We start from the raw sequence: 72089 nt of genomic DNA, 5'->3' as shown, positions 1-72089 counted from the left end.
ATTGAAGGAAGACATCGAAGCAGTTTCGAAGGAGGCTGCTACATTTGTTACCGGCAAATTCGGACAAAACTTAAGTGTTGCAGAGATGCTTCGGGAACTCTAAAGGGAATCCCTGGAGGGAAGGGGGCGTTCTTTCCGGGAATCGCTAGTGATAAAATTTAGAGAACCGGAATTTGAAGTGACTGACGACACAATTCTGCTCCCGCCAACATACATAGTGCGATGAATACGAGAAATTAGGGCTAATACGGAGGATAGAGACAGTCATTTCTCCTTCGCTCTATTTGCGAGTGCAACAGGAGGGGAGATGACAAGTAGTGGGACGCACGCCACGCACCTTACGGTGGCCTGCGGAGTGTCTATATAAATAGATGTAGAAACATCCCAGTTAGGTTCCTAAATGTACTTACTGGTCAAGAAGGCAATTTCTCAGTCTCACAAGCTGCGACATTGTCGCGAATGAAACAGTGACCTGTATATGCAGCAAGTTTCCTTTACTTTACGTCTATGGTTTGTCATGACCATCATCAAATCTGCAGCAAAAATTGGGAAAAACGTAAATACACTCGCAGATTGTCTACAGCTTAAAAACAATACTTGGATCATAATGAAAAGTACTGCTGACAATGTATGCATGTGTGCGCTTTAAGTATGAAGAGGCATACCTGTTTCATAAAAACAGTCCTAAGGTACTGCAGCAATAATGGCATCGTCAAATGCAGAATCAGCACAACCATCGTCATATATATATACACTCCTGGAAATGGAAAAGAGAACACATTGACACTGGTGTGTCAGACCCACCATACTTGCTCCGGACACTGCGAGAGGGCTGTACAAGCAATGATCACACGCACGGCACAGCGGGCACACCAGGAACCGCGGTGTTGGCCGTCGAATGGTGCTAGCTGCGCAGCATTTGTGCACCGCCGCCGTCAGTGTCAGCCAGTTTGCCGTGGCATACGGAGCTCCATCGCAGTCTTTAACACTGGTAGCATGCCGCGACAGCGTGGACGTGAACCGTATGTGCATTTGACGGACTTTGAGCGAAGGCGTATAGTGGGCATGCGGGAGGCCGGGTGGACGTACCGCCGAATTGCTCAACACGTGGGGCGTGAGGTCTCCACAGTACATCGATGTTGTCGCCAGTGGTCGGCGGAAGGTGCACGTGCCCGTCGACCTGGGACCGGACCGCAGCGACGCACGGATGCACGCCAAGACCGTAGGATCCTACGCAGTGCCGTAGGGGACCGCACCGCCACTTCCCAGCAAATTAGGGACACTGTTGCTCCTGGGGTATCGGCGAGGACCATTCGCAACCGTCTCCATGAAGCTGGGCTACGGTCCCGCACACCGTTAGGCCGTCTTCCGCTCACGCCCCAACATCGTGCAGCCCGCCTCCAGTGGTGTCGCAACAGGCGTGAATGGAGGGACGAATGGAGACGTGTCGTCTTCAGCGATGAGAGTCGCTTCTGCCTTGGTGCCAATGATGGTCGTATGCGTGTTTGGCGCCGTGCAGGTGAGCGCCACAATCAGGACTGCATACGACCGAGGCACACAGGGCCAACACCCGGCATCATGGTGTGGGGAGCGATCTCCTACACTGGCCGTACACCACTGGTGATCGTCGAGGGGACACTGAATAGTGCACGGTACATCCAAACCGTCATCGAACCCATCGTTCTACCATTCCTAGACCGGCAAGGGAACTTGCTGTTCCAACAGGACAATGCACGTCCGCATGTATCCCGTGCCACCCAACGTGCTCTAGAAGGTGTAAGTCAACTACCCTGGCCAGCAAGATCTCCGGATCTGTCCCCCATTGAGCATGTTTGGGACTGGATGAAGCGTCGTCTCACGCGGTCTGCACGTCCAGCACGAGCGCTGGTCCAACTGAGGCGCCAGGTGGAAATGGCATGGCAAGCCGTTCCACAGGACTACATCCAGCATCTCTACGATCGTCTCCATGGGAGAATAGCAGCCTGCATTGCTGCGAAAGGTGGATATACACTGTACTAGTGCCGACATTGTGCATGCTCTGTTGCCTGTGTCTATGTGCCTGTGGTTCTGTCAGTGTGATCATGTGATGTATCTGACCCCAGGAATGTGTCAATAAAGTTTCCCCTTCCTGGGACAATGAATTCACGGTGTTCTTATTTCAATTTCCAGGAGTGTAATTAACATCATATGCACGAGTCATGTTGACAGTAGCACTACTGTTCAAAACAAGCTGCCGTACAGTAACCACAAGATGTTTGTGTTGTAAGTTCACAAGATGTCGCTAATGTCTGCATGTACTAGTTTTCAATAATTAACTGAAAAGCGAAAATAAAGGGGGATACAATAGTTGAAGTCTGTAATGAGCTTGTAACGTATAAAAGTCATCGCAGTAATAAAAAGCAATAAAAAGAAGACGACAAAAGTAAGATTGTTGAAAAGAGGAAGATTTACGGGACAGTAGTTAACATATGCTCTAGTGCCAATATTCTAAATAATGACATAAATATTAAACACTGTAGATAGTGCACGGGGTAATTTTAAGCAACCATAAAATAAATCGCTAAAGGAGCTACAAATGGAAGAAAACATAGTGCTGCACATAATCAGCGCCCTCTGTAAGCGCTAACGCCAGAATTCCGCACAGGCGGGAAGTGGTTGGAGGAGCATGACCGGCAGGGAGCCCCTCGTACCCTGCGGCACTCGGTTACAAGAAAAGAATGACAAAATTCCGTAACAGTGGATGACCCAAAAATTATCTGGTTAATGCAGTCTCTGAAATGGTTAACAGAGAAGGAACAAGGACATACTAAGAGTCATGCGTAAATCATACGAAAACGAAGTAAATATGCGAGGCACCCAATACTAGGTGAAATTATCAACACACTACATATAACAGAGGCGTGAGTGATAAGAGTAAAACATTGTCAGATACATCAAAGTAGGCATTGGGCACCAAGTCACTCTGCCAGTGCAGTAGTTTAGTTTGTTCTTTATTTATTTATTTTTTTTTTTGCTTTATAATTTTCAAATTACTATAAGAAATAAAGAGCACGGCTCTTTCCCACTCTGTGAAGAATACGCATACAATTCTCAATGTTTCCTATGGAATGACCAGTTTCAGATAAATGCTGTCCCAAAGCAGTTTTGTTCCGTGGCTGTAAGTGTTCTTTGAACCTTAATTTAAAAGAACGGCCTGTTTGATTAATGTGGCTTTCAGGTTAACAACACCCTAAAACTGCCAATAAAACATAAACTGAAAGGGAAGTGTGACAAATTTGATGGCTCTGGAGTATGTAGGATTGACTGTAGTAACTGTGACAAATATTATATGGTTTTCTGTGACCGGAGCCGCTGCTATTCGGTCGAGTAGCTCCTCAATTGTCATCACGAGGCTGAGTGCACCCCGAAAAATGGCAACAGCGCATGGCGGTCCAGATGGTCACACATCCAAGTGCAGGATCCGACCGACAGCGCTTAACTTCGGGGATCTAACGGGAACCGCTGTATCCACTGTGGCAAGGCCGTTGCCACTTAAAGTAAAGGAAACTTATAATTTGTCAGTCGTTCTGTATCTGTTGTGTGGTTAGGGATATTCAGTACTGTAATCGTAAACAGAGCGACAAGTATCTTACTACGTGTTGATTATGATTTTTGAGAAATCGTGAACTGCGTTACAGTTACATGTTACTTTCTTAAAATTACAAGTTTAGATCAAACAACAGACAATCGACATGCATAAAAAAACGCTGATATCAGGACATGTGTCCAATCATGATCATTTGTATCTTTATCAAAGTTGTAATCATGGAATGCTGGACAATGTCCGTTTTAAACATTAGGCAATATGTCAATACAACATAAAACCAGCCCTATAATTGGTGTCTTTTTGTATACTTCAGGTTGGGCTGAGGTTTGAGCGACAACGGTAGTTTTAATAAAGTTTTCAGATAAGTTTTTAATAAAGTTTTCAAACATATTTAAAAGCAGTAAATAATTGTGTCCTCAAAAAATGATTATAAGTTTTTAAGTGTCCAGAAAAATCATAATCACGATATACGAAGGTCGCCGAGAAAGTAACGCCCAGTTCCTCAACTGGTAAGAACGGTGTCCTTATACGAGCATTCTGTTGCCTATTTTTCCGGCTGTCTGTCCGACTATTAAGACTCCTTCTTCTCAGGAAGGAGTAGAGTTAAATTTACGCCACATAACAAGGTCTACACTCCCAAGCTTTTAAGTCAATGCCATCAAAAGCTGCGACCATTTCTTGATACCCGGAAACTTACTCATCAAAACTTTTATGGTATTTCCTGTTGACGAAGAATCAGAATTTGGCAAGGAACGAGGTCCAACAGCAAAAGTAAGAGAAAAATTCCGAGCACTCTTAGGCCGCGTCCTACGTAAGCGACGGAAGCGACCGACAGCGCGCGACAGCTTCAGACGACAAAGCACAACCGCAGGTATAGTTACGGAGGCGGTCTACTTGAACGACATCTGTGGCGCTGCCTATCTTCCGCTGCAACTGGCGACGTTTGAATTCAAACGTGTTTGAATCTTGTTGTTGCAGCACGCGCGACAGAGAGCCACAGCCACGTGTCTTCTCGGCAAAGCAGCGGAACGGACGCGATGCCAGCTATGAAATACTTGTCATTCGATTTTAAGAAAAGTATTCGGCGAAAAAATTTGATTCTTCCGCATCTTATAGCATTATATCTTTGCACGATAAAGGTCTGAGTTTATATTCGTTATTCGTCATAGTTTTTCTGCTGCACGAAATTGAGTAAATGGCTGAACGAAATAATCAAGAATTAGCAGAGGTAAAATCACATTGCGTAGACTTCCCGTATAGTTCATTTAAGGCCATACATTATTGCGCATGAAATGTAACCAATACGTCTAAGTAATATTTATGGACGTGCTCCGTGTGGAAGGTGGTTGGTAACTCCATATCTCACCACTGACTTCTAGTATACCGAGCGAGGTGGCGCAGTGGTTAGCACACTGGACTCGCATTCTGGAGGACGACGGTTCAGTCCCGCGTCCGGGCATCGTGATTTAGGTTTCCCGTGATTTCCCTAAATCGCTCCAGGCAAATGCCGTGATGGTTCCATTGAAAGGGCACGGCCGACTTCCTTCCCCATCCTTCCCTAATCCGATTAGACCGATGACCTCGCAGTTTGGTCTCTTCTCCCAAACAACCAACCAACCAACTTCTAGTATCAGCCGGACGCAGTTGACGTCAACAAGTGTATGGGCCTGAAGATGACGTTGTTACAACGTTGAAACTGGTTGCCAAAATAAAATCGACACCTTAAATACTGCTGGAGAAATTTCTTCATTTTTAATATAAATTTTAATATAAATGTCTGAAGTAGTGCTGAAGGTGTTGACACCTTAAATACTGCAGGGCTGTCCACAAATCCATAAGAGTACTAGGGGGTGGAGATCTCTTCTGAATAGCACGTTGGAAATCATCCCAGATATGCTCAATAATGTTCATGTCTGGCGAGTTTGGCGGCCACAGGGAGCGTTTAACCTCAGAAGAGTGTTCCTGGAGCCATTCTGTAGCAATTCTAGACGTGTGGTGTGTCGCATTGTCCTGCTGGAGTTGTCCAAGTCCGTAGGAATGCACGATGGACATGAATCGATGCAGGTGATCAGACAGGGTCCGTGGATTGATGACGGTGTCTCCATACGTGTACACATCCACCCGCTCGAAACAATTTGAAACGAGATCCTATGACGAAACAGGATCTCACAGTGTTACCCCATCCGCCCTACAGCCCTGAGCAAGCTCCGTCGGACTTCCACTTGTTTGGTCCATTAAGGTATAGCATTCGTGGCAGACATTTCGAAGATGACGAGGAGATGATCCGTCCAATGAAGAAATTGGTCCGTGACCAGAAGAAGTGCTGATACGGACAGGGCATACTCCCCCTTGTGTCTCGCTGGAGAGAGGCTATAGAACTGGTAGGAAATTACGTGAGAAAATAAGATGTGTAAATACAACACTGTTCTTTTATGTGCGTGGGTCTCTTTGTGTAATAAATAACTTTTGAAGGAAAAAAAATGTGCGGCACTACTTTCTAAGCACCACCGTATAATATTCATGCGTAAGTGATGGAATAATGAAATAAATTTGTTCAAAACTGATTTCGGATACATATGAGTGGCTGTTCGCCTATTTCGGACTGAAATCACTGATAAAAAGTGAGAAAGAAATAGCTTCTTTGACATGAATTTAAAAAAGAAGTAAGGCGTTCGAAGTCCACACACACACACACACACACACACACACACACACACACACACACACACACACACACACACGCACGCACGCACACACACACATGCACGCATGATCTCTCTGCATTGACAAGGCAGCTGATTTACTCAACAATCACGTAGAAACTGCAAGAGGTAGAAACTCCGAAAAAGTGGAACAAGGAACGGCAATAATTTTAGATGTGTTGTGCAATTATTTTTATTTAGATTTTCCTGAATGCCAGTGTTTCAAAGACCTTAGTGTTCACACATAACATGGATTCACACATAACCTGGACGACAGTGAAGCGAATAGGACGATGAATATGTCATAGCATCATCTGATGCAGTAAACCAAACTACTTTATCCGTTTTCACTGAATTACCGTGGACCAGTTTCCGATATGTAGGCGAACGCTTTTGTAAGACAAAACAGAAAATGTACACCAGAGCAACCTTCTACAAAGGTTATTTCAACGTTTCATTAGCACTGACTCTCAAGGTTCTCTCAGTATGGATGTATTGTTCATGTATGGCATGAATCATTACACAAAACTCGTGGACAGAGCACTCTATCTAACTGATGGTCTCATTACTGAAGTTTCCAATGAACTCCAGCCCCCCCCCCCCCTTTCTGTCTCTCTCTCCCTAGCATCATACTACCTCATACAACAAGAGAATATTCCGTGGAGGGCGAAATCAAAAGTAGAAATAACAGAAACGTTGCGTCCTAAACATTGTTGTCTACCGACAAGACTTAGAATCCGATGGCGTCACAAATTTTTACAAACGCTGGAAGGAAACCAAGAAAAAAGACGAGAATCAGCCAGTTGTTTCATTCAAAGAAAATCTACAGTAGATTTTCCATCACGGAAAATTCTGAACCGGCAAAACGTGCTTTAGCGTTCTGTACATTCAGATAAGATGACTATTGTGTCGTATTACATGCTTAATCGCCTGAACAGTACAACGGTTCTCGATTTACACACGAAAAGTCGAATTTTAAAAATCATGTATAAGGTCCAAGATTTATTATGTATTACAAACGTCAGATGATGGTTACTACTGGCACCATAACGTTTCCAAGACACTGTGATCCTGTGTCTCAGTCCAGTTAAATGGAAAAGAAAGAAAAGGGAAAGCACATGACTCTAACGCATATGGAAATCGGATATTTGTCCTAAAATCCAACTCCCCTCTATCTAACTTCATCTCCACGTCCCCCTCCCTATATCCATTCCTTCTTCCAACATCTCTCTTTGTCCATTACTTCCTCCCTCTGCTCTCTCTGTCCATCTTCTTTTCACCCTCTCTCTTCGTCTCCTCCTGCCACCTCTTCCTCTCCTCCCTCTCTCTCCATCACCTCCTCCCCCTTCCTATATTTGTCACCTCATTTCCCTTTTCTCTATTTATCACCCCTCGCCTCTCTTCATTGCCTCTTGCTACCTCTCTCTCCTACTCTCTCTCTCTCTCTCTCTCTCTCTCTCTCTCTCTCTCTCTCTGTCTCTCTCTCCATTACCTCATCCCCCCTTTTCCTGCCGATCTTCCCCTCCCCTTCCATCTCTTCCTGCCCCCTCTCTTCCCCTGTCTCTGTCCATCACCTCCATCCCCCGCCCCCTCTTCAACGTACATCTTCCACTCTCTGCATCTCCTCCTGTCCCTCTCTCTGTCCATATCCTCCTTTCTGCTTTCTATGCCCATTTACTCCCACTCCTCTGTTCATCTTCTCTTCCTGCCCCCCCCCCCTCTCTCACTGTGAACCTAGTTTATTGTTATTGAAATTTAGATTTTTTAGTAGTATTGTAATCATAATCCGATTATCCATAAATACAACTTTCCTGTTTCGTAACAACGTTTCACTATTTTTTACGTATGTATCCTCCTTTCTGCTTTCTATGGCCATTTACTCCCACTCCTCTGTTCATCTTCTCTTCCTGCCCCCCCCCCCCTCTCTCACCGTGAACCTAGTTTATTATTATTATTGTTAGTCGTAAAGCTCCCAACATGGAAGACGCTAAGTAAAGATGGTTCACTTCTGGGGCTTCTTATTCTTCTTGTTTGCCCACCAGGTCTTCATTCTTTGCGAGAATTCAGCTTTTCTTTCTTCGCTCCATTTTGTTTCAGTTCTCGGCGCTTTTGTCTCTGGTTTGACCTCCCATTTGTCAACTTTAAGTTTGAAATTGTTTCTTTTGTTCATGTCTTCAGTAGTAATGTTGGCTAATTCCAGATCTTTCTTTACATTTTTGATCCATTCTCCTCCATTAACAAGGGATGCTACGTATCTTACTATTTTTTTTGTAAGTCTGTGATCGGGAAGTCTCATTATGTGGCCATAGAATTTTAGACGCCTCTTCCTCATGTCTATCTCTATGTTAGAATATACTTCAATTTTAGAATTTTTCTGTAATCTATACCCCTCTTTGGTCCATCTTGGTCCCAGAATTTTCCTAATGATTTTCCTTTCCTCTTTCTTCAGGTTTTCCATATCTGTTTTCCTTTTAAGTGTCAAGGTTTCGCTGGTATATAGTATTATTGGTTTAATTACCGACTTATAATGTTTAATTTTTGTATTTATAGATAGACATTTTTTATTGTAAATGTTTTGGACCAGCCCTAGACCCCTACGAGCTTTTAATATTCTTTCTTGTTGTGAGTATTTTTCAGAAATTATCTCTCCTAAATATTCAAAGTATGGTACCCTCTTAATTTCTCCATATTTGGTTTGTAACTTAGAAATTTCTAGATTTGTTGTTGTAAACACCGTTTTCTCAAAAGATATTTGTAGGCCAACTTTTCCTGCACACTCTTTTAAGGTTTCTATCTGTTTGACTGCCATTTCACTAGAATCCGCCATTATTGCAAGATCGTCTGCGTAGGCTAAGTAGGGGATTTGTAGGTCATCTTTTTTGGTTCCCAGTGATATTGGTTTCCAGTACTTTTCTTTTTTGAGTTCTTTTTCCCATTCTGCCATGACTCTATCCAGAACTAAGTTAAATAACAGAGGTGATAATCCATCACCTTGTCTAACCCCAGTTTTTATCTCAAATGATTTTGAAAGTTTTCCCATGAATTTCACTTTGCATTTTGTATTTGTTAATGTCTGCTCTATGATGTTCCGTGTCTTCTTATCCAGTCCTTGTTCTTCAAGAATTTTAAATAGTGTGGGTCTGTGAATTGAATCATATGCCTTTTTAAAGTCGACAAAGACATATACTGTAGGCTTCCTTCGCATTTGTCTCATCCTTGTAATCAATTTCAAGTTTAAAATTTGTTCTGGACATGATCTGTTTGGTCTGAAACCAGCTTGGAAATCTGAGATTTTGGGTTCTAGCAGTTTTTGTGTTCTTTCAAGAAGACAAGCTGATAATATCTTGTATGTGACGGCAAGTAAGGAGATTCCTCTATAGTTGTTCACATCCGATTTATCCCCTTTTTTATGTAACGGATGTATTAGGGCACATTTCCAATCTTCTGGTATTTCTTCAGTAACCCATATGTTTTGAATAATTTTAACTAGCTCATTTCTTGAGTTAGACCCTAGACTTTTGAGAAATTCGGCTACAATTCCATCTTCTCCTGATGCTTTGTTATTTTTGAGTTTGTTTATGTGTTTGATAATTTCTTCTTCAGTTGGCGGTACAGAGTCTTGCTGTTGCGGGGCTTTAGTGCTGGATATTGGAAGAGCTTCTGTTGGTTCTGGGCAGTTTAGTAGCGTTTCAAAATATTTGGCTAATTCTTCACAGTTTTCTTCGTCGCTTAGTGCCACATTCCCATCTGATTTCCGAAAACAGACATTTTGAGGGATATACCCTTTAATTTGGTTTGCAAAAGTTTTGTAGAATCCATGCGTATTATAATTTTTAAAATCTGCTTCTATTGATTCCAGTTGCTGAGTTACATACTTTCTCTTCTCTTGTCTAATAAGTTTATTTGAAAGTTCCCGTATTTCTAAAAAGTTTTGAAGAGTTTTCTCATTTTTATTTGAACTGTACTTCGCAAAGGCTTCTGTACGAACTTGAATTGCCTTTTCGCATTCCATATTCTACCATGGATGTCTGTGCTTCTTCTTCAGTGGTATTTGCTCCTTCGCTATTTTTGTGATTTTTTCCTTGAATGTTTCCCAGTTGTTTGCGGGAGAATTTTCCCATTTTTTAATTGTTTCTGATTCTGTTAGTTTTTGTGGGTCAAATTTTGGGATTGCTGGTGGAATTCTTGGTGTTTTTCTTCTTGGGGTGAATTGGACCCGAACTCTTGTGAGATAATGATCTGAGTCAATATTTGCACCTCTCCTAACCTGGATATCTCTGATCTCTTTTTGGAAGTTATATGAGATGGCCACATGGTCAAGTTGAAATTCTCCCAATTGGCTTATAGGGGATCTCCAGGTCTTCTGTTTTCTTGGTTTCTTATTGAACGACGTTGAGCTGATTTTCATGTTGAATTGTTGACAAAGTTGGATTAGTCGCATACCATTTTTGTTGGTCAATTTGTGTGCTGGGTATAGCCCAACCGTCTTCCTGTATTTCTTTTCTCTGCCAATCTGTGCATTGAAATCTCCAAGAAGTATTTTGACATCATTCCTCGGTATCTTTGACATTTCAAGTTCTAATCGTTCCCAAAATTTATCCACATTGTCTAGGTCCCTTCTATTGTCAACGTTGCAGGGTGCGTGAACATTAATTAGGGTGTAATATTTATTCTTGTGTTTCAACCTAAGAAACATTAGTCTATTGCTAATAGTTTTTACAGATTTTACAAATTTAACTGAGGATTTTTCGACCATAAAGGCCATACCAAGCATGTTTGCCCCTTTACCAATTTTTCTGTCCGTTCCACTTTTGAAAATTCTGAAACCATTGTAGTCAGTGATTTGATTATCAGGAAATCTGGTCTCTTGTACTGCTAGGATTTGGATTTTCAGCTTCTTTAATTCTTCTGTTAATGTGTATAATTTTCCGGTTTGTATTAGTGTCCGTATGTTTACTGTTCCAATGTAATCTTCATTTTTGGGAAGTTTTCCAGAGTGCTCCGATCCACTCACAAGTCGTGTAGGTCCGGTCTCCCCAGAATCCGATAGACCGGTTGCCACCTTTCTGCTAGGTGGGTGGATTTCACCACCTGGGGTACTTTTGTTATTACATACAGGAACCATGATTTTACTTGTAATTGTATTTTGGTCTGACATGTGCCAGTTGGTAGGATCAAGGTTGTGGAGCCTTGAAACACAAATCAGCCGCCACTAACATGTGGAACAGACGCTGTCGGGAAACCGCCACTGACATGTGGAACCGTCGTGCCCTAGTTTGCTAGTTTTGGTCCACCCCGGGTATTTTATTTCCCCGGTACCCACCATATCTGGTGAGCATTCCCCTATCCGCCACCTGGGGAGGCGCCCGATGGGGGACTAGCAACTCCCCCAGGGAACCTAGTTTATTGTTATTGTAAATTTAGATTTTTTTAGTAGTATTCTAATCATAGTCCGATTATCCATAAATACAACTTTCCTGTTTGGTAACAACGTTTCACTATTTTTTACGTATGTGTGTCCAAACGATTATCACAGTTACATGTAAAAATTTGAAGAAAATCAGTTAAGGACCTTGCGAGGTTTATGGTAATAGCGTTTTCCCTCTATATACTACATATTTATTTACATATTTAGCATATACAGGGTGTCCCATTTATCTTGAACACCTTAAATAGCTGTTTGTCCAGATGATAATTATAAAATGTTTCAAGCAAATGTTCTTTAGCCATCAGGGGGACATCAATCAGCATGATTGGCTTCGTTGTAGCTTTGCTTTTTACATGGATATGAACAGCGGTATGACTTTAAATGGCACCCTGTATTTTTTATTCGGTAATTCATTTCCTCTGGTAAAGAACTATAGAAAAATGTATCACAGTGTGCCATTCACTGAAACATAATGTTTTTAATTACATAACACAACACTGTCATTGAGGCCGGGATCACAATCTCGTCCATTTGCTGTAGATGTCAAAAAACAAATGAAAACCAAGTAAAAACATAACACAAAATTGACTTTGACTCTCCTGTACCATTGTCCAAGAGTAGAACATACAAATGTGCTCAAAGTGGTGACCGTGGACACCGATACACTGGTGCACTCGTTGATGAAAGAATTATTTACTGCTTCCAGTGTTTCCTGCTGAAGAGAATTACAAGCAAGCGCGATACGTTCCTGCATGTCCTCTGGAGCTGCTGGAACGTCTTTAATGCATCCACAAAGAAAACCGTTCAGAGGATTTAAATCAGGAAACCTAGCAGGCCAAGTAACTGTACCTCCTCGACCAATCCATGTGGCAGGATACCTTTGTTTCAGAACACGACGTGCACGCAAGGCATTATGTGCTGGACATCCATTGTGTTGATACCACATTAGCATTCTGGTTCTCAGCGGCACTTCATCCAGAAGAGGAGGAAGAATTCGTCTGAGGAATTTGGCATACGCTGTGCCGTTTGGACCATCATTGATGAAATAAAGGCCAATAGTTGTAGTACCAAGCATCCCACACCAGACATTAACTCTCCATTGACGCTGATGTTCCACCTGTCTAAGCCATCGTGGGTTGTCGCTGGACAAATAATGTATATTCCTTGTATTTACCTTTCCTTTGTTTGAGAAGGAACATTCATCGGTAAATAGAACATTGGAAAAGAAGTTCAGGCTACCGAGGAATTGCTGCTGTTCCCACTGACAGAAGTGTACACGATTCTGGAAAGCATTCATACGCAATTCTTGATGTAGGTGTATATGCTAAGGATATAACCGGTGTCATGTAAGAATACGATGTACACTGGTTTTAGGAATGCCAGTCACGTGTTCAAGCTGTCGCGTGTTCACTTGTGGATTCATAGCAACGGAAGCGACAACAGCTTCGTGCGAGCGCTGCGGCGATTGCGTTGTCGTGGGTTGAAACTTCCCGTTTCCTGAAGCGTCGCAACAAGACGAGAAAACGTTCGTCATGAATGTGGGTTCGTGTCGGGATATCGCTCTCTGTACAGTTCCGCTGCCTGCGTAGCATTTCGCCTACCTTCAACAACAACGACAACAGTTAAAGAAACGTTATGTCGATTAAGTTTGTGGGAGAGACAGCCTTTACTGTATGCCTACTCTACACAACAGTATTTAAAAGGACTAAACTGTTGTACTAAATGTACCCGTGCTTAACAAAATAATATTGCAATTACGGTTCTGCTAACTTACATTCCATATTGATGAGTAGCATTTCTACCTTCTCTCCGTTGGAGTACATTCTCCTCACACAATTCTCCAACTGACGATGGTTGACGGAATGACGGGTGTGCATTCTACTTAAGTTTCCATTTGTCCTCTGTCAACGTCAGCACGTGGATGTGTTCTATTACCCCGAGTATCTTCACTAAGCGCTGGGAGCGTCATCGTCAATGTTGTGTTATGTGATTAATAACACTGTGTTTCAGTGCATGGTACACTGTGATACATTTTTGAATAGGTCTTTACGAGAGGAAATGAATTACCGAATAAAAAATACAGGGTGCCATTTAAAAATGTCGTACCGCTGATCATAGTAAAAACAAAGCTACAAGGGGGGCAATAATGCTGATTGATGTCCCCTTGACAGCTAAAGAACATTTGCTTCAAACATTTTGTAATTAACATCTGGACAAACAGTTATTCATTGTGGTCAAGATAAATGGAACACCCTGTATATGCCGATGTCGCAAGATGAAGATGAGGAGATAGAGAAAAAAATGGTTCAAATGGCTCTGAGCACTATGGGACTTAACTTCTAAGGTCATCAGTCCCCTAGAACTTAGAACTACTTGAATCTAACTAACCTAAGGACATCACAAACTTCCATTCCCGAAGCAGGATTCGAACCTGCGACCGTATAGCAGTCGCGTGGTTCCAGACTGAAGCGCCTAGAACCGCTCGGCCACACCTGCCGGATTGTAAGACAGGGATGTAGACCTTCGCCCCTACTGTTCAATCTGTACTTCGAAGAAACAATGATAGAAATAAAGGAAAGTTTCAGGAGTGGAATTAAATTGAAAGGATATCAATGATACGTTTCGCTGATGACATTGCTATCTTGAGTGGAAGAATTACATGATCTGTTGAACGGAATGAACCATCTAATGACTACAGAATGTGGATTGAGAGTAAATCGAAGAAAGACGAAAGTAATGAGAAGTAGCAGAAACTTAACACCAGGATTGACGGTCATGAACTAAATGAAGTTAAGGAATAGTGCTACCTAGGCAGTGAAATAATCAATAACTGACGGAGCCAGGGGGGCATCAAAAGCAGACTAGCAATGGCAAAAAGGGCATTCCTGGCCGAGGAAAGTCTACTGGCATCACACATAGGCCTTAATTTGGGAAGAAATTTCTGCAAATTTACGTCTGGAGTACAGCACTGTTTGGTAGTGAAACATGGACTGTGAGAAAACCGGAACGTAAAAGAATCGAAGCATTAGAGATGTGGTGCTACAGATGAATGTTCACAATTATGTGGACTGATAGGTAATGAATGAGGAGGTTCTGCACAGAACCAGAGAGGAAAGGAATATCTGGGAATCACTAAAAAGTAGAAGGGGCAGGATCATAGGACATATGTTAAGACACATGGGAAGGACTTCCATCGTACTAGAGGGAGCTGTAGAGGGTAAAATCTGTAGAGGAAGACAGAGACTGGAATACATCCAGCAAATAATTGAGGAGGTAGGTTGGAAGTGCTACTCTGAAATGAAGAGGTTGGCAGAAGAGAGGAATTCGTAGAGGGCTGCATCAAACCAGTCAGAATGTTGAAAAACTCCTTTATCCGTCTTGCTTTACTCTTCATGGATTGTACTGTTTCCAGAGCTCCTTCATTCTGTCTACTTCATGCTCCCGGCCGGCCGGAGTGGCCGAGCGGTTCTAGGCGCTACAGTCTGGAACTGCGCGACCGCTACGGTCGCAGGTTCGAATCCTGCCTCGCGCATGGATGTGTGTGATGTCCTTAGGTTAGTTAGGTTTAAGTAGTTCTAAGTTCTAGGGGACTGATGACCACTGCAGTTAAGTCCCATAGTGCTCAGAGCCATTTGAACCATTTTTCATGCTCCCTAATTTTGAAGTATTCCTTTGCTCCTCATTACTTTCGTCTTCCCTACTTTACTGTTTCTATATTTTACGTTATACTGTTTGTTCCGTTTAATAGATCCTGAAATTCTTTCTCGCATTCACCGAGGATAGCAATGTCATCAGTCAGTGTCATTAGTGTTATTCATTCGCACCGAACATTTATTTCTGCCATTGCTTCTAAGATTGGCAGATTGAACAGTTTTGGAGAAAGAACTGCATACCTGCCTTGCACTCTTTTTAATCCGAGCACTCCTATAGTGGATATAATAACATTACAATAAATACGTTCTGTTAAACATATGCAAAGATGTATTTTATTGTGTAATGAGAAAGGTTGTCGTATTGCAACATGAACATCATGAAATAAATTGCTGGGATTGCTGATTTGCATTACATTTCATACCTGTGGGTTTGCGAGAAGGGACCTCGTTACTCGATAAACGTCGCGTCAGTACTGGTACTAAGCATTAAAGATTAGCGGTTCAGGAAACAACTATACATTGACTATTAAAGTGATTTATTTATTACAGTCACTATTGTAGTTTCGCGAGTTTCGACATTTTCAAGTGCAGCCGGCAAAATTTTTCGCCTCAGCACATCTCAAAATTCCAAGCACTAAATCGTGCTTCCACCTCAATAAGTCGCAATGTCCGAAATTTTCATAATGGTTATTGGAAACAAATAATTTTAACAATAGCACTTACAGGTGTTGCAGGATAATATGGAAACACAAAAAAGCATTACTTGGCATGCAAGGTAGCTTCCGAGTCGTCTCGGAATGAATAAATACAAGGTACTCTTATACCACTCTTCCTGTAGAATAGTGGCGAGTTCAGTTAACCATGATGGAGTGCGATCATGCTCTCTTCTCTAGAAAGTAGGCCACAATTACGTATACTACATGTATATCTGGGGACCAGGGAGATGCGACAGTTCATCCTCCTGCTCCCGAAGCCAGTCTTAGGCGATGGGAACTGTTTGAACTGGGGCTCTGTCGTCTTAGAACACAGCATCATTATTGGGGAACGAAAATTGTAACAAAGGACGGACCTAATCAGCTAGAATGGCCGCTTAACCCTTGGCAGTAAAGCTGCTTTCCTCGACAACCATGGGGGATCATGGAGTACCACGATATGGCTGACCAAATCTTCACCGAATCCCAGCTGTTTCGTTTTTGGAACACACTCGGTCGGAAGTTGGAAAGACACTCCTGGAAATGGAAAAAAGAACACATTGACACCGGTGTGTCAGACCCACCATACTTGCTCCGGACACTGCGAGAGGGCTGTACAAGCAATGATCACACGCACGGCACAGCGGACACACCAGGAACCGCGGTGTTGGCCGTCGAATGGCGCTAGCTGCGCAGCATTTGTGCACCGCCGCCGTCAGTGTCAGCCAGTTTGCCGTGGCATACGGAGCTCCATCGCAGTCTTTAACACTGGTAGCATGCCGCGACAGCGTGGACGTGAACCGTATGTGCAGTTGACCGACTTTGAGCGAGGGCGTATAGTGGGCATGCGGGAGGCCGGGTGGACGTACCGCCGAATTGCTCAACACGTGGGGCGTGAGGTCTCCACAGTACATCGATGTTGCCGCCAGTGGTCGGCGGAAGGTGCACGTGCCCGTCGACCTGGGACCGGACCGCAGCGACGCACGGATGCACGCCAAGACCGTAGGATCCTACGCAGTGCCGTAGGGGACCGCACCGCCACTTCCCAGCAAATTAGGGACACTGTTGCTCCTGGGGTATGGGCGAGGACCATTCGCAACCGTCTCCATGAAGCTGGGCTACGGTCCCGCACACCGTTAGGCCGTCTTCCGCTCACGCCCCAACATCGTGCAGCCCGCCGCCAGTGGTGTCGCGACAGGCGTGAATGGAGGGACGAATGGAGACGTGTCGTCTTCAGCGATGAGAGTCGCTTCTGCCTTGGTGCCAATGATGGTCGTATGCGTGGTTGGCACCGTGCAGGTGAACGCCACAATCAGGACTGCATACGACTGAGGCACACAGGGCCAACACCCGGCATCATGGTGTGGGGAGCGATCTCCTACACTGGCCGTACACCACTGGTGATCGTCGAGGGGACACTGAATAGTGCACGGTACATCCAAACCGTCATCGAAGCCATCGTTCTACCATTCCTAGACCGGCAAGGGAACTTGCTGTTCCAACAGGACAATGCACGTCCGCATGTATCCCGTGCCACCCAACGTGCTCTAGAAGGTGTAAGTCAACTACCCTGGCCAGCAAGATCTCCGGATGTGTCCCCCATTGAGCATGTTTGGGACTGGATGAAGCGTCGTCTCACGCGGTCTGCACGTCCAGCACGAACGCTGATCCAACTGAGGCGCCAGGTGGAAATGGCATGGCAAGCCGTTCCACAGGACTACATCCAGCATCTCTACGATCGTCTCCTTGGGAGAATAGCAGCCTGCATTGCTGCGAAAGATGGATATACACTGTACTAGTGCCGACATTGTGCATGCTCTGTTGCCTGTGTCTATGTGCCTGTGGTTCTGTCAGTGTGATCATGTGATGTATCTGACCCCAGGAATGTGTCAATAAAGTTTCCCCTTCCTGGGACAATGAATTCACGGTGTTCTTATTTCAATTTCCAGGAGTGTAGTATGAAACACGACTCATCGTACCAAATGACTTTCTTCCTTCATACTCTAATGGCTTCGGCACCACGTTTCACTGTTAGCGGAATTTGCATCTCTGGTGAATGGTTTTGGAATTCCATGTCGCTCTGAGTATGGAGCCCCCTTCGTGTTGTTTTGGTGCTGACAGTACGAGTGTGACATTTGGTTCTGCAGTGGCTTCTGCAGCTATCGTCTTTTTATTTTTCGTCCTCCTCGAAGACCGTCTTTCGCCATCGCTCAACACACACTTTCGTCGACGTCATGACTTAGCGTGTGATGTTTTTCAGCTTTCTCTCTATGCGGTATAAATCTTCGATACGGTGCCTCTTGAAACACCAAACACTTCAGCTGCCCTGGTTACGGAAGCACCAGCCATAAGACCATCAACAATTTTCCCCCGTCGGAATTAACTTAGCTCCGATGTAACCCACTCACAACTACGCAGAACACTCTTCTGACCCGGAGTGGCTCTTGCACTGGTGGCGTTCATGGTCAAATACAACAACGCAAACTGCTGGCTTGGCTAGCATTTTCGTTTATCTTGAAGCACGCATTTTTCGCGGTGTTTCAATATTTTTATCGAATCCCTGCATTTCTCTTGTAGTATGTGAAGAACGGTTACCCATCAGCAACTAGGGGAAATTGTTAGAGGTAGAAGTTTTGGGTAGACATGACGGATCCTATGGCGTTACATGCATCCATCCTTGGCAAGAAAAGATAACGTTCAGCTGTAACTGTTTACTAACTTTTGGCGCTTTAGGTTTAGCGTCATATAAAACTGTTTGAAAAACAAGTTTTAAATATCTGGTTTTAAATAATCTGTGAAAAATTATTAAATTTTTTCGGTTCATAAATCTGAAAAGTCTGCAACATCTCTTTTGGCCTTGTGAACATCTTCCAACTACATGTTGTCATACACAAACAAGTAAATGCCACCGCCGACTACGACATTTGACAACAATTTCTTGTTTGTACTGACGAGAACTCGGATATCTTATAATCTTCGAAGGTGACTTTCTGAAGTTTGTTTGAGAGATACGTCCTACTGCTTTAGGAAATTTATGACGGGACAGTGATCTTCAAATCATATAAGAAGGAAATCAAATGATGTGGGTGCATGGACTCCTTGTGAGATGTAATCACCTTAATCCTCGATCAAGAAACTGTGTTTATCTCAATACTTCTCTCCAGAATCCCTGCCTATCTGATTGGGCTACCAAATATGACTGCTTACGTTCCGTCTAGCTACGGCCAAATTAGAAATAACTTCCTTCAGCATGTTGTACGCAAAAACTAACTTACTGCAAATTAATAGCAGGCGGTTAAGAGTTTCTCTTACAATGGTTAACGAAAAGGGCGTATGCAAGGCGTAATGGCTTAATAAATATCGCTGCCCACCCAGGAAATTAAAGAGATAAAGAACGAGTAATTAGCCTATACGGACCGTTTTGTAGCGGCATAAAGACAGCAATTGCCTCCGGAGGTTTGTGCACGCACTGGTACGGGATGTGAATGTGATTGTGGGCGCGCCTCACCAGCGTTAATCTTGCAGAATATTCACGACACATAATCACAGCAACAACCACCATTGTGTAGCAGAATAACGAGGTAATTTGTTACAAAGGTTTATTCGATTTTGTAATAAGGTGGTCGAACAAGTGAGGACAAGAACTTATGCCATCCGACGTGTGTGGCATCGCCGCAGACGCTGCTGCACGATGCTTTCAGCGAGAGCAACCATCTTACTAAAACGTACTGTAGGTTTTTCTCACTTTTCCTGAAACTGAAAACCGAAAAAACGTTAGCAAATAATAGTGTGACGTCCCGTGTCTTCCCCTATTCTACACACACAGTTCTTACAGATTACGCTTAAAAGCCAACAGGTTGAATTTGAATTATGACAGAACCCTATAAATACCATATTTTTGTTAAATAATATCGCCTTTGATAGACTACTGAACTGCGAACACTTTGTTAGTGGACATGTAATTGCAATACGCGAGCAAACACTCTGCTGGTTGTCGTACAAGTTGCTAGCTGTGTGGCATAGCTCTTGTAATGCAACGCGATAAAATCCCAGTCAGCGAGCGAGATAAATATAAACAGGCCTCCGTTATTTTAAGTTGATTTCGAATCCATTACACAACCGTGTGCAACTTCCAGCAACGTTCGCGCTAACGGGAGGAAGGGGGGAGTGTGAGAGGGGAGAGGGCATGATTTGTTATTTGTTTGGATACTGGGGAAACGTAGTGGCCATTCGTAACATTAATGAGAAAGAGATTTTGAAGTGATAAAGACAGAGATATATTCTGTATCCAGATGGAACGGGATACTATTAAACTGAAAGCAGTCTTCACTGACGTTACAAAACCACGAAAAAAACACGGAAAGTGTCATCACTCGACTTTGCGGGAACTTCTCTCAGTGGAAAAAGGAGTCAAAATAAGCGACCACGTGTCTTGGCGTATCCGCACACTCTCGACAGTTTCTAAAAAAATTTTTTCGAAACACTTTATATGCCTTTTACCGCACGATATCCGAGAAAGAAAGAAGAAGAGGGAAGAGAGGTGGCATGGAGGATGGAGGTATGGCGAGAGATATGAGAAAGGAAAAAAGATAGTGGAGTTTGCAGTGGCTTTTGATCTAGTGATTACGAATACCTACTTCCAAAGAAAAAGAGAGAAACTAATAACATACAGGAGTGGCAAAAATAAAAGCCTCGCCGGCCGGAGTTGCCGAGCGGTTCTAGGCGCTACAGTCTGGAACCGCGCGACCGCTACGGTCGCAGGTTCGAATCCTGCCTCGGGCATAGATGTGTGTGATGTCCTTAGCTTTAAGTAGTTCTAAGTTCTAGGGGACTGATGACCTCAGAAGTTTTGTCCCATAGTACTCAGAGCCAAAATAAAAGCCAAATTGATTACATATTATGTAGAAGGAAAAATAGTGGGGAGGTGCGAAATACTAGGGTCATATACGGTGAAGGAATAGCAACACAACGTACGTTGATCGTAGAGGATTGTGAGATGAAAGTATGTAAAGGACAGAGGCACATAAATCAATGTGAAAGGAAAATTAATGGTGAAGATTAAAGGATAAAAATTTGAGAGAGGAGTTTAGTGAAAAAGTACTGGGAAAGGTAAAATTGGCAGAGAGTGTGCAGAAGTGGTGGAAAATAAATAGTGCTGTTATAAGGAAGACCGGGGAGGAAGTGTTTGGGTTAACGTCTGGGATAGGGGTGCCAAAATATAAGGAAGCATGGTGGTGGAATGAAGAGGTGCAGAAGGTTTTGAAGGAAAAGAAAGACGCTAAGAGGAAGTGGGATATGTCCGGAAGTGCTGAGGATGGGTAAGCATACAAAAGTGCAAAGAAGGAGGCAAAATGAGACGTGGCTAAAGCTAAAGCTGAATCAGTAAGGGAGGCATACGAACAACTACAGAAAAATCAGGATATGAGACAACTGATACGGATAGGCAAATCAAGAGGTCAAGATGAAACAGGAATAATTCTGCATGACCAGATGGTTGAATTATTTTGAGAAATTGCTGAATGAAGAAAATGTAAGAGTGGAAACTGAGGAAGGAGGGGCAAACGAATGATTAACGATGGATATAAGTAGAGATGAAGTCGAACGGGCAGTTGAAAAGATGAAATATGGGAAGGCATTTGGCCCAGACCAGATCCCCGTTGCGGAAGTGTCTCAGTAAAAAGGGATTTGAGCTCCTTTGGGATTTAATGAAGAAGATTTGGCGACAGGAGTAGATGCCAGACAAGTGGAGAACTAGTGTACTGATCCCAATATTTAAGGGGAAAGGTGATGTGCAGGACTGCAGTAACTAGAGAGGTATTATACTGATGGCACACACAATGAAAATTTGGGAAAAAGTTATAGAAGCAAGATTTTGCAAGGAGACTGTGGTGTGTGAAGAACAGTTTGGGTTCATGCCTGGAAGAGGAACGACAGATGCAATACATGCTTTAAGGCGGGCAGTGGAGAGACACGGGGAGCTACAAGCCGATCTACTACATATGGCTTTCATTGATTTGGAGAAAGCGTATGACAGAGTCCCAAGGGACGAAATATGGAAAGCATGAGAGAGCAGTGCGTGCCAGAGAAGTATGTGAGATTAGTGAAGGAAATGTACAGAGGTGAGAAGTAGTCCTTAGGTTAGTTAGGTTTAAGTAGTTCTAAGTTCTAGGGTACTGATGACCACAGATGTTAAGTCCCATAGTGCTCAGAGTCATTTGAACCATTTTGAGAAGTAGTGTGGGCATGACAAAGGAGCTTCCAGTAAAAGTTGGGCTACATCAAGGGTCTGCGCTTAGTCCTTACCTCTTTGACCTAATTATGGATGTGCTGGTGAAAGATGTGAAGAAGAAAGCGCCGTGGGATATAATGTTTGCGGATGATGTGATTCTTTGTGAACAGAGCATCGACAGATTTCAGGAAAAGCTGGAGGAAGACCGAAGATGAGATGGAAGGATAAGATATCCGGGGACCTAAGGGAAAAGTATGGAAGGAGGAAGAAGCAATGGATAGAGTACTATGGAGGAGAATGATCCAGATAGAACAACGCCGACCCTACGTGACGTGGGACAAGGCACCGATAAAGAAGAAGAAGATCCGAGAAAGAAATGGTGACTCAGACGGTAGCGTCGTGGCTTTTTTTTTTAATTTTGGTCTCTATTTTCGAAACGTGATTATCGTTTTTATTCCTTTTTAATTTTTTTAGTTTCATTGTTTTCATTTGTCTACTCATGTCCGCAGAAGATTACTACACGAATGTTTCATATCAAATGAGGAGATATAAGTGTGCCACGTAACTGTAAAATTACAGCTGGATTTCACAGTGCGTTCTCTTGGATGACATGGATCGTAAAAACATTCGAAACACAGATGTTCTGAAAACCACGAGCATATGGCAAAGGCGGGTTTGCCACAACGACATTTCTGTGTACGAATCTCACTCGGTAAATAAACGTCGTTAACAATGGTGAAAATTTCGTGCATTGCCAAAATTTTCGCAGCAAACAATGCTGCATAACGGATTACTCTAAGGAAAACTGACGCTTGAAATTAAAGATACACTACAGGAATTTCACAAACACAATTTCAAATAATTTTCTCTTTTTTTTTAAGTTCATTCATCTGACATACAGTTAATAGACGAATAAGGACAATGTTATATCAATATAACTGGAAGACATTCGTATAGTTATCTTCTACAGACATGGGTATATAAATGGAAAACAAAAATAATAGTCGGGTCTGGACACGGGATGCAAAATTATGAATCGGCAGCGCTAACCACCTTTCCACCACATAGTCCGAAAATACCGGGTGGCAAATGGCACGTAAAGTACCTTGAAAATACCTCGAAAACGGTGACGCTCGTTTTTTTCAGAAACGTTTGAGTACCTACGGATAAGCCGAGACACGCAATCGCCTATTTTGACCACCCTTTCACTATGAGAAGATTCTGGGAAATCGGGTTATGACACTTGCCGTTTTCCCCTCGTCAGAGGAAAAATATTTAACCAGAGATACACACGTACAAACGCGACCAAACTGGAGAGTGCTGAATGATGAGGAGCAGATCAGAGTGGCGGAGGGGGCGGGAGCTGACTCTTTCCAATGGCTGACACCTATTACCTCCAATCACATTGTGGGTTAATGACTAACAACAAGCGGACTGGATGGGAAGCGAAACTGTAAGACATTGCTACTTTCGTTGAAAGTAATGGACTGTTAACTGTTACTGCTGCATGGCGATGAACGCCTATAGAAAGTCACTAAGGGTCACAAAGGGTGACGAGACTACAGCTGCTGTTCGGTCTCAGAGCTCTAACACAAGAATGGGTTGGACATGGGAGGGCGCATACGTTTTATGGGCAGTAAAGCCTACTACTACAGTAAGCCTACAACTTCAAAAAGTAGCGCTGTTACCAACTTCGTGGGAGGATGAGTGACTGTTGCTTGATTTCTGGGACTTTTGCGACAGAGGTTCCCTACTCTGGTGCAGTCTCAAACTCAAATAAAAAGTTCCCTGATTGCCAGCGGCGTCAGGTGATTAAAATTACTCGAGCGTTAGACCAAGTGACTGTCAGTGGACTGCTGGCACGCCCCTCATGTACACTAGCTGCAGCTGTGACGTCACTGGTACTCACGGCATCGCCAAATATCAACGCGATTTGGCCTTAGATGTGCCCACTTCCAGCTCGCGATCGCTGGATCCCACACTTGCTGAGCAACATGCCATCGTCTTTATTTAGGGTGTTATTGGTGACTTTTTATTTCAGTTCCGACGAGCCGTTACTGCGAGCCACGACGAAGATTTCGTCATAATTTGCCGGGTGACCGTTTTCTAAAGCACGCTTAGCTAAAGCAGATTTCTCGTGGTAGCGTAGGCGATAAAACTTCTTATGCTCCTTCCTGCGTCATTCCACAGTGCTTAGTATTGGTTCGATGCAAGATTGATGACACTCGAAAAGTATCTTGTAGATGCCAGTGTTCTGGGAACTGCTGCGTTTCTAGCTGGGTTCGATAACAGACTAATTTTTGTCGAAAGCCTGACGGTCGATTTGATCTCGTGTCGTTTCAGCAGGCGGCTTATCTTGCTCAACACGGAGCCGTGGAATGGCAAAAAAGCAAGTTTCTTTTCCGGCTTCTCCTTGGTGCTCATTCTGAGATATTTACTTCAAACCACTTCATTTATGTGACGGACACTTTAGCCGTAGGTCGCTCAGCTCTTGGGGCAGGTTGTCAGCGTCTGATTTCATTCTTGCACGATGCACCAATGTTTGTAACACAGTGCTCTTCCGTGCCGGGTGACGATGGGCGATGGCGTGTGAGGTTTTCTGTAGACGCTGTGGCCAAGCATCCGTTTCTTCTGCGGCGGACGAAGACGTCAAGGAAGGGGCATGCTTTGTCTTTTTATACTTCCATGGTGAACAGTATATTGCTGTTATGCCATTGAGGTGTTCCAAGAACTCATTAAGTTCCTCACGTCCATGGAGAAAAATGACGAACGTATCGCAAAATATCGAAAGACACCACTTGAAAATAGGCAAGGAGTGCTTGGCCGAAAGCTCGTGTAATTTTAATCACCTAAAGCGTATGTAAACCTAAGAACTTTTTATTCAATGTTACCGAGGCTAGATCCTGTTTTCTTACAAGAAAATGCTACTTTAAAACATGGACTATTTTCAGCGGTTGCCGCCATCTTGAGTAAATTAGTGACTCCTGTCCAAACGGTGGCAGTCAAAACCTGTTTCAGATTTGAGTCCGTCAGTAAGTCAGGGAATCACTGAGCGTCTTTTCTTTTTGAAATATCTTTAATTGTTTAGTTCCTCACTGAATCTCTAAGTGCCTAGAAATAAAACTCAAATTATGAATGTAGCGACGGGTCGCTCATCATCGAAAGGTCCCGAACCTGTCAACTGACTTATTGCTTATCGATTTCTAGTCGTCTCATCCTTTGGTTTCGGTCTTGTGCAGACGTCTTGGGAAGGTTCGTAACGCGTGGCGTTACGTCTATTCTCTCAGAGTGAGTATGAGTCTCTCTCGTCAGCAGATTTGAGGGTCATCGCGGCTGGGACGATATCCAGTACCTTGAGCATGAATGTAACGTGCGAGTTAACGACAGAAAGAAATTGGACTAGTTACTACAGTGGACATGATGGCGAAAACGGCCAGTGTGTCTGGGAATGGTTGAGTTTAGGGAGCTACTGGTTGCACCAAGAGGTAAACTGGTTGAGATGGAGCTGAAGAGACCATTAACTGTCCAACAAAAGACCTAGAAACGGCTGTACATGGGTATTGCATCAGTCCACTATATTCCTTATATCTACATGCATTCGACGTCCTGTGCCAATCAAATTGCAACCTTATTCCCGCCCCCGCCCCCTTCCTGACCATGAAATTTGCCCAGAGCCTGCCCGTCCTTCCAGATTTGCTAAATACTCTTCTGTTCCATTCCTGTCTATAGCAGGGCTTCCCATGCCCCCTTCCACATTAAAGGAAAAGAAGAGAGTATGTTCTGAACATGTAGTGATGACTACACGTTCCAAATATGCACTGCTGATGAATAGCGTTCCACGGCACCTAGTTATTGTATGGGTCCTATGACGCATGAGACAATAGCTGGATGTATTTATTTCGTTAATAGTAGGTTTTTAATACTTTGAATGTACGGCTGCAGTGTTTGATTTCCATTACTTGTATTATCAGTTGCTGTTCTATATCAAGAAGGAGAATGGACTTTCAACCTACTATGTTGCATATTAATGATATTGCATACTATGTTAAAACCAATCTGAGATTTTTGCAGGTGACATGGTTACCTATAATGAAGTACTCTCTGACAAAATTTCCGCTGGACTTTCATAAGATTTCAGAATGGCGTACATGTTGATGATTGGCTTTATTTGCTAAAAACATAAAAGTATGCATTTCAGAAATGGGAAAAATGTGGTGTAATATGATTACAATATCAAACAATCACTTATATGAAAGCGTGGTGACAGTTCTTTGAGTCATTTCCGATCTCCTGTGGGAATCTCAGAGTAGCGAACTTGGATGAAATTGCAGGTAGGTGGCGCTCGGTGGGAATGTCTTTCCGTCGTGAAATGGCTCTGAGCACTATGCGACTTAACTTCTGAGGTCATCAGTCGCCTAGAACTTAGAACTAAATAAACCTAACTAACCTAAGGACATCACACACATCCACGCCCGAGGCAGGATTCGAACCTGCGACCACGCGGTTCCAGACTGATGCGCCTGGACCGCACGGCCACACCGACTTTCCGTCGTGAGGCGTGCCGCAGGGAATCCCGGGTTCCAATCCCGGTCTGGCTCACATTTTCACTCGTCGCCGCTGATTTCTCGTAATGTACCCATGCAGCTTACAACAGTAATCCCTTCCCTTTCCTTTCCCCCCCCCCCCTTCTCCACCTTCAACTTATATATAATCAAACAATCACAACTGGCTCGAAAAACTCAAATACCTGGATGTAACAGTTTGTTCGGATGAACATACGACAGACTGCAGTTCAGCGGAAGAATACTAGCGAAATACAATCAGTCTACAAAAGAAACTGCTTAAAAATCACTCGAACGATCCTTTCGAGAATGTGGTTGAACTGTGTGGGATCCGTACCAAACATGAATAACAGGGGATAGAACGTATTAGAAAAGGGCAGCACGAGTGACCACACGGTTGCCTGAACCATGCAAGACCATCTCGGAGATGCTGAAGAAACTCGAGTTGTAGGCGGTTGAAGGCAGACGCAAAGTATCCCCTGAATGCCTGCTTATAAAGGATCAACAGCAAGCTGTACCTGAAAAATCTACGGGAGCGTGAAAATATAAAGCATAATTACAGTGTGGGCAGAGACATTTATGCAGTGATTCTTCCCGTGCTCTACACGTTAAAACGGGAAGTATCCTCTGCCATGCACTTCACAGAGTATGGACGTAGATGTAGATGAAGGCGAAAGTCAAGCTCTTTTATCCAGTGGATAACCCGTGTTTGGAAAATTCGCCACAGATCCGCTGCTGGCCCGCGAGCCAGTTAACATGATAGCGGTAGCGTAAGAGCACAAAACCTCGGCAGGCCGCTGCTCCCTCCACAGACCCCTTCCGAGCTGCCTCCGTGAACTTTTTTCCTCCGACAACTGAGTGCGGAGGCCCGCTGAACGCCTTCCACGAATAGCACTCAGACGCGCGGCTACGCGTGTGCCGTGTGCTAATTTAAAACTGCGGATAGCCGGCCGTAGCTGCACTAACGCCCTACGAGCGCTGATTTCTTACCGGCGGGCATGTAATGGGCTGACCGCACCCTAAGACGCGCTGGTGTTGGAAACCAAATTTGGTGGATAAGCTCAGTTTTCGAGAACCTGCTCCGTTGCATTGTAACTTAGGGTGGACAGTGGCACTTTCACACAGACTTCTTTCCGGATTTTTTTTTAAATTTTTGGCAAGATTTATCGTGTTTAAAATTGTTAGTCTTATGATATGTTTGTATATGTGGTGTCTATCCTTTCGGACATCAAGACGATGACGGCCGGTGTGCGTTCAGTGCAGATTGAAAGAACCCCCTCATTTGTAATGAAACTCCAGAAATGTCTCAGTCTAGACTCTGAGCCCTTCCATGGTGGTATTAGAGGCGTAGAGAATGGCCATGACCTTCTTCTTCTGTGCGGATGCACACATATTCCCCCAACTCTTACGGGCCTTGGTAAGAAAGTCTTCAACGAGCGATGAGTGTGTTGGGGTGGGACAGTACGAATGTTGTATGTGGACATACAAGGTGAGAATGTGGGTCTCGCGGGAGGCGTACGCGAGATAGTCCCTACAGTCGCACTATCCTCTGTGCCCTTGGTGCCTCAGATGGAATTGGGGCTGCTGGTTTAGCGGTAAAGTGCGCGCCTGCTATTAGAAAAGTCTCAGGATCGAATCTCGTTTATACCATTGATTTTTCAGTTACTGGCACGGTAGCTCAGCGTTTTCGATCATACGGTTTAGTTACCTCTGTAATAAAAAAACTGAGTAAACGCATAAACGAACAACCTGAACGAGAGTCATTGGACGTCCGCGCGAACAAATTCAACGAACAACATATAGAACAAAAATGAGATAAAAAAAATGGATAGAGCGTCTGACATGTAAACAGGAGATCCTATGTTCCAGTCCCGGTCGGGGCACACATTTAAACCTGTCCCCGTTGATATATATCAGCGCCCGTCAGCACTGAAGGTATTAATATAATTTTAATTTCGCATAGGAAATCTCCCTACCTGATATGTGGAGATGCTCACGTACTTTTATGCCCCTCGCAAAGCCGTAGCAGCGCCGACGGATTCTAAAAATGCAGTACCACTTTCTGTGTTCTAAGTAATCAAGCGGGAAGAAGTTTATTTGTGCAATTTTTTTTTTTACACAGGATGACATTATGTGTTTATTTAAGGAACATTGTGAAATGAACAGTTTTTGAGGTTGCTGAGCATCTGTCATACAATAATTTGTAAATGAATTTTTGTTTATTTAATTACGACCCAGGTCTCGGCCTTTTATACCATTTTCAAGTGAAGTTTATGTCATTAACATCGCGGGACATCATGCTCAAAATTGGCCATAAATTAAGTATTCGCTCCCCAGAAAATTCCAGATGAATAATCATCATCTTGTAAAAACTTGTTCATTCTGATTATAAGTGAACTACTAACGGTACGAGGTATAGTCTACTGCATGACTAGACTGAGAGGCATCCCATTGACGAATGCCAACTATGGCGCACAGTCTGTAACTTGAGCGTAAAATCTTGTAGTCCGTATAAGATGGTACGTCTTCGGTTATGCTAAAGTTATTCATTTTTTTAATATCAATTTTTCCTGACCTTGTAACATTACTGCAAGGAGGTGCTTAAGACCTATCGACTCTTCCTAATATTTGGGATGCAAAAGTTAACTTATGTAAGCAAATATTTATTAATTCGGGCCAGAATAATTGTACTTTCCCAACTTAACTCTTTGGTGACGTCACAAGCGATTTCTGCAAAGGCACCTCATCTCACTGGGTTAGAAAATGTCAGATGGTCAACTGCCTTCATTCAGCCACCAGCGTGGGAACCTATCTCTCGCTCCTTACTCCTTGCTTACTGCAGCGCTGATACAATATGTGATCAAAAGTATTCGGACACCTGGCTGAAATGACTTAAAAGTTCGTGACGCCCTCCATCGGTAATACTGGATTTCCATACGGTGTTGGCCCACCCTCAGCCTTGATGACAACTTCCACTCTCGCAGGCATACGTTCAGTAAGGTGCTGCAAGGTCTCTTGGTCACCGGCAGACCATTCTCCACGGGGTGCTGCACTGAGGAGAAGTATCGATGTCGGTCGGAGAGGCTTGGCACGAAGTAGGCTTTCCAAAACATTCCAGAGGTGTTATTTAGGATTCAGGTCAGGACTTTGTGCAGGCCAGTCAATTACACGGGTGTTATTGTCGTGTAACTGCTCCGCCACGGGCCGCGTGTTATGAACCGGTGCTCGCTCGTGTTAAAAGATGGAATCGCCATCCCTGAATTGCTCTTCTACAGTGGGAAGGAAGAAGGTGCTTGAAACATCTGTGGTGTCACCGCCAGACACCACACTTGCTAGGTGGCAGCCTTTAAATCGGCCACGGTCCGTTAGTATACGTCGGACCCGCGTGTCGCCACTATCATTGATTGCAGACCGAGCGCCGCCAAACGGCAGGTCTAGAGAGACTTCCTAGCACTCGTCCCAGTTGTACAGCCGACTTTGCTAGCGATGGTTCACTGACAAAATACGCTCTCATTTGCCGAGACGATAGTTAGCATAGCCTTCAGCTACGTCATTTGCTACGACCTAGCGAGGCGCCGTTATCAGTTGCTATTGATATTGTAAATAATGAACAGACAAGAGCGACGTTCAACATTAATGGATTAAAGTTAAGTATTCCACCATCTGCGTCCGTTTTTCTAAGTTCTCATTTCCTTGTCCTGTTCCAGACCTCACGCCAGCCTGCGTGAGCTTAAACGCGTGCCTTTCGGCTTCCTCCAAACTCCGTGGGTTGGCTCCTGCTAATCCACAACAACATCAATGTAGGCCTGTCCTGTGATTGTGACACGCAAGACCCCGCCATGAAAAACACGACCACACCATAACATCACCGCCTCCGAATTTTACTATTGGCACTACACAAGCTGGCAGATGACGTTCATCGGGCATTCGCCATAACCACACACTGCCATCGGGTCGCCACATTGTGTACCGTGATTCGTCACTCCATACAACGTTTTTTCACTGTTCAATCATCCAATATTTACGCAGCTTACACCAACCGAGGCGTGTTGTGTGGTTTATGAGCAGCCGGTTGACCATGAAATTCATGTCCCGCCTAACTGTCATAGTACTTGCAGTGGATCCTGATGCAGTTTAGAGTTCCTGTGTGTTGGTCTGGATAGATGTCTGCCCCTCTTCAACTGTGGGCGGTCTCTGTCAGTCAACAGACGAGGTCAGCCTGTGCGCTTTTGTGCTGTACGTGTCCTTCACGTTTCCACTTCACTATCGCATCGGAAACAGTGGACCTAGGGATGTTTAGGAGTGTGTAAATCTCGCGTAGCGACATTTGACACAAGTGACACCCAATCACCTGACCACGTTCGAAGTCCGTGAGTTCCTCGAAGCGCCCCATTCCGCTCCCTCACGATGTCTAATGACTACTGAGGTCGCTGATATGGCGTACCTGGCAGCAGGTGGCAACACAATGCACCTATACTTGGAAGGAGAGACAGCACTGGTCGTATTTTTTTGTTTTTTTGTTTTATTAACCGCAAAATCGATTTTCGCTCACATTTATGTGATCGCTCTAAGCTTGTTGACACTAGTGCCTACAAATTTAAATTGTATATTACAGCACTGAGGATGGTCACTAAGTGACCGAAAATCGATTTTGCGGTTAATAAAACAAAAAAAAAAAAATTACGATCAATGCTGTCTCTCCTTCCAAGTATATCAATTATTTGGTCGTGGTGCACAGGACACTCCATGGAGTCGCCAATCAATAACAATGCACCTAATATGAAAAACATAAGTTTTTGTGGGTGTCCAGATACTTCTGATCACGTAGTGTACATTCACTTCAAGAATGTGAAATTGGAAAACTGTAAATAAGGTAAAATGTGTTCTTATCTGCAAATAAGGGGTATTTTACAACATGTGCATCAAGCTCGAATTCTTACGGGAATCGGCGAGATCCCGCGACTAATGAGGTTAATGTGCAGGGGCACAAAACCAGTGAGTCTAGTATAAGTTGGGAATTTGGGTGCGACAGGAGGCATGATAGGGTAGTCCGTGAAGTCGTGGTGATCATTGTGTCCGGATGGCGTTGTTGTCAAGGCATCTCCATAGTAAGCGTCCGCAGATCGTTGTCTGGGGGTCGCGTTCTCGCTTCCCGAGAACGGGGTCCCGGGTTCGATTCCTGGCGGTGTCAGTGATTTTCACCTACCTCGAGATGACTGGACGTTTGTGTTGTCCTCATTATTTCATCATCATTCATGAAAATGGGAGATTGGACTGAGCGAAGTTTGCAAATTTGTACGGGCGCTGATAACTGCGCAGTTGAGCGCCCAACAAACAAAACATCGTCATCATCATCATATTTAGCAAGCATAACATCCGCGTTCGGATGACAGTCTGGCACAAATTTCGAACTTACCGCATTGATATAAATCAACGCCCATTAGCAGCTAATGTCTTGTATCTTATAATATGGTTATTAAAATAGAACTTGGTGTTAACTGAACATTACATTTAAGAATGCAAAATATTTTTTATATGGGCTGAAGACGAGTGAGTAAACAGGCCCCAGGTGTGGGTAAAGTTTACACGTCTATGGAACCATGTTTGCGCATATCACAGGACACAATAATGAATAAACAAACCACGTAACTAAAATTTTGCAAAATATGTTTCTTAGCAATGAACAAATTATAGTGTTACAATACAAAAATTGTACTAGTAGTAAATAAATTCATTGCTGAACTTCCAACAGTTTGCGTAATATGGCCTACATGAAAGTTTTAACGTTAATTAAAGGTTTATTCGTCATGGCTGTCAGAGTTGCAATTCATGCGCTCACGAAAATAATGTGTTTCCTTTAGTAAAACCATTTTTAGCCCACCTATCGCACTACGGCCCTGGACCCATTTTTAATTTATTTTTGATTGATTGTATCTCTTCAAGCAGTAAGTATAAACGCGATTTTCATTCTCTTCATCAGACTGCTGCAGGTTATAAGAGTAAGGCAGAAGGACTATGTTGTTGTTGTGGTCTTCAGTCCTGAGACTGGTTTGATGCAGCTCTCCATGCTACTCTATCCTGTGCAAGCTTCTTCATCTCCCAGTACCTACTGCAACCTACATCTTTCTGAATCTGCTTAGTGTAGTCATCTCTTGGTCTCCCTCTACGATTTTTACCCTCCACGCTGCCCTCAAATACTAAATTGGTGATCCCTTGATGCCTCAGAATATGTCCTACCAACCGATCCCTTCTTCTGGTCAAGTTGTGCCACAACCTTCTCTTCTCCCCAATCCTATTCAATACTTCCTCATTAGTTATGTGATCTACCCATCTATTCTTCAGCATTCTTCTGTAGTACCACATTTCGATAGCTTCTATTCTCTTCTTGTCTAAACTATTTATCGTCCATGTTTCACTTCCATACATGGCTACACTCCATACAAATACTTTCAGAAAAGACTTCCTGACACTTAAATCTATACTCGATGTTAACAAATTTCTCTTCTTCAGAAACGCTTTCCTTGCCATTGTCAATCTACATTTTATATCCTCTCTACTTCGACCATCATCAGTTATTTTGCTCCCCAAATAGCAAAACTCCTTTACTACTTTAAGTGTCTCATTTCCTAATCTAATTCCCTCAGCATCACCCGACTTAATTAGACTACATTCCATTATCATCGTTTTGCTTTTGTTGATGTTCATCTTATATACTCCTCTCAAGACACTATCCATTCCATTCAACAGCTCTTTCAAGTCCTTTGCTGTCTCTGGCAGAATTACAATGTCATCGGTGAACCTCAAAGTTTTTATTTCTTCTCCATAGATTTTAATACCTACTCCGAATTTTTCTTTTGTTTCCTTTAATGCTTGCTCAATATACAGATTGAGTAACATCGGGGAGAGGCTACAACCCTGTCTCACTCCCTTCCCAACCACTGCTTCCCTTTCATGACCCTCGACTCTTATGACTGCCATCTGGTTTCTGTACAAATTGTAAATAGCCTTTCGCTTTCTGTATTTTACCCCTGCCACCTTTAGAATTTAAAAGAGAGTATTCCAGTCAACATTGTCAAAAGCTTTCTCTAAATCTACAAATGCTAGAAACGTAGGTTTGCCTTTCCTTACTCTTTCTTCTAAGATAAGTCGTACGGTCAGTATTGCCTCACGTGTTCCAGTATTTCTACGGAATCCAAACTGATCTTCCTCGAGGTCGGCTTCTACTAGTTTTTCCATTCGTCTATAAAGAATTCGTGTTAGTATTTTGCAGCTGTGGCTTATTAAACTGATTGTTCGGTAATTTTCACATCTGTCAACACCTGCTTTCTTTGAGATTGGAATTATTATATTCTTCTTGAAGGCTGAGGGTATTTCGCCTGCTTCATACATCTCGCCCACCAGATAGTAGAGTTTTGTCAGGACTGGCTCTCCCAAGGCCGTCAGTAGTTTCAATGGAATATTGTCTACTCCGGGGGCCTTGTTTCGACTCAGGTCTTTCGATGCTCTGTCAAACTCTTCACGCAGTATCGTCTCTCCCATTTCATCTTCATCTATATCCTCTTCGATTTCCATAATATTGTCCTCAAGTACATCGCCCTTGTACAGACCTTCTATATACTCCTTCCATCTTTCTGCTTTCCCTTCTTTGCTTAGAACTGGGTTTCCATCTGAACTCTTGATGTTCATACAAGTAGTTGTCCTATCTCCAAAGGTCTCTTTAATTTTCCTGTAGGTAGTATCTATCTGACCCCTAGTGAGATAAGCTTCTACATCCTTACATTTGTCCTCTAGCCATCCCTGCTTAGCCATTTTGCACTTCCTGTCGATCTCACTTTTGAGACGTTCGTATTCCTTTTTGCCTGCTTCATTTATTGCATTTTTATATTTTCTCTTTTCATCAATTAAATTCAATATTTCTTCTGTTACCCAAGGATTTCTACTAGCCCTCGTCTTTTTATCTACTTGATCCTCTGCTGCCTTCACTACTTCATCCCTCAAAGCTACCCATTCTTCTTCTACTGTACTTCTTTCCCCCATTCCTGTCAATTGTTCCCTTATGCTCTCCCTGTAACTCTGTACAACCTCTGGTTCTTTCAGTTTATCCAGGTCCCATCTCCTTAAATTCCCACCTTTTTGCATTTTCTTCAGTTTTAATCTACAGGTCATAACCAATAGATTGTGGTCAGAGTCCATATCTGCCCCTGGAAATGTCTTACAATTTAAAATCTGGTTCCCAAATCTCTGTCTTACCATTATATAATCTATCTGATACCTTTTAGTATCTCCAGGGTTCTTCCATGTATACAACCTTCTTTCATGATTCTTAAACCAAGTGTTAGCTATGATTATGTTGTGCTCTGTGCAAAATTCTACCAGGCGGCTTCCTCTTTCATTTCTTAGCCCCAATCCATATCCACCTACTACGTTTCCTTCTCTCCCTTTTCCTACACTCGAATTCCAGTCACCCATGACTATTAAATTTTCATCTCCCTTCACTATCTGAATAATTTCTTTTATTTCATCATACGTTTCTTCTATTGTTTCGTCATCTGCAGAGCTAGTTGGCATATAAACTTGTACTACTGTAGTAGGTGTGGGCTTCATATCTATCTTGGCCACAATAATGCATTCACTATACTGTTTGTAGTAGCTTACCCGCACTCCTATTTTTTTTTATTCATTATTAAACCTATTCCTGCATTACCCCTATTTGATTTTGTGTTTATAACCCTGTAGTCACCTGACCAGAAGTCTTGTTCCTCCTGCCACCGAACTTCACTAATTACCACTATATCTAACTTCAACCTATCCATTTCCTTTTTTAAATTTTCTAACCTACCTGCCCGATTAAGGGATCTGACATTCCACGCTCCGATCCGTAGAACTCCAGTTTTCTTTCTGCTGATAACGACATCCTCTTGAGTAGTCCCCGCCCGGAGATCCGAATGGGGGACTATTTTATCTCCGGAATATTTTACCCAAGAGGACGCCATCATCATTTAATCATACAGTAAAGTTGCATGCCCTCGGGAAAGATTACGGCCGTAGTTTCCCCGTTGCTTTCAGCCGTTCGCAGTACCAGCGCAGCAAGGCCGTTTTGGTTATTGTTACAAGGCCAGATCAGTCAATCATCCAGACTGTTGCCCATGCAACTACTGAAAAGGCTGCTGCCCCTCTTCAGGAACCACACGTTTGTCTGGCCTCTCAACAGATACTCCTCCGTTGTGGTTGTACCTACGGTATGGCTATCTGTATCGCTGAGGAGTCGTGTGAAGTTAGCACCCCTTTTTCGAGAAATATACATTTTTTTCAGAGTTCTTGATAGATATGGCATAGTTCTAGAGTTCTTTGTACAAAATTTCAATAGTTCTGCAGAATTTAGCGAAGAAAACAACAATATTCGAAAAAATTTTCGTATCGAAAACGTTCTTTGGCAATTTCCGCAAAATGTAAATAAGTACAAGAGTTCTGAGCACAGTTCTGAACAGAGCTCCACGAGTTCTTTCGAAAATCCAAGTAACGTTTTTTTGTGCAGCTAATAGTTTACGAGATAATTGCATTTTAATGAGATAATCTTTTCACTTACTGTGAAGTTGGCACCCTTTTTTTCAGAAAGATATATTTTTTTCAGAGTTCTTGATAGATATGGCATAGTTCTAGAGTTCTTTGTACAAAATTTCAATAGTTCTGCAGAATTTAGCGACGAAAACAACAAAATTCGAAAAAATTTTCGTATCGAAAACGTTCTTTGGCAATTTCCGCAAAATGTAAATAAGTACAAGAGTTCAGAACACAGTTCTGAACAGAGCTCCAAGAGTTCTTTCGAAAATCCAAGTAACATTTTTTTGTGCAGCTAATAGTTTACGAGATAATTGCATTTTAATGAGAAAATCTTTTCACTTCATGTGAAGTTGGCACCCTTTTTTTCACAAATGTATACTTTTTTCAGATTTCTTGATAGATATGCCATAGTTCTAGAGTTCTTTGTACAAAATTTCAATAGTTCTGCAAAATTTAGCGACGAAAACAATATTCGAAAAAAAATTTCGTATCGAAGAAATTCTTCGTCAATTTTCGCAAATTGTAAATAAGTACAACAGTTCTGAGCACAGTTCTGAACAGAACTCCAAGAGTTCTATCGAAAACCCTATTAACATTTTTTTGTGCAGCTAATAGTTTACGAGATAATTGCAATTTAAGGAGAAAATCTTTTCACTTACTGTGAAGTTGGCACCCTTTTTTTCACAAATGTATACTTTTTTCAGATTTCTTGATAGATATGCCATAGTTCTAGAGTTCTTTGTACAAAATTTCAATAGTTCTGCAAAATTTAGCGACGTAAACAATATCCGAAAAAATTTTCGTATCGAAAACATTCTTCGTCTATTTTCGCAAATTGTAAATAAGTACAACAGTTCTGAGCACAGTTCTGAACAGAACTCCAAGAGTTCTATCGAAAACCCAATTAACATTTTTTTGTGCAGCTAATAGTTTACGAAAGAATTGCAATTTAAGGGGAAAATCTTTTCATTTACTGTGAAGTTGGCACCCTTTTCTTCAGAAATGTATATTTCTTTCACAGTTCTTGACAGGTATGCCATAGTTCTAGAGTTCTTTGTACAAAATTTCAATAGTTCTGCAGAATTTAGGGAAGAAAACAACAATACTCGAAAAAATTTTTCTATCGAAATCATTTTTTGTCAATTTTCGCAAAAATTAAACTGGTACAACAGTTCTGAGGACAGTTCTGAACAGAACCCCAAGAGCTCTATCGAAAATTTTTCTATGGCGATAATAGTTTGTGATAAATTGATTTAATGTGGGACACACTTTCAAAATATAAATATATTCGTACAACAGTTCTGATGACAGTTCTGGACACCACGTGAAGAGTTCTATCGAAATTCCTAGTAGAATTTTTTAGTGCAGGTAATAGTTTAAGAGGTAATCGCAACTTAATTAAGAACCCCATAAGAGCTCCTGCTGTGAAGCTGGCACCATTTTTTTCAGAAATATATATTTTTTTCAGAGTTCTTGATAGATAAGTCATAGTTATAGAGTTCTCGGTACAAAATTTCAATAGTTATGCAGAATTTAGCGAAGAAAACAACATTGTATAACAAAGCTGATTCAGGAACCCTTTCCTTTTGATACAATTCTTCCTGTTGCCACAATAAATCACTCGTGCATAGATTCCAACTGTACTGATCATTACAAAAATACAACCATTGACCAGCGGCGCACATTTCTTGCAGCGTTGTACAAAGCATTCGGCTTATCCGCTGTGAAAATACCACACTTAACGCTATTTTAAAATTTACGGTGGATGGCTTCCGTTGATCTACAATGTCAGCATCTATCGAATTGTCTTCATGCAAACGTGATGCCTGGATCACTCACTTCCCCTTTTAGGTACGGAGGAAACTAGAGTTCAGTCTTGTGGAAGTCAAAAAAGGAAATGTGGGCAGCCCTTCTTTTACTGATAGCAAACTCTAGAGAAATCTCCACACTTGTTTTTCTTCATCATGCCAACAAAAGAAAAACTCTCCCTTCATAGCTCTATTATCATTCCAGTACTAGTAAACCAGTTGTCCGCTTTCAATTTCGACCTGACTGATATATAGGTCACAGAACAACATCAAATTGTTTATTGCTTAGTTGGTAAATCCTTCTGGTTGCAACACAGCGTATATTTCTAAATTGTACAGGTAAAATACTTAAGAATCCACACTTAAGAATCCATACTCGTTTGTTTTGATTGATACATATTGGCGAAAACTGTACCTTCCACAGAATCCTTCCAGCTTCTTGCCTACTGTAACATTTTCTCCGAGGGTGTAAGATTTGTGGTAGTTGCGTACAAACACAGTAAATATTTCCCGAAAAGCTGTTAGCTTGTCTAATTGTCTCCTTTCATCACGAATAGCGCGACTGTAAAATCTAAGTCTCTCCAGAATAAATTTGAAACGTTTTATGTTCGTTTGCGAGGTGAAATTTTTCAATGCCATCACCATCAGTTCCACACAGATCTTCCAGGCTTTATCTGTTACTTTTGTTAACAACAATTAAAAACAAGAGACTGATGAAGGCTTTCAATTCAATATCATCTATTGATTTTACCCCTCTCTCACGCTGAAATGAGGCTTTGATGCTCTCAAAATTCTGATTGGAATACAAAACTACAATAGACAAATATCGTTATCTATGAGGTAATTACAGCATCACAAATGCTGCTTTGGCTGCACCTATTGGTACAGGTAAATTTCGAATAATATTATGCTCTTCGAACAATATGCTTCGAATTTCTTCAACATTATCTAGTACTTCCCACTTAAAATAATAAAATTCCTATAAAATAACGCAACCAGGCGCAGTGTATTAATCTGATATTTGACGTTCAGACAGCGGACACTGACTATTAAACAGTTCAAACAGAATTTAAGTGCAGTTTACATTCTGGATTAGCTTTGTACTACTTACTACGTTGATAAACAAATAAACTAATCGCTGAAATGAAATACGAAAGGGCACAGTGGATAAAAACGAGCAATCGGCTCATATCTCATCAAGAGAGCATTAGCGTCGATACTGAATCATACATACAACAATGAAAGGCACACATGAAGTGTATATTTTTAGAATCAGGAAGAACCAGATGAATTTTATCACGTAAAACAGTAATTGTTTTGAACTCTCATGACATCCAGGATCCACTAACAGCTAAAAATATGCCCAGGACCCTCATGGATGAAAGCTATATTGCAACATCACCAGCCGCTAGGATACATAAAAACATGTGCTGTGTGTAACGAATAAATTTGAAATTGATGTCGTTAATATTGTTGCAAACATTTGTTCTAGTTAGAAAGGAAGTGTGGAAGTTTGATGAGTTACACTACAGCGAGAGTTAAAAGTCTTTACAATGTATAGAAATGTAAGTATATTTACTGAATATATCGTACAAACGAACTAAGTAGTATGTTAAAATCCTAATTCAATACATGACTGATAGAGGTCTTATAATGTTGACGGAATACAGTATTAAAGTTAATAAGAAGTTCGAAATTTGTAAATAAGAACCTCGTTTATTTGGTCCTCAATAATCCGGATTTCCGGTTTATCCGGATTCATATTTTGTGTCCCTTGGTATTTTTCTCTTTTTTTTCTTATAACACGAAGATGTGTAGTCGGTGAGGTACATAAGCTGCTTATCACCAGGCCGGTAATTTAGTCTAGTACTGAGTGATAAGGAACTCGGAGTGTGTGAATGACATTGTTTCTCAAGTATTGTACATTAATATAACGGTGTATTGATGCCCATCAAGTAAGTTGCATAGTAACCACGCCAACAGCACTCCACCACAGCTCATTGTACCTCTGGTGCGATTCTCGACAGGTGTGACACCATCTGGTTAGTGGCGCGTGTGAATGTATCTGCTCTCTCAGCCATCTGTTTGTTTTGCACTGACGAGCCTTCTCTCCTTGAATCATCTAAGCGTGCACATCCCACGCTTCCACCTACAGTTACTACAGTCAGTCTTAAGAAGGTGTACTGGCATTTGTATAGTGCTGAACATTTAGACTTTTTGTATTTAGTAGAATATACATCCGGTTTTCGATTTTCGGTTTTCCAAAATAAAAGTGAGAATTTACGTTCATACTCATAGCTGTACTTCCAGCAGTACTTCATCTCCTGCGTTCCCAATTTCGTAGAAGTTGTCCTACGAAAATTGCAGAAGAAGCACTCCTGGACGAAAGGATATTGTGACGATATTCTTTGGTCACAGCCTGGGGTTAGAGACCCGGTCCGGCACACAGTTTTTATCTGCCAGTAAGTTTCACATCGGCGCACACCCACTGCAGAGTGAACACACAATCTATTTCATAATCTACTGGCACCATAAAAATGTTATGAGGGTTTTTAAAAGAACTCTTTCGGTGCTATCCAGAACTGGCAGCAAAAGGGTTGTGCCAATTTATTATAATGTAGACCAAGTGGGTCTCTCGAAAATGCTATTATCTCATTAACTGTTATCTCCACAAAAAATGTTATTACAGTTGTCGGTAGAACTCTTAGGGTCGTATTAAGAAATGCCGTCAGATCTTTTGTACGAATTTATTACTTTTACATGACAAAAGTGAGTCCCACATTAATTATCTCATATAATGTCATCGTCACCAATAATGTTATTATAGTTTTTGGCAGAACTCTGTGGGTGATATTCAGAACTGTCATCAGAACTATTCTACGAATTTTGCTATATTAGATAAAGTGAGTATCAGATTAAAACAATTATTGTATAAACTATTATCGCCACAAAAATGTTCTTATCATTTTCAATGCAACTCTTCCGGTGCTATCCAGAACTGCCAACAGAACTGTTATACAAATTTATTTTTTCCAAACTGACAAATAATTTTTTACCATACCAAAATTTTGCCGTGTTATTGTTTTCTTCCCGAAATTCTGTAGAACTATTCGTGTTTTGAGCAGGGAAATCTAGAACTATTGCATATATATATTAAGAACTGTGAAAAAAATTTATATTTATCGTAAAAGGGGTTCAAACTTCACGGGAAATGCTCGTAAGCATTCCTTAATAATGGCAGTTACTACGTAAACAATTACCTGCACAGAATATGTTACTAGTTTTTTCGATAGAACTCTTACAATGCTATCCAGAGCTGGCATCAGAGCATACGAACAGACATAATTTTTTTTTTTTGAGTAAGAGTGCCCCATAATTAATCAATTACCATACAAACTATTACAACCACAAAAAATGTTATTATGATTATAGATAGAAGTCTTGACGTGTTAACCAGAACTGTTCATCAAAACTGTTGAACGAATTTACTTTTTCTGTGGAGAAAGTGGGTCTAACATCAAAGCAGTTACCGTATAAACTATCATCGCCACAAAAAGATGTTATTAGGATTTTCGATAGAGCTCTTGGTGTTCTGTTCAGAACTGTTGTACGAATTTACTTTTTGCGAAAATTGACAAAGAATGTATTCGATACGAAAAATTTTTCGAGTATTGTTGTTTTTTTCGCTAAATTATGCAGGACTATTCAAATTTTGTACAAATAACTCTAGAACTATGACATTTCTATCAAGAACACTGAAAATATATATATATTTCTGAAGAAAAGGATTCCAACTTCACAGTAAGTGAAGAGGTTCCCTAATTAAATTGCAATTGTATCGTAACGTGTTAGCTGCACAAAAAATTGTAATTATGATATTCTATAGAACTATTGGGGTTCTGTTCAGAACTGCCCTCAGAACAGTTGTCCGAATTTACTTTTTGCGAAAATTAATAACGAATGTTTGCTATACGAAATTTTTTTCGAGTATTTTTGTTTTCTTCGTTAAATTCTGCAGAACTATTGAAATTTTGTACAAAGAACTCTAGAACTATGCCATATCTATCAAGAACTCTGAAAATAATATACATTTCTGAAAAAAAGGGTGCCAACTTCACAGTAAGTGAAAAGATTTTCTCCTTAAATTGCAATTATCTCGTAAACTATTAGCTGCACAAAAAAATGTTACTTGGGTTTTCGATAGAACTCTTGGAGTTCTGTTCAGAACTGTGCTCAGAACTGTTGTACTTATTTACAATTTGCGAAAATTGACGAAGAATATTTTCGATACGAAAATTTTTTCGAATATTGTTTTCGTCGCTAAATTCTGCAGAACTATTAAAATTTTGTACAAAGAACTCTAGAACTATGGCATATCTATCAAGAAATCTGAAAAAAGTATACATTTCTGAAAAAAAGGGTGCCAGCTTCACAGTAGGAGCTCTTATGGAATTCTTAATTAAGTTGCAATTACCTCTTAAACTACTACCTGCACAAAAAAATTTCACTAGGATTTTCGATAGAACTCTTCACGGGGTGTCCAGAACTGTCATCAGAACTGTTGCACGAATATATTTATATTTTCTGTAGAGAAAGTGTGTCCCATATTAAATCAATTTATCTCAAACCATTATCGCCATAGAAAAATGTTGTTGGGATTTTCGATAGAGCTCTTGGGGTTCTGTTCAGAACTGTCCTCAGAACTGTAGTACAAGTTTAATTTTTACGAAAATTGACAAAAAATGTTTTCGATACGAAAATTTTTTCGAATTTTGTTGTTTTCTTCCCTAAATTCTGCAGAACTATTGAAATTTTGTACAAAGAACTCTAGAACTATGCCATATCTATCAAGAACTCTGAAAAAAATATATATTTCTAAAAAAAAGGGTGCCAACTTCACAGTAAGTGAAAAGATTTTCTCATTAAAATGCAATTATCTCGTAAACTATTAGCTGCACAAAAAAATGTTACTTGGATTTTCGATAGAACTCTTGGAGTTCTGTTCAGAACTGTGCTCAGAACTGTTGTACTTATTTACAATTTGCGAAAATTGACGAAGAATGTTTTCGATACGAAAATTTTTTCGAATATTGTTTTCGTCGCTAAATTCTGTAGAACTATTGAAATTTTGTACAAAGAACTCTAGAACTATGGCATATCTATCAAGAAATCTGAAAAAAGTATACATTTGTGAAAAAAAGGGTGCCAACTTCACAGTAAGTGAAAAGATTTTCTCCTTAAATTGCAATTATCTCGTAAACTATTAGCTGCACAAAAAAATGTTACTTGGGTTTTCGATAGAACTCTTGGAGTTCTGTTCAGAACTGTGCTCAGAACTGTTGTACTTATTTACAATTTGCGAAAATTGACGAAGAATGTCTTCGATACGAAATTTTTTTCGAATATTGTTTTCGTCGCTAAATTCTGCAGAACTATTGGAATTTTGTACAAAGAACTCTAGAACTATGGCATATCTATCAAGAAATCTGAAAAAAGTATACATTTCTGAAAAAAAGGGTGCCAGCTTCACAGTAGGAGCTCTTATGGAATTCTTAATTAAGTTGCAATTACCTCTTAAACTACTACCTGCACAAAAAAATTTCACTAGGATTTTCGATAGAACTCTTCACGGGGTGTCCAGAACTGTCATCAGAACTGTTGCACGAATATATTTATATTTTCTGTAGAGAAAGTGTGTCCCATATTAAATCAATTTATCTCAAACCATTATCGCCATAGAAAAATGTTGTTGGGATTTTCGATAGAGCTCTTGGGGTTCTGTTCAGAACTGTCCTCAGAACTGTTGTACAGGTTTAATTTTTACGAAAATTGACAAAAAATGTTTTCGATACGAAAATTTTTTCGAATTTTGTTGTTTTCTTCGCTAAATTCTGCAGAACTATTGAAATTTTGTACAAAGAACTCTAGAACTATGCCATATCTATCAAGAACTCTTAAAAAAATATATATTTCTGAAAAAAAGGGTGCCAACTTCACAGTAAGTGAAAAGATTTTCTCATTAAAATGCAATTATCTCGTAAACTATTAGCTGCACAAAAAAATGTTACTTGGATTTTCGAAAGAACTCTTGGAGCTCTATTCAGAACTGTGCTCAGAACTCTTGTACTTATTTACATTTTGCGGAAATTGCCAAAGAACGTTTTCGATACGAAAATTTTTTCGAATATTGTTGTTTTCTTCGCTAAATTCTGCAGAACTATTGAAATTTTGTACAAAGAACTCTAGAACTATGCCATATCTATCAAGAACTCTGAAAAAAATGTATATTTCTCGAAAAAGGGGTGCTAACTTCACACGACTTCGCTGAGGCACGCAAGCCTCCCCACCAACGGCAAGGTCCATGGTTCATGGGGGGGCAGAAGGACTAGGTGGGACATTTACTGAGGTGGAAGTGCTTGCTGGCAGAAAACTTGGAAGCACTAGTTTTTAAGATTGAGACGGATGGGGACATACAAGATGGGAGACGACACAGAGGGAACGGAATTTATGTGGATCTGAAGAGGATGGCCAAAGACAGGTGAGCATGGAGAGTTAACATGTAAGAAGCATCCTTTAGGCAGAACACTAATGATTATATCAGAAGTAGGCCTAACCAATTTTTGCTTTTAGCATTTCCTTGCCCTCATCAAGCCGTCCGTAGTGGCCGTGCGGTTCTAGGCGCTACAATCTGGAACCGAGCGACCGCTACGGTCGCAGGTTCGAATCCTGCCTCGGGCTTGGATGTGTGTGGTGTCCTTAGGTTAGTTAGGTTCTAGGCGACTGATGACCTCAGAAGTTAAGTCGCATAGTGCTCAGAGCCATTAGAACCATTTTTTTTTTTTTTTTTTTTGCCCTCATCATTTCTTATTCTCGTAAAATTAATTCTTGCTGCTTCTTAGGTCCAAACAGCTCTTTTGCACTCTCTGCCTTTTATTCTCTCATACCTTGAATTTTTTTAGATTGCGTTTGCAATTGCTGGTCCCTTAAAACTTCGTCGACTGGGATGTCAGTTAGAACGACAGTGCAAAATAGTGCGTACACGTGCCCCGTTGCCATGTTTGAATTAGTTTCGAAACTACAGTAGTAACTTCCAGGCTTTCAGATTATACAAATGTATCTTGTAAAGTAGAATATCTGTTCTCAGTTGTAAAAGGTGTCCTCCATAGGAGCGTTGATGGCTGAGCAAAAAAATTTATTCACCCTGCACAAAAACACAAAAACGTTCTTCACGCTAACACGTACCAACAACAAGTGCTGTGGAGTTCGTGAAAGCCAGCCGTAGATGGGAGTGTCAGTCTTCTATTGTCGGTAGCGCTCTAGCTAGATTAGTTACCGAGAAGAGTGCTCTTCTTAAAAATGCCCCGTTCCCGAACGTGGCCCCATCTCCCGTACACTATTTCCCTACAAAGGAGCCAGATCTTGAATGTTTCAAATGTGTGCAAAACTGTGTGAAAGCTCAGTAACGTGCGAAACAGCACTATATACGGCATTTTAATCCATTATAGGCAAACTAACAGTTGGCGTGTCATGTTCGCGGGAGAAATTTATAAATTTTAGGAGTTGGCAAGAAAATGCGATCTTGAACGCTGCACATCAATTTTTATTTATACACCATGATCCGTTCCACCTTCTTAACGAGGCATCCTCAGCAGGCCGTCAAGACTATCAAATGATTTTTTTCTTTTTCTCATATCGATTTTAGATTTAAAATCTTCAAAAATAAATATTTTATAGAATGAGATTTTCACTCTGCAGCGGAGTGTGCACTGATATGAAACTTCCTGGCAGATCAAAACTGTGTGCCGGACCGAGACTTGAACTCGGGACCTTTGCCTTTCGCGGGCAAGTGCTCTACCAACTTTTTTTTTTTTTTGTCCCCCTCTCCTGTCAAGGAATCAAGGAATCAGAAGGGGAAATCTTTTGTGGGAATTATTATGTATTTATTTATTTTTATTTACTGTTTTTAATTCATTCTTAATTTGGTTTTACTTTGTACCACAAAAAAATAAATGTATCTAGCACCGCATCGTGCTCTGAGTAAAGAAAACAATATCTCGGCACGTTCCTACATCGGGGTAATGTATATGGGGAAAACGAAAGAAAAATGTGCTGCATACATGATCCAGAATGGTGTGTCGCTACTCTCCTTGCGCTTCATCATCCAGGTACGTCTTCACGTATATCATGTTATTCCACCGAGAATCGAACTTAGTCTTGTCAGCTCACTCAGTGGGTGTCTTCTCCTACCTGTTGATGATCCAGCTGCGTGGAGGGTCGCGTAGGGCACTCCCTATGTAATTAGAAAAATACTGTCTGTATTTTGGGTTCCGTACGATCTTGCAATGACGTTCTTGTAGGTAGTTGCGAAAGTCGAATACATATTTAGATCCATCGTGAAATAAGTAGTGTACCGCATGCGCACGGATCCACGTGACAGCGTTGGCCTTGGCGTGCGGGAAATACTGGTGATCCGGAAATAGTAGAAACCGAAGTGTAATGTGTTCCGGAGTCACTCGTAGAAAATATGACAAAATTTGTCGCACCAAGCGCCATACGTCTTCTGCCGCGCCACATGTGAGACGGTGTTCGTCCGTGTCTGGCATCCCGCAGTCTACGCAGAGAGGCGATTCCGCCATGTTTATCTTGTGGAGGCGTGATCGGGTGATCTGTTTACCATTGACTGTGATGTACCATATGGATCGGACGGCTATGTCCAGTGGAACCGCGTGAATCGTCTTCCACACCACCTTCCAATTAACCTGAGGGCTTTTGGTCTCCACGACGTTTGGTGGGCTCCTCTGCTGTAGGACATGATATATATCCCGCGCCGTTGCCTGTTTCGTCGGTGGTCCTGCGATACGGACATAGCTGTGTTCAATGTAAAAGTTCCCGAAGTAGTAGAGGCGTGGGGGTATGTCTTGCGTCGTCAGTGGGGGCATAAGGGAGGGTGGAGCTAAGGACTCCAACAGCAAACCTGTAAAACTTTCCTGGTGGTGGTGCCACAGCTTGATCTGTGAGCTGACATACAGGGCCACAGCTCTGTCGTGGACATGGACTAGACCAAGACCTCCCCTTTCTGGGGGAAGGGTCAGCGACTCACAACTGACTTTGAAGAGCATGCCTGTACTGACGTAGGCTCCGAATGCCGCTAATAGACGTCGAGCCATCAGTAACGGTATTGGAAGAACACGCGCTATGTGTGGAAGGCGCGATGCGAGGTAAACATTGACGAAGTGTGTCCCTTGGAGAATGTCGAGGGTCCGCAGACGAAGGTTCTGGACCCGAATTTGTTGTAATAAGCGGCGGTAGTTAAGAGCCGCAGTGCGCCGTATGTCGTCGTGAAACTCTATTCCGAGACATTTGATAGTGCCACGAAGCTGTAGAGGTTCGACACACGCTGGGGTCAACCCGTCTCCTATGCCCATGGCGACCGATTTGGCGACGTTGAGACAGCTGCCGGAAGCCACACCGTACGTGGTAATCCATTCTAGTACTCTGATGACATCGTCGCGATCGCGGAACACGAGAACCAGGTCGTCTGCATATGCTGTACAGCGAAATGTGATGTCACGTAGGGTAAGACCGGTGAGGCGTTGACGGAGGCCACAGAGGAGCGGTTCCAGTGCCAGAGCATATAGTAACGTCCACAAGGGGCAGTCTTGACGCACGGAGCGGAATATCGGGAAGGACTGCGAGAGACGCCCGTTAGCGAGCACTTTGGGAGTCGCCCCTCGGAGGAGGCGCATCACGACGTCTGTGAATTGCTGTGGGTACTGCATGTGCTGGAGAACGGACGTTAGGTACGCGTGATCCACTCGATCAAAGGCTTGGCTAAAATCTAGTGATGCCAGCGCTCCCGGGATGTGGCGTGCCCTGGCTGGGGCTATTAAGTTACGGTATCAACACAGTACTGTGTGGATGTTGTTGATACCCGCTAGGGAAGTCTGATATGGTGAGATGACGTAAGGTAGGGTCGGTCGTAGACGGTTTGCTAATAGTCTGGTGAATATCTTCATGTCGCAGTTGACGAGTGTTAGCGGGCGGTAATCTTGTATTCGAGCCCCACCTTTAGGTTTGTGAATCGGTATAATTATTCCTTCTACGAAGGTCGCGGGGAGCGGCACCGCGGGGGGCATAAGATCCCGACAGATTGTCAACTTGGGAGCCAGTAAATACTGGAAAGTTCTATATAACTCTACAGGGGGCCCGTCGGGGCCGGGAGACTTATTCGCTGCTCCTTTACCGATGGCGTCGATAACTTCGTCTTCCGTAATGTCGTTCAATAATTCAGTTTGTAAATCCTGTGGGACAATGCCGTAAACCAGTTGTGAGACTGCTGTCACCGTCGTCGGGTCGGAACATTGAGCAGAATAAAGTCGTGCGTAATGGTCGAAGAAGGCTGCAGCAATATCGCGTTGTTTGGTGTGATGACGGCCGTTCTCAGTGGTGATGGCATGTATCAGCACCCGTCTTCGCAGTGTACGTTCTCGGATGACGTGGTACATGGTGGGTCGTTCCGTTGCGAGTCTGTTCTGTGTTCGCGCTCGGACGATCGTCCCTTCGAGGTGTCGGCGCATATGGGCTACGATCTGTGCTTCCGCACGCTGAACTGTCACCTGTCGTTCCGGTGTGGGTGGCAAGGAGGCGCATTCGCGAAGGACGGTGAAATAAAAATCGAGGGTCTGCCGCCTCCAAGCAGCAGTCTCACGACCATACGTCATAAAGGTTCTACGTAGGGCCGGCCTGGCGCAGGTTAACCACCAACTAATCGACGTAGGATACGTTGGCAGGCGGTGGACGCACAAACTCCACGTGTCTTCGATGGCGCGTCGACAATCCGGAGAAGCGAGATGAGCAAGGTATAATTTCCAGGAATGTCGGCTGCGCCACACCCGTTGGCGACGAAGGGTGACGGCACATATATAGGCCCCGTGATCAGAAAAGGCTACCGGCCACACCTCCGCGTCACTCACCGTTGGCGCGAGAGAACGGGAGACATAAATCCTATCGATGCGACTAGACGAGTGACTTGTGAAATGGGTGTATCCCGGTCTATTTCCTCGGACATGTTCCCATGTATCTACCAGCTGGAGATCGCCGATGAGTGTCCCATGTTCGGGGCACGGTGAATGGCGTGGCAGCTGATCTTTAGGTGCTTGGGTGCAATTGAAATCGCCCCCTAATATCAAGTCATCGTGCCTGCCGTGAAAAAGCGGTGCTATTCCTTCTGCGAAGAAGAGCAATCGGTCACGACGGCGATTCGTTCCGGAAGGGGCGTATACATTGATAAACCGGACGCCTTGCACCGTTACGGGCATTCTTCTGTTGTCGGGAGATATCCGACTTCGTCCGCCTCGAGGCCCTCTGAGGAGAATTGCGACTCCACTGTTAGTTGGCGAGGTGTGGGACACATGAGCCGTATAACCATACATACCCGGGAAATCAGCGACGAAGACTTCTTGCAGAAGACAATGTCAACGTCTGCTGCATTGAGCATGTCTTGGAGCAGCGACAACTTCGTACGTGTCCGAATGGTGTTAATGTTGATGGTCGTTAAGCGATAGGTCTGTAGAATGTCTCCTGCTGTGGGGGCCGCCGTCAGCGTCGCCGTAAAAGGTGGGGCCTGTGATCTGCTGGCCGCGTCCGCGCCGTCATCTGTTGCTACTCGGGAGGGGCCGAGGTGTGGAAGGAGAGATTCCTCTCCTCATCCACCACAGCGGCCGTAGAATCGTCTTCAATGTCATCCGCCCAAGGTCCGTAAGTTAACGGTGGCTGTGGTAGAACACGTGTGGGCTGAGTCACTAAGGGTGAATCCTCAGTTGTTTCCGGTTGTGTACCAACGACGGGCGCAGTGCTGGCCATCTGTTTGCCCGAGAGGGCGGAATCGAGTTTGTCAAAGACAAAATGACAGGTGAGGGCGATCTCGTGTCATCCATTTTCCTCGTCGTTTTGGCAGCCGTCCGGTCGTCAACTGGAGAAGACGTCCGCTGGAGGCAATCGTATGAAGGTGTGCGACGTCGCTTTTTATGTTTTCTCGGTGACCTTTGTTTGCGGACGGGGTTTCTGTGTCCGAAAGAGTTTGTGGTTCTTGTATCACATCCCCCTCAGGTAGAAAGGCAGAGGTTGGTACAACCCTAGCGTCGAGTTCCATTCTCTCGTCCGAATCTGCATGTGGAGTCGATGGGCAGCGTTCTTCAATCTCTGCAGACACTGTAATGGTGTTGGTCAATCCAGGACTGGCGACAGGTGTGCATTCTAACGCTTCCTGTCTTCCAAGGGGTTTGTCGTCTCTCATGACGATTGATCGTGTCACCTCTGCGTAACTGAGGGGGAGGGCCTGAGCGTAGGAGGTGGTGTCCTGTCATGTAATGGAAGTTGTGTAACCCGACGTTGAATACATGCCGAGCGCACATAACCCTCCTGGCCGCAACCAGAATAAGTACGAGGTTGTCCGTCGTACATTACTATTGCTCGACAGCCACCTATGACTAAGTAGGATGGCACATGTTTCTTTAATTCAATTTTCACTTGTCGGACGCCGTTGAGGACCTGGTACGTCTCGAAGGTGTTCCATTTTTCGGCCACGTGGCTAACTACCGTCCCATAAGGGCGGAAAGCTGTGCGTAATCCTAGTCCAGCATCGTCAACAGTAACCTCTCCGATGTGACCATCGGAGTGTTTGAACTTGAGAGTGTTCTCGCATCTGTTCACAACTGCGTGACATAACTCGTCATCGACCATCTTGACGTAAACGACGCTACTTGTGATGGATAGGTGGATACCGATGATGTGCTGTGTTGGTATTTGAACTTCGTCACGGATGAATCGTTCGACTGCAAAGGCTCGTGGTACCAACTGAGCAACCCAAGCACGACTCACGCCCCGTCCTCACAGCTTTATTTCTGTCAATATCTCGTCTCCTACCTTCCAAACTTAACAGAAGCTCTCCAGGAAGTTTCATATCAGCGACACTCCGCTACAGAATGAAAATCGCATTCTGGAAGCATCCCCCAGGCTGTGGCTAAGCCATGTCTCCGCAATTCCTTTTTTTCAGTGCTAGTTCTGCAAGTTTCGCAGGAGATTTTCTGTTAAGTTTGGAAGGTAGGAGACGAGGTACTGGCAGAAGTAAAGCTCTGAGGACGGGGCGTGAGTCGTGCTTGGGTAGCTCAGTTGGTAGAGCACTTGCCCGCGAAAGGCAAAGGTCCCAAGTTCGAGTCTCAGTCCGGCACACAGTTTTGATCTGTCAGGAAGTTTTGTTTAATACTTTATAATACAAAAATGCAAAAGTACTTACTGCAGAAAGTCTAATTCATTACGAAAGATCCAAACGTGGTACTAAACTTCCATGAAAGCTTTACAGTTTAGTCACGAGTCTGTAAAAAGTGGTTGTAGCGTCCACGTATTTAAGTTTCGAAAGACGTTATACGTATATACAACTTATACAGTATATAGGAGTGAGATAGGGTTGTAGCCCATCCCCGATGTTATTCAATCTGTACATTGAACAAGCAGTAAAGGAAACGAAAGAAAAATTTGGAGTAGGAACTAAAATTCAGCGAGAAGAAATAAAAACCTTGAGGTTTGTTGGTGACATTGTGATTCTGTCAGAGACAGCAAAGGATTGGAAGAACAGTTGAAAGAACGGACAGACTCTTGATAGGAGGATACGAGGTTAACATGTTAACATCAATACTGGATCACCCCCTCCCCCTTCCCCCCCGCCCCCTCCATGAGCCGTAGACCTTACCGTTGGCGTGGAGGCTTGCGTGTCTCAGCGATGCAAACAGCCATGCCGTAGCTGCAACCACAACGGAGGGGTATTTGTTGAGAGGTCAGACAAACGTGTGGTTCCTGAAGAGGGGCGGCAACCGTTTTAGTAATTGCAGGGGCAACAGTCTGGATGAGTGACTGATCTGGCCTTGTAACACTAATCAAAACGGCCTTGCTGTGCTGGTACTGCGAACGGCTGGAAGCAAGATGGAACTTCAGCCGTAATTTTTCCCGAGGGCATGCAGCTTTACTGTATGGATAAATGATGATAGCGTCCTCTTGGGTAAAATATTCCGGAGGTAAAATAATTTCCGATTCGGATCACCAGGCTGGGACTACTCAGGAGGATGTCGCTACCAGGAGAAAGAAAACGGGCTTTCTACGGATCGGAGCGTGGAATATCAGATCCCTTAATCGGCTAGGTACGTTAAAAAATTTAAAAAGGGATGTGGTAGGTTAAAGTTAGATATAGTGGGGATTAGTGAAGTTCGGTGGCAGGAGGAACAAGACTCTTGGTCATGTGAATACAGGGTTATAAATAGAAAATCAAATACTGCAAAGACAGGAGTAGGTACAATAATGAATAGATAAATATGAACTGGGACAAGCTACTACGAACGGCCTAGGGAAGGCATTATTGTAGCCAAGATCGACAAGAAGCCCACGCCTACCACAGTAGTACAAGTTTTTATGCCAAACAGCTACGCAGATGATGAAGAGATTGAAGAAATGTATGATGAGATAAAATAAATTATTCAAATAGTTAAGGGAGACGAAAATTTGATAGCCATGGGGGACTGTAATTCGATAGTAGGAAAAGGAGAGAAGGAAAAAGAGTAGGTGAATGGGGAATGGGGGTAAGGAATGAAAGAGGATGCCGCCTGATAGAATTTTACACAGAGCATAACAAAATCATCATTAACACTTGATTTAAAAATAGTGAAAGAAGGTTGTTTACGTCGAAGAGACCTGGAGACACCGGAAGGTTTCAGATTGATTATATAATGGTAAGACAGAGATTTACAACCCAGTTTTTAAATTCTAAGACATCCTCAGGGGCATATGTGGACTCGGACCACAGTTTATTGCTTATGAACTCTAAATTAAAACTGAAGAAACTAAGGAAGTGTAGGAATTTAAGATCGGACCTGGATAAACTGAAAGAACTAGAGGTTGTAGGGAGTTTCAGACGGTGCATAAAGGAACGAGTGACAAGAACAGGGGAAAGGAATACAATAGAAGAAGAACGGGCCGGTTTGAGAGATGAAATAGTGAAGGCAGCAGAGGATAAAATAGGTAAAAAGACGAGGGCTAGTAGAAATCCTTGGATAAAACTAGAGATGTTGAATTTAATTGATGAAAGGAGATAATATAAAAATGGAGTACATGAAGCACGCGAAAAGGAATAAAAAGCCTAAAAAATGAGATTGACGGGAACTGCAAAACGGCTAAGCAGGAATGGCCAAAAGCAAATGTAAGGATGTAGAAGCATGTTTCACTAGGCGTAAGATAGATTCAGTCTACAGAAAAATTTAAGAGAACTTTGGAGAATTGAGAATCACCTGTATGAATATCAAGAGCTCAGGTGGTAAACCAGTCTTAAGCAGAGAAGGGGAAGCCGATAGGTGGAAGGAGTACATAGAAGGTCTTTATAAGGGCGATGTACTAGAGGGCAACATTATGGAGATGGAAGAGGAGATGAAAGATGTGACACTGAATGAAGGGTTTGACGGAGCACTAGGAGACTTAAGTAGAAATAAGGCCCCATGTGTAGATAACAGCTGGCCGATGTGGCCGAGCGGTTCTAGGCGCTACCGTCTGGAACCGCGCGACCGCTACGGTCGTAGGTTCGAATCCTGCCTCGGGCATGGATGTGTGTGATGTCCTTAGGTTAGTTAGGTTTAAGTAGTTCTAGGGGACTGATGACCTTAGGAGTTAAGTCCCATAGTGCTCAGAGCCATTTGAACCATTTTGTAGACAACATTCCGTTTTAGAACTACTTACAGCCTTGGGAGAGGTAGCCATGACCAGAATCCTCCATCTGGTAGCCAAGATGTATAGGACAGGTGAAATATCCTCATACTTCAAGAAGAATGTAGTGATTCCAATTCCAAAGAAAGCTGATGCTGTCAGGTGTGAATATTACCGAACTATCAGTTTAATAAGTTACGGTTGCAAAATACTACACGAATTCTTTACAGGCGAGTGGTAAAACTGGTAGAAGTCGACCTTGGGGAAGATCAATCTTGATTCTGTAGAAATGTAGGCACTCGGGAGGCAATACGGACCATAAGACGTATCTTAGAAGCCAGATTAAAGAAAGGCAAACCTCCGTTTGTAGCATTTGTAGACTTAATGGAAGCTCTTGACAATGGAATACTCTCTTTCGAATTCTGAAGATGGAGAGGGTAAAATACAGAGAGCGAATATTTACGATTTGTACAGAAACCAGATGGCAGTTATAAGAGTTGAGGGACAGGAAAGGGAAGCAATGGTTGAGAAGGTGTGAGATAGGGTTATAGCCCATCCCCGACGTTATTCAATCTGTACATTGAACAAGCAGTAAAGGAAACGAAAGAAAAATTTGGAGTAGGAACTAAAATTCAGCGAGAAGAAATAAAAACCTTGAGGTTTGTTGATGACATTGTGATTCTGTCAGAGACAGCATAGGCTTGGAGAAACAGTTGAAAGGTACGGACAGACTCTTGATAGGAGGATACGAGGTTAACATCAACAAAAGCAGTACGAGGATAGTCGAATGCAGTCGAATTAAATCAGGTGACGCTGAGGGAATTACATTAGAAAATGAGACACTTAAAGTAGTAAATGAGTTTTGCTATTTTGGGAGCAAGATAACTGATGATGGTCGAAGTAGACAGTATATAAAATGTACACTGGCAGTGGCAAGGAAAGCGTTTCTGAAGAAGAGAAGTTTGTTAACATGGAGCATAGATCTAAGAGTCAGGAAGTCATTTCTGAAAGTATTTGTATGGAGAGTAGGCATGTATGGAAGTAAAACATGGACGTAAATAGTATAGATAACAAGAGAATAGAAGCTTTCGAAATGTGGTCTTCAAGAAGAATGCTGAAGATTAGATGGGTAGATCACGTAACTAATGAGGAGATTCTGAATAGAATTGGGGAGAAGAGGAATTTCTGGCACAACTAGACTAGGAGAAGGGATCGGTTGGTGGGACACGTTCTGAGGCATCAAGGGATCACCGATTTAGTACTGGAGGGAAGCGTGGAGGGTACAAATCGTAGTGTCAGAGCAAGAGAAGAATATACTAGGCAGATTCAGAAGCATGTAGGTTGCAGTAGTTACTGGGAGATGAAGTCTTGCTCAGGATAGAGTAGCAATGAATGTTGCATCAAACCAGTCTTTGGACTGACGACCACAACAACGACAACAAAAATATTGAATCATTTGATTGGTGCAGCTGAGAGCTTACATTTAAGTCACCGAAGACTGTGATATTGGTTGTCTCTAAAAAACTAGAAATTAAGGATTTCTTCTTAGAGGTGCGCACTTTCTGATAATATACCTTCGTCGATGTCTACAACTCCGAGTGTATTCACGAATAGGTAAAAATATTTTTAATGACTGATCTTAAACAGATTAAAAACAGCTATAAAGCTGAAAGTGCATTTAGTACGGTGGATAAATAATAACATGGACGAAATATTTTACCTTTATCTTTCAGTGACAGTGTTCAATAAAATTGGCACATCGGTGCCTGTGTTCCTGGGCTATTAACACATCAGTTAAAATCCAGTATCTTCTTAGTCTAGTAATAACGTAGAGCAATGGCGGACTCCGTTCTGTTCGGATACCAGCTCAAGAAGTATAAGCAGAAGACAGTAAAAGCTGAACATCACCTAATAAAACAGGCAATGAAAACTTTGCTCTAACTCTAAAAATGTGTCTCTGAAGTAGATACAAAAACTTAACTACTGTTATTGTCGATGTTACATGGTATGGACGACATACAGTACAACAGGTATTCCTTCCCACTGCAAATGCTAGGTTAACCCTTTGCTCGATCAACTTAGTGAACTGAAGTTTAGAACTCTTCCGTACGTGTTCCGTGTCTTGTTCTTGTAGATGTGGTCCCTTACACAATTCTTGTAGCTCATTGAATTCGTTCTGAGATGTAAATAGCATTTCCATGTGGCGATAGATGGAAATGCCGGTAGATAATGTACTTTAAATAAATTACAGGATGCCATTACGGTGCATTTATTAACGAACATCGCAAAAGAATTCATAATGATGTAGTTTGGTACAGATAACTTAAAAAAATACAGGTAAAGGATAGCATTGGTGGCACGGAGAATAGTCTGAATTGCACCCGAAGACCGACTGAGGAGATTGAAATGCAACAGAAGTCCTTATCGCAGTTCGTATAGTTTCTAAACTACTTGTATGTTGTCAGGAGAATAATAATTCTTATTTGTTTCTTGATGTAAACAGCTTACTTCGTAGTGGAGCGGTAGTAGCAGGGCTTTAATGACATTTCGGCACCCTCTATCACTTAATATGCCAAACGTGGACTCTAATAACTAATATCTGATAAGAAAAATGTTTTAGTTTCACGCATAATTATTGGTACGTCCCTAACACTCAGAATCACCGGCTTGTAATTCCTCATACCACTGGCGCATTCACTTACCATGTGATCTGGCCAGTCTCACTGCCTGTGTTCCGAACGTGGGACCACTTCTCATTTGTCGCTACAGCATTCTGCTCAAGAAAGCAAGTTATTCGTGTTAACTGCAGCGTCCAAATACAATGTTAAAATTAGAAAATAAAATATTGTCAAAAACAAGAGGAACGTCACAATTATTTGCAGATCATGCACTTTTTGTTCATGTGGGAAGTCTAACTTTTTTGTGGAGAATCAGTGTAATTTTACCAATTGCACTAACTCAACGGTTATTTTCGTCGTCTAGTGTGTTTCCGTAAGTGATGCCAACTTTGACTTCTTTTTTTAAATGTCTTCTCTCTCTCTCTCTCTCTCTCTCTGTGTGTGTGTGTGTGTGTGTGTGTGTGTGTGTGTGTGTGTGTGTGTGTGTGTGTGTGTTTCTGTATGTGTGTGTATGAGTACACATGTAAGAGACTAGACAAAATTAATGAAGAAATTGTATTTGCCATAACCGTGGCGATATTTGTCTATTGCGTGGCGAATCAGTATAAATAGTGCGTTGCTTGTCATTTAATAGAATTCTTATTCTTCTGTATATGAGTCAGTTTTCTTGTAAAGTCAGCAGGCATCTTTCATTATACACCATCTTACATGAGGGACAACCGTAACCATAAGTAGCACTCTTGAATAGCAACCGCTTTGTTGTTCTTGTAGATCATTTATTTAACGACCTGTTTCGTAACCTAGAAGCCACATCATCATGTTAAATGTGGCGAGTCATTCATTAAAGCTGCAGCACGGACGGGGAGTGCCATTTCCGGGCACCGAACGTTTCTTGTCTGTAAATAAGTGGCACAATTAGCAGATCGTCAGGTAAGCGGAAAGTATGTGTTCACGGTTCCTCAAGTGTGCCACGAATCCAAACGGACGACAATAGGCCGAATGTAAGCGGGTATGTTAGGCCTGTGGTCGTCCGTATATCTGTATCTTAGTCGATAAACACCTGTGTGTCTCAGAGGACCTGTAGTCAATGTTTCCGTCTGTTAGAGTAGCATTACCTTCAGCCGGGAATTGCAAGGCATGGCTGTAGCACAATGGTTCTCATCCTGGAGGTGATTACCCCCTGAGAGGTAGAATGAAATCTTCTGAGGGGCAAAATCTAAGCGATTCGGTTCTGTTTCAGTCACTGAACTAAGTTAAAAGACCATTAGTATTAACGCAATTTTGTAAGATTTTAATATTGATTATATAAGTTATCAATAATTACTTTATTCTCAATTAGTTGCATTAATGTAATGAAGGTTACTGGTTCCTCACATAATCCACCCACTACACACGTATGTTGTGCGATGTTCCGTACATCGCTGATGATAAAAGTGAAACATATACGTAAGAAATGCTAAATATATCAAGAAAACGTCTTCTCCAAGTTGTAGATAGTACCTGCAGTAGTTCAGAAATGGCTTCGTTACTCGCTTCGAATCAGTTAAATGAAATTATTGACAGCTCGACACAGCAGGAAATACATAAGGGCTACTATAGTGCGGTACACAGGATTATTACTATTATTACTATTATTATTATTATTATTGCTGTTACTATTAGTGGCTGTGGTCAGACACAAAACATTAACGATCTGAAGTCTTCCAATTTCTTCCAGTTCAGAAACAAGGAGTACAGTAGTCACGCGATTTACGAACAGTAAGTTTAGTGTACATGTTTTAACTTGGTTGATTTTAAATAGGGCTGCAGTGTGCAGGTCAAGCAAGTGCCGCAATGGAGAGGAGTAGTGTAGGGAAGTACGTTTTGTAGCAAGTGTCTACAGTCACTTTGGATAGTTAGATTTCTTACGAGAAGAAATTGTGAGTAGCACTTGCAATGCACCACGAATTCCTTCGTCATTCACACACACACACACACATACATAAAAGTGTTCCAAGAAAAGTCTTTCATTCTACAGTTTAGTTAGGTGCTAAAGATGGTAATTATGTGGGTAAAGGGTGGGGGGGGGGACGGAGAGGGGATACTAGCTAATATCTAATTGCAAAATGTGTGTGTTAAATCCTATAGGACTTAACTACTAAGGTCATCAGTCCCTAAGCTTGCACACTATTTAACCTAAATTATCCTAAGGACAGCCGGCCGCGGTGGTCTAGCGGTTCTAGGCGCGCAGTCCGGAACCGCGCGACTGCTACGGTCGCAGGTTCGAATCCTGCCTCGGGCATGGATGTGTGTGATGTCCTTAGGTTAGTTAGGTTTAAGTAGTTTTCTAGGGGACTGATGACCACAGATGTTAAGTCCCATAGTGCTCAGAGCCATTTGAACCATATCCTAAGGACAAACACACACACCCACGCCCGAGGGAGCACTCGAACCTCCGCCGGGAGCAGCCGCACAGTCCATGTATCTAATTGCACTCTGGGGTAATGGTACAAGAAAAGTTAGGAACCACTACTCCAGCAGTACCTTGAACTCTAATGATTCCAACAAACCAGTCGTATTGCTTGACCGCGGAGAACAGAAATGGCTATATCGCTGTGGCTTGTTGGACATAGACGCTGTCGTCTTCCACTTGCCGCTGTGAAAAACTCTCTTCGTTTGCTGACGTCAACATGCCGAATCTTATAGCATAGATTTTTTGTCCTGTAATGTCGAGATTGACTGACGAAAGCTACATCATCCAGCATTTTGGAGAGGTGGTTGCTTGCTCGCATTGCATTTATGTAATCGTATGTCACATGATATCTCACGTTCATTTATGTGAGTTACTTCGCAGTTGTATTCCGTGTGGACAATGTTAGTTTCTTGTTCAAATTCGCGTCTTAATTACAACACGTGAGGATCAATACCTAACTTCTCTTCAATCATTCTAGCATACAGATAGTTTGTATCATTATCTTACCACTCATTCAAAAATATTACAAGCGTTTGTATGAATATCGGGTAATTCTTCTATCATTAAAAAATGTTGGTTCTGTAAAAACAAGTCATCCGTTGAAGGACATACCCATGTATTAATTAAGATGCCTTATATCCAGGCCGGCCGAAATGGCCGTGCGGTTAAAGGCGCTGCAGTCTGGAACCGCAAGACCGCTACGGTCGCAGGTTCGAATCCTGCCTCGGGCATGGATGTTTGTGATGTCCTTAGGTTAGTTAGGTTTAACTAGTTCTAAGTTATAGGGGACTAGTGACCTCAGCATTTGAGTCCCATAGTGCTCAGAGCCATTTGAACCATTTGAACCTTATATCCAGCTCCTGAAAAATGTATGTTAATATTCAAAATGGCTCTGAGCACTATGCGACTTAACTTGTGAGGTCATCAGTCGCCTAGGACTTAGAACTAATTAAACCCAACCAACCTAAGGACATCACACACATCCACGCCCGAGGCAGGATTCGAACCTGCGACCGTAGAGGTCGCTCGGTTCCAGACTGTAGCGCGTAGCACCGCACGGCCACTCCGGCCGGCGTTAATATTCAGTTTTCATTAATTTTGGTTTCTTACGAAGTTATATTTAACCGCTGCGCTCATTATTCTAAACTTCTCACATGTGCTCATTTAAACCGTGTTCCTGAAAGAGCCACTTTCGATTGTAATATATTCAGAGATGAGAACACACGAAAAACTTTCAGTTGAGACACTACTTCTTATTTAAATTAAATTTTCAGCGAACAGTGTGTTCCTCGCTGTGGATCTTCAAGACACGTGCCTTGTGGCGACAGAGACGTAGAGACTTTGCTAGTGAAGTGTTATTTTAAATTTTTACCTTCATATGGCGAGAGGTAAAAACGCGTAACGCAACAAGGAAGTCGTCGTAAATGATCGTCTTGGTGGTCTAGTGTGGAGAGGCTAATGTTGCAAGGGTTTACTGACCTACGAATCTTCAAACACTTATCGGTCACCGTTGTAGTTACACTGCACTCCTTCCCCATGTCTATCTTTTCAGGGATACTTTTGACCCTGACTTCATTTTTATGGATGGCAATTCGCGTGCGCATCGAACATTGCAATAGGAGGAGCCCTCGTAACGAGACGCTATTGGGGGAATGGACATGCCTGCGCTTCCTCCGACTTAAGTCTCATCGATCACGTGTGGAATGCGTTAGGCAGACGTACTGTGACCACCCCAAATGAACCTATGACCATCAAGCAGCTGTCAACGGCGCTAGTGGAGGAAGGGAACGCCCTGTCACAACTCGTTACCATGGTGAGGAAAAAGCACCACTGCACCTGTGTGGTTACTTTATTTAAAAAGTATGACTGGTTTCGTAACGTAAGTGACATCATCAAAATCAAGGGTGATCCTTTTAAATGTCCGAGGTTTACAGAATTACATGTAATCAATGCCCGTACATATATGTACGCCAGATGAGTAGAACATTTACGGTCTGGTTTAAGGAACATTCATCTGTTTCGGGCTCTAATGCATCTTCAGGAATCTATTTCTTTGAGAAGAGCCTTTCTGTCGCCAGCATTTCATCCAACCTTTCAGAGTCGCATAGGAAAGCGCAATGTTGTTTTGTTGTAGAAGAACTAGAGATTTACCGTGCCTTAAATCAATGTCGTAGTCATAGTCTCAGCACCCAAGTTCAATTGAAACATAAATCTATCTGAGCTAATTTTGGCTATTTCAGTGGATAACCCGGCCCATTTACCTGTTTGTGCATTGTCTCCTTCTTCGTCTCCCCCCACCTTATTATTGGTTTTCTTTACGACTAATATTTTATGATCGCTCTCCTTCTAGCTTTTTCAAAGAGTCGTAACATTTTTAATAGTTCCCACAGTACGCCATTTATGTGTCCCAGAAGTACCGAGTTCATATTTTGTATTACAAGTATTTGATTCTTGTGTACCCGATTCCTAGGATTTGTCTCGCATTCAGCGTGCGCCTAAGCACTTCTGCGCATGTGCCACCTATTTAGTGGTCCTATACATGTTTACGCATTAGTTTGCAGTCGGCTGCGGTGCTACCCTGTAATCCACTCGTTGTATCCAATATAACATTATATGGTTTTCACCGTTTTCTTTTGTTTTCTGTTTTATTCGGTCTTCCCTCCCCCCCTCCCAATGGCACCATATTTTAATGTTTTTTTATATATCTTTTTAGGTACCGGTAACTGCCCCCATTCTACATTACGCTGCAGAGTGTCTACTGATGATGATGATGATTACACACCCTCTTAAGAACCGAATCCTGCCGTTTGTAATTTCCGTGGAACAGTCGTGAATAGGGGACACTCGAATGTAATTATTGAATTTATATAAAAGTGTCATTTGTGTTCGTTTTATTGCGTATTTCTTTCAATTACCTTCAGTACTATACTACAGCACGTCTTTCCACGTATGGTCCAAGTTTCATCGAGTTATATTATATCCGAGTACTTTGTTCTTAACTTCTGCGCCGAGTAGGCTGTAAGATAGCAAACCCGCACACACCGAAGATCTGCGGGAAGGAGCGGAGGGGCAGCTACCACCCACTCAACTCCACTTGGAAAATGTTTCCCAATCCAAATTTGCATCCTGTTAAGTTAAATAGACAGCTGTATCAGCTCCCCAGCAGTTTGAAGAAGATCAGGACAAGTAATACTAACCAAGTGTGACTTTACCCAGACTAGTGAAATCTTAAAAATGTATCGTCCCTGAACGAGAAACTAACATGACCTTCCACCTCCCTAGCTCAGGTCTTTGGTAGACTCTTATAAGGTGTTAACGACTGTAGATGGAAATATTACGTCATTCTTCGCGAAACAAAAGTAGTTTCCACTTCCCTAGCTCAGGTCTTTGGTACACTGCTACAAGATAGTAAAGAACGTAGACGGAAAGGAAAATCCTGACTGAGCGCAAGCGACTTACATCGGCCGAGATCTAATACAGTTCCGATATGTTCCCATGCGATTCCCTTATTTTTGGAGACATGAAGGGAGACATCCTTAGCTGTCGATTTGCTTCGGTCGAAGTAGTGTACGCCTTGGTTCTGTAGGCAATTGAAAAATTTTTCCATGATGCCTTGTCTCACTGAGAGAGAAATTTATTACCAGGTATGACCACTACTTTTGAAATAATGAGCAGTTTACTTACTGTTTTTTCATCTGTTTCATTTTCATTTGACTGTCCCTTATACAACAGATTTCAAACGTCATGTGACAGCGATATTCACACGTGAAGATGGCGTTAGTATTGCGTATACAAGGTATAAAAGGGCAGTGCATTGGCGGGACTGTCATTTGTAGTCAGGTGATTAATAAGAAAAGGTACACGACTTGATTATGGTAGCAAGACGGGAATTAACAGACTCTGAAAGTGGAAAGGTGCTTGAAGCTAGGCCTAAGGGATATTCCATTTCGGAAATCGTTAGGGAAATCAATATTCCAAGATTTACAGTGTCAAGAGTGTGACGAGAATACCAAATTCAGAGCATTACTTCTCAAAATGGACAACGCAGTGGGAGACGGGCTTCACTTAACGGCCGAGAGCAGAGGCATTTGCGTAGAGTTGTTAGTGCTAACAGACAAACAACACTGCTAGAAATAATGGCAGAAATCAATGTGAGACGTACGACGAATGTATCCGCTACGACACTGGGGCGAGATTTTGTGTTAATGGAGTATGGCAGCAGACGACTGACGCGAGTGCCTTTGCTAACAGCACGACGTCGCCTGCAGCACCTCTCCTGGGCCGGTTGGACCATAGGCGATTGGAAAACCGTGGCCCGGTCACACAAGGCGCGATTTCAGTTGGTAAGAGCTAATGGTAGGATTCGAAAGTGGCATAATCATGGACTCAATATTCTCAAACAGCAATGGAATTTTTATGGGTGCCACAACTGTTCGCGACTGGTTTGAAGAACTTTCTGTGTATTTCGAGAGAATGATTTGTCCATCCTGATCGCCCGATATTAATCCCATCGAATATTTATAGGACATAATCTAAAGATCAGTTTCGGCACAAAATTCTTCGTTGGGAATACTTTCGCAATTATGGACGGCCATAGAGGCAGCATGGGTCAGTATTATTGCAGGGGACATTCAAGGACTTGTTGAATCCATGCCACGTTAAGCTGCTGGACTAGGCCGAGCAAAAGGAAGTCCGACATGGTATTAGGAGGTATCCTATGACCTTTGTCATCTCAGTGTACACCAGTGAAGAGCTAGTACAGTCTCTATATCTTCCCATGCGATTTCTATAATTTTGGAAACCTGCAGAAAGAAATTCGTAGCCGTCGATTCAATTCAGATGAACAGGTGCACGCCTGCGTACAATCATGAGTCCGAAGGCAAGCGCATCCATTTTTCCACGAACAGTAGATTAAAACTGAAGAAACTGCAAAAAGGTGGGAATTTAAGAAGATGGGATCTGGGTAAAAAAGCACCAGAGGTTGTAGAGAGTTTGAAGGAGAGCCTTAGCGAACAATTGACAGGATTGGGGGAAAGAAATACAGTAGAAGAAGATTGTGTAGGTTTGAGGGAAATCCTTGGGTAACAGGAGAGATATTCAATTTCATTGATGAAAGGAGAAAATATAAAAATGCAGTAAATGAAGCAGGTAAAAACGAATACAAACGTCTCAAAAATGAGATCGACAGAAAGTGCAAAATGGCTAAGCAGGGATGGCTAGAGGACAAGTGTAAGGATGCAGAGACACATCTCACTAAGGGTAACATAGATACTGCCTACAGGAAAATTAAAGAGACCTTTTGAGAAAAGAGAACCAATTGTATGAATATCGAGAGCTCAGATGGAAACCCAGTTCTAAGCAAAGAAGGGAAAGCAGAAACGTGCAAGGAGTATATAAGGGGTCTATACAAGGGCGATGTACTTGAGGACAATGTTATAGAAATGGAAGAGGATGTAGATGAAGATGAAACGTGAAATATGGTACTGCTTGGAGAGTGTGACAGAGCACTGAAAGACCTAAGTCGAAACAAGGCCCCGGGAGTAGACAACATTCCATTAGAACTACTGACAGCCTTGGGAGAGCCAGCCCTGACAAAACACTACCATCTGGTGAGCAAGATGTAAGAGACAGGCGAAATACCCTCAGACTTCAAGAAGAATATAATAATTCCAATCCCAAAGAAAGCAGGTGTTGAGAGATGTGGAAATTACCGAACTATCAGTTTAATAAGTCACGGCTGCAAAAGACTAATGCGAATTCTTTACAGACGAATGGAAAAACTGGTAGAAGCCGACGTCGGGAAAAATCAGTTTGGATTCCGTAGAAAAGCTGGAACACTTGAGGCAATAGTGACCCTACGACTTATCTTAGAAGAAAGAAAAGCATTTGTCGACTTAGAGAATGCTTTTTACAGTGTTCACTGGAATACTCTCTTTTAAACTCTGAAGGTATCAGGGGTAAAACACAAGGAGCGAAAGGTTATTTAAGATTTGTACAGAAACCAGATAGCAGTTTTAAGAGTCGAGGGGCATGAAAGGGAAGCAGTGGTTTGGAAATGAGTGAGACAGGGTAATAGCCTATCCCCGATGTTATTCAATGTGTACATTGAGCAAACACTAAAGGAAACAAAAGAAAAATTCGTAGTAGGAATTAAAATCCATGGAGAAGAATAAAAACATTGAGATTCGCCGATGACATTGTAATTCTGTCAGAGACAGCAAAGCACTTGGAAGAGCAGTTGAACGGAATGGACAGTGCCTTTAAAGGAGGATATAACATGAACATCAACAAAAGCAAAACGAGAATAATGGAAAGAAATCGAATTAAGTCGGTGTGATGCCGAGGGAATTGTATTACGTAATGACACACTTAAAGTAGTAAATGTGTTTTGCTGTTTGGGGAGCAAAATAACTGATGATGGTCGAAGTAGGGAGGATATAAAATGTAGACTGGCAATGGCAAGGAAAGCGTTTCTGAAGAACAGATATTTGTTAACATCGATTATAAATTTAAGTGTCAGGAAGTCGTTTTTGAAAGTATTTGTATGGAGTGTAGCCCTGTATGGATGTAAAACATGGACGATAAATAGTTTGAAGAAGAAGAGAATAGAAGCTTTCGAAACGTGGTGCTACAGAAGAATGCTGAAGATTAGATGGGTAGATCACATAACTAATGAGGAGGTATTGAACAGAATTGGGAAGAAGAGATATTTGTGGCACAACTTGACTAGAAAAAGTGATCGGTTGGTAGGACATGTTGCAAGGCATCAAGGAATCACCAATTTAGCATTGGAGGGCTGCGTGGAGGGTAAAAATCGTAGAGGGAGACCAAGAGATGAATACACTAAGCAGATTCAGAAGGATGTAGGTTGCAGTAGGTACTGGGAGATGAAGCAGCTTGCACAGGATAGAGTTACATGGAGAGCTGCATCAAACCAGTCTCAGGACTGAAGACTACAGCAACATTCACCGAACTGCCACACAGGGGGATAAATGTATTAACATCAATCGCCATTCTTTTCGACTCACATATATAAGTCTGCTCCTCATATTGTCTATGTAGAATAAAAATAGTAAAAGTGGAAAATTCTGCGACGAGTCGCCATAATATCCGTAAAATTACAGTGAAACCTCTGTCACAACCAAGTGTATACTAGTACCCCTCTCTGAAGACGACGGCAGGTGTTTCGGATGATCTCAGAGTGACGGTAGCACTAGTGTTGCCGTCGGCTGGAGGCTCTTGCCCCCTCGCGGCCGCTCAGCGTTGAATATGTATTCGGCGCTACGGGTATGATGCGGCACGCCGCTCCTTAATGCTGGATGCTGCCATTCATCACGCGGCCGAGTTATTGGTATTCTGCAGCGGGGATATAGATCAAGGCGGACCCCAATGAGCTGGACCATCCATCAGCGGCGCCGCCCCGGGCAGACTCCGCCTGCGCATGCGCCGGCCGCAGTGGAGGCTTCCATGTCGCGGCGCGGCCTTACACGTTCCGATACGCTACTGAGTCCAACACACACACAGACGGCAGCCGGATCACTTTTACGACACTGCGCGGTCCGAGTTCATTTTCCTACTACCCCATAAATTCAAAGAAGCAGGGCACCGACTAGGAAATGAACACAGAAATCCCGTCGGATGTTTTACTTCTACATTTTAGGTAAGCTCGGGAGAGTTGGAGCATTGGGTGAGACAGATCAGTGGTGTATTTCACAAATGCGCCACTAACGAGCAGCTCCCGCTACTCGTGAGGAAGCTCTTTTGGTGCAAATGTGGCGCACAAGTGTTGCTGTTAATGTCCTGTTAGTTCTGGAGAAAAATCACATTCTCTGCTCTTGTAAGCCGAAAAGTTTTATAGTGTAGTTGCATAACTTTGGTATTAAGGCTTAGTTTGCACAGCACTGACGCAGTTTTTTCACTGTGAGCTTGACAAATGTCTGGAGATAGAAGTCGGAGTGGTCCATCTCTCGCAGATAATCAAGGGTAATGAACCGGTGTTATCTGGGGGAGATGGACCATATGTTTTAATGCAGAAGAGATATGACACAATTACATTTAACTGCAAACAATGTGGTATAATACCACTGAATATGGCCGCAGTCCCAGACTACGTTTATGTGTCGGAAGATACGTCTGTGCCAACAAATGGGAGAGCACAATCTCACACACAGGCCAACCAACGACTCTAAAGCTCATCAAAGGACCTCCTGTAACAAGCACATCAAAAGAGCAGAGTTGTCTGCACAAGCCAAGTTCCTTCACTGGCACTTCGGACTCTACTCCAAGCAGACCCAAAACTTCCAAGATTACAACTTCAAAACTGACTACTCATAAGCCATCACCAAAAAAACTTTTGGGTGAAACGTCACCTGTTCTTTCAATTGATAAAACCGTGAATTCTAAGAGGAAGGCAATAATTGTATTTAAAGTGCTAAAGTCTCCTGAAAATATTGAAACTGTAAAGGAAAAGAGGGATACGAAAAGAAAGGAAATAGAAAGAAAGCACAAAAAGTATCAAAAAAGGAAATTAGTAGTGAAATGAAAAATAGGCAGTAAAAGTTAAAAAAAAGAAAAAAAACTTTGATGACTGGGATGAAGATGAATGAATTTGTTGTGGTGAAATGTGTTACGAAATTAACATAAAAGACGATTAGATTCAGTGTGTTTCCTGTTCACGATGGTCACATGGATGGTGTTCAACATTTGGTAATAAATGCAATTTCTGTGGTGAGAGGAACACAGGCTAACGTTTGAACACATCTAGCAACTCACTGGGAAAGCCAATGTTCAACCAAGATTTACAATAAACTAATAAAATTGTTTAGGACCAAAACATTCGATAGTATATCTCTGAATTCATTACGACATATTCCAAATAATAATATGTCATTCTAATTGACTTTTTTCCTCATGGCTGTCTCTCCCAGTACGCATATCATCCGTACACATATGGTGATGTGGAACATTCCTGTACATTTTCATAACATATCACTTGTATTTTAAGTGGCAGCACCTCAACAATTTATAGTAGTTACTTTGTTACGACGCGATATACAAAATGCTGCCACAAGTCAACGAAAGTTGAAAAACACAAATTTTATGCTGAAGAAGAAAAGTGGTCCAACTACCCTGAAGTCACCCTACTGTAAAACTCCTCAGCTCTGTGACAGGTTGCTAACAATGTGACACTCACGCTTTCTGACAAACGGAACTCTCTTGCGGCTGTGGTGCTCATTACGAAGTTTCGAAAAAATCCAGGAGGTTACGGCACCTGTCTGAAAAAAGTGGAACGCATTCCACGGCACGTTGTTACACGTTTACAAAATTCTGTGTGAGATGTTCGTGTGTTAATATAAATGCCACGATCTCCCCAACTTCAAATACTAGAGTCATGAGAAACCTTTGGCAGTTTGAATTGTTTATTCTTTCGGTTCTGTGGCCGTTTATATGAAAAATTATTCATTCCATCTATGAAGTCATTGCAACTGAATCAGCTACGACGAACAGTGACAAGTCTGAACTACAGGACGGGACCAACAATCAAGTGTCCACTGCCATCACCACCCTCGCTAATGAGCAGCATACTGCTTCGATACACCCCCCCCCCCCTCCCCCATCCGCCTTAGTCACCACCTGTGGGAAATTACACAATAGGATCAGACTTTCCGCTCCGGACAAGATAGGAAAAGAGCCAGTATCAGCCGAGACCAAAGCAAGAAAGTTCTGGACATGGCCCAATCCTCATGATTTTGTGTGGTATAAGGAACACCAAATTGTTCGCCGCAGAGTTACACCACGAGAGATCACATGAGGTGTCTTTGATTTCGACCTGAAGAAGTGAATTTTCTCACTTCCGTTTTTTTATGTGTGCGTGTCTGTTTTTCTGTTCTTACAAGAACCATATGATTTGTTTTCAGTACATCAGTTTAAAAGTTTATTTTTCTAAGTGTTGTGGTATAAAATTGACAATTTACGGCAAGTTGAAAGTGTAGATTCAAATAAAAGCACTACAAAATGATGCGACACATTCACTACGGAAAAGTTCTCTACGTAAAAAATGTGTTAAGAGGGTTACGTAGAAAATAAGAAAGGATCTTTAAGTTGAGTTTCTAGGGTACATTTTTGATATATCCAACACGATACATCAATGTCATTCTCATAAGACATGGGATCGTCATGCATTATTCTTCTGAGGAGCGAGAGATGTCGGGTAGCCCAGGAATTTCATCACTGTGTCAATTTTTTTAAAATTTTTTTGAGCAGTATTGCATCCGTAGTGTAGTCTTCATCTCCTTCCACTCCCACAATGTCAGCTTCCACACTGTTTCCTAAATATATTCCTTGCATACAGATTATTTCATGATTAATAGGAAAAACGTATACCGGTGAAAATATACAATAACTGAAGAAAAGTGTTTTCGGTAAACAAGAGTCAGCAATCGTGTCGTTTCCGGGGTAGATGCAAATGTGTGTTTACGAGCCACCACTGCCTTCAGTATGAAATATTATCCTAGTAATTTCGTTAAAACGTATCTGAGATATAATATTGTCGACTGAGTACCGTGTCAGAAATAAAATACACAACGACACGGAGGGACACACACTGTGGTCCCATTTATGCTTGTGATATGCTCAATACAGCATAAAATGCATTGAAAGGTTCATAAAAGAACGTAAAAAAATGGGTTATTCAGAAAGTGCAATACGCACCAAAAAACAAAGTAAAGATGAGCTAAACACAAAAAATGGTTCAAATGGCTCTGAGCACTATGGGACTTAACTGCTGTGGTCATCAGTCCCCTAGAACTTAGAACTACTTAAACCTAACTAACCTAAGGACATCACACACATTCATGCCCGAGGCAGGATTCGAACCTGCGACCGTAGCAGTCGCGCTGTTCCGGACAGTAGAGCCTAGAACCGCTCGGTCACTCTGGCCGGCAGCAAAACACAAGTGCTGATGTCTGTTAGGAGGTACGTCAAACAATGAGTAAGAAAGAATACAACTTTCCGTGAAATCTCAATTTCCATATAGTACCTGTGAGTGATGTGTTACATTTTCATTTCAAAAGTCGGTAATTCTACAGCTTGGGGAAAACAACCCGATGACGTCAGAGCAGAGTAGGAGACTCTGAACCGAGACGAATTTTCTCAAGATCTATGGGCACGGCGAATTTAAAATTTTACTTCTCTTTTCTTTCACCATTGTCTGACATTATAGTTATTAATCTACTGTAATTGTTAGAGCAAAATACCATTTACAGTCTCTGTATGTCAGCACATACTAGGATTTGTGGATTTGGAGTTCATTATTCCTAGCATTGCACCTTAGTGTACCCCAAGTCGAAAATCTCACTCCAGTGGTCTTTCAGGTTTCCTTAACAATTACTAGCATTGCTGTTCATTTACTGTAGTTAGTTTAATATTTCAGTTTTATCCAGTATACTTCGAGTTAACAGATGTCATAGGGTGGCTATACACAAATGTACAGATGGCGTATGCAAGGTACAAAAGGGCTCTACACTGCCGGGGTCATCGTTTCTATTCAGATGATTCTTGTGAAAAGGTTCACGAATTGATCATGGCAGCAAGACGGAAATTAACGGACTTTGATCCTGGAATGGTAGCTGGAGATGGATGAGATTCTATTTCGGAAATCGTTAGGAAATTCATTATTCTCCGATCCAAAGTATCAAGACTGTGCCGAGAATAAGAATTTTCAGTCATTACCTCTCACCACGGACAACGTAGTGTCCGACGGCCTTCACTTAATGAGCGAGAGCAGCTACACTGCGTGAAATGACGGCAGAAATCAATGTGGGACATACGACGAACGTATCCGTTAGGGCCGTGCGGCGGAATTTGGCGTTAATGGACAACGGCAGCAGACGAACGACGAGAGTGCCTTTGCTAACAGCAGGACATCGCCTGCACACCTCTCCTGGCCTCTTGCCTACATCGTTTGGACCCTAGACAAGTGTAAAACTGTCGCCTGGTGGGATGAGTCCCGCTTTTTGGTAAGAGCTGATGGCAGGTTTCGAGTGTGGCGTAGACGCCACGAATCCATGGACCCAAGTTGTCAACAAGGTATTATTTGAGTTGCTGGTGGTTCCATAATGCTGTGTGCTGTGATTACATGGAACAGATTGATTCCTCTGGTCCAACTGTACCGATCATTGACTAGAAATGTTCCCAGACGCCTAGGGAATTTTTATTATGACAATGCACCATATCGCAGGGCCACAATTGTTCGCGATTGGTTTGAAGACCATTCTCGACAATTCTAGCGAATGATTTGGGTTCCCAGATCGCCCGACATGAATCCCATCGTACCTTTATTGAACATAATCCAGAGGTGAGTTCGTGCACAAAATCCTGGACCAGTCACACTTCCGCAATTTTGGACGGCTATAGAGGCAGCATGGCTCAATATTTCTGCAGGGGATTCCAGCGATATGCTGCGTCCATGGCAACTCGAGTTGCGGCACTACGCCGATCAAAAGAATCCAGCACGGTTGAGGAGTTATCCCAAGACTTTTGTCACCTCAGTGTCTATCATAAGTAATTTCAAGTTGACGTATCTCTGACCAGCTGGAACTATTATCTTTAGTCAACATATTACTAACTGCCTTCTTTGACATAAGAGGTATTAGCTGGGGTAAATTGGTTAAAATTCACACAAAATTGATGCAGTCTTCATAGACTGCTTGCCATTTTGTCGACCGATGAATCTTCGGCGTACGGTTAGTTGGAAAATTTTCCACGATTCACCGACATCTACACTTCTCTGACGTCACCACCAGCTTGTTTTTTCGTGAAAGGAGTTCTGATAGAACTAATCAAGTGATTTTTTATCATGTCTCTAGTATGAAAGATCTATGAGACCGTCAAATACCTCCAGAGAGAGCTTATGTATTACTGAAGCATCGTATCAATTACTATGGGTATCTGATTTAATTACGCAAATTTCCATTTGCTGTTAGGTGGGGCTGAGGGGGAGTGTATGCATACTATGGAATATTGATCTGAAGTTAGGCATCTTATGCTGGTTTGAGTG

The sequence above is a fragment of the Schistocerca serialis genome, chromosome 8 (assembly GCF_023864345.2).
Source record: "Schistocerca serialis cubense isolate TAMUIC-IGC-003099 chromosome 8, iqSchSeri2.2, whole genome shotgun sequence".
NCBI lineage: Eukaryota > Metazoa > Arthropoda > Insecta > Orthoptera > Acrididae > Schistocerca > Schistocerca serialis.
This window is presented reverse-complemented; position numbering follows the sequence as displayed.